Source organism: Pinus tabuliformis, chromosome 2_2 (genome assembly GCF_031772625.1).
Source record: "Pinus tabuliformis cultivar Carrire ecotype Pingquan chromosome 2_2, CPIR1, whole genome shotgun sequence".
Lineage (NCBI taxonomy): Eukaryota > Viridiplantae > Streptophyta > Pinopsida > Pinales > Pinaceae > Pinus > Pinus tabuliformis.
Genome location: NC_142300.1, coordinates 510110484 through 510182572, shown reverse-complemented (window position 1 = coordinate 510182572; position 72089 = coordinate 510110484).

Below are 72089 nucleotides of genomic sequence, written 5' to 3'. Positions count from 1 at the left end.
AGAAATTAGATTATTCATGCAGAAATTAAAACACTCTACAGAAATGAATCACACTTCACGATTACCATAGCAAGGGTGCACCACATAGTAATCCAATAACTCAACCAGCTGGTCAAATACCATTCTTCTTATTCAAACCAGTGTAACAACATAATATAATTTTGGAACTGAAGCGAATATATTCTATAATTTATACAGCAACAACGGAAAACCATACGAACAATAAAAGAAACAATAATAAGTCCCTACAAAACAGGAGGTCCCTTCCTCGCTAGCAGGAGCGCAGGAGTGAACATGAGATTAATTAAAGAATCAAATTAGAAAGAGTAACAACATCACTATAGTGTCTTCAATTGATCTAGGTGGATGTTGGTCGCCACCCACCTATTCCACTTGGACCCCCATAGCTGCCTCCTTCAGTCTTTCAGTTCCTTTAATTGTAGCACAATTTACTATTTTTAGCAATTTTTTGGGTCGTGAACTTCCGGAGCCATTTTGAGGCCCTAAACGACGTTTTTTGGGAACATCGAGAGCAACATGGGACATTAGCCAATGTTGCTCTTTTGAAAGTTATAGTCCTCAAATTGATCTTTTTAACGAGCTATTATGCGCATCAAACAGAGATCGTATGCCAAAGTTACGACCTCTGGAAGTTGATGTACCAATTTACTCAAACAGGGCCCACAGTTTGGTGTTTCATCTTCTAGGGTTATGTTTTTGGATGTTTAGGGTTTTCCATTGTTTCTCAAAAATAAATAGGCCTTTGAGCCTCATTGTAACATAGTTCATAGGCATGTATCCGCCACATCTCTTCTTAGAGATAAGCTACCATCACCCTAACTGGTTTATTTCCATTTCTGTCTGTCAGCAAATTTCAGTGTCTTACATTAATGAAATGAAGTATTATTTCCATTGCATCTCTGTGTTTATGGTTATCTCTGTAATTTGTTGTGTTTCCCGTTAAAATCCGGATCAGTGGTATCAGAGCGGTCTGCTTTTTCACTGTTTTTCTTTGCATGTCCCCAACGAGGTCAAGATATAACGAGTTAGGGCTTGAACTAGTTGAACCTTTACAAGACCAGCCTCGCAAAGCTTGATGGCCTCCCATGGTGAATGAGAAGAAAAATGAGGGGGCAGGAGATCCTATCAAAATCTTGCTCGAAGAAACCCTCGAGCGAAAAAGGAACGTAATGATGGACAACTTTGCCTAGATCCTTTAGTGGCTACCCAGAGGTGACGCATCAGCTTCCAACGGCTACTCTGGAAATGCCACACCATTTAAGGTACAAGTTAATTTTGAAATACCCATATTCGAGGGTTAGATAGATGCAAATGCCATAGATAAATGGTTAAATCTGCTAGAAGGGTATTTTTTTGTTCATGAATTTTCGAGTCGAGAAAAGATTGTTTTCGTTCTTCTCAAAGCAACCCCCCACATCAAGGACTGTTGGAAAACCTACTAAGAGTAGAAGGATGAAAGTACGAGCTCACTATTTTCAGCTGCACCCACTTGGAACTCCTTTCGGGATGCCATCAAGGAGCAGTACTACCCTGTCAAAAGCTATGAGGACAAATACATAAAGTGGACCACGCTACGGCAGGGAAGGGACCAAGATGTGCTGGAGTTCGCAAACATTTTTCATACCCTTCGCACACAGTTGGGTATCAAGGATTCTGAACTACATTTGGTACTCAAATACTGCGGTTGCCTACAGATGTACATCCAGGAAGAAATGGAGTTCTTGAACATCTCCTCGCTCGGCATGGCATATCGATGCACTGTCAAAATTGAGTGGAAGTTTAAATAGAAGAAGTGAGACTTTGAATTTGCGAATCCGAAGCAAGGGAAAGGCTTCCCCAAATCGCAGAACCAAGGTCAAATCCAAGACGGGGCAACCCAATACAACCCGTCGAAGCTACAAGAAAAGAACAACACCACAAATTCGAAGAAGGACACAGGAAAGTGGTGTGAGTTCCACAAGAGCCCCACTCACAACACAAGTGAGTGTTGGACCAAGAAGTCGTTGGTGGCCAAGTTGAAGGCTTCAGAATCATATGCATGTTCGGACCCTAAGTCAGAACCTAACAAAGGGAATGGCAAAGGCAAGCAGATTGTTAATGCAGACCCCAGCGCCACTATTGCCACTGCCAAGATCCAGAAGAATGAGCCGAAAGATCCAAAGGAGGGGGAGCATCTTTTCCACACACAGGTGTGGGTGAAGGGTTCGCTGCTATAATTCATTGTCAATAGTGGCAGCCAAAAGAACCTCATTTTAGCAGAGGTCATGAAGCTGTTGGGCCTACTGACTACACCTCACCCGTAGCCGTACAGTATTGAGTGGCTTCACTAAGGACAAGATCCCCAAGTTTGCCAACAGTGTCGCCTTCCCTACAGCATCAAACCCTTCACAGATGAGGTATTGTGTGATGTTACACCTTTGGATGTTTTTGATGTACTATTAGGCCATCCATGCTTGTGGAGGCGACATGTTTTGTATGAGTCAAGGCCTCGCGCTATCATTATTTATTTGTGTAATTGATTATACAGGATATCAAAGGTAGCCCCACCTACCGCCACCTCTTTGATCACTGATAAGAAAGGCAGCAAGCTCATCTCCCAGACTAGGAAATTTATTTTTTGTCTGGTTCGTCCCCAAAGTAAGGGGAAGATCGTTGCGACATCCATGACACCCGAAAAGGGTTCCTCCACGCAGTAGCAGTAGCAGAGGGATACGGTCATGAAAAAACACAAGAACATCTTCTCCCCAACCATATGGGTACCGTTACACTGTTAGGTCAAGCATTCATTCGATATGACTCCCAAAGCACCTCTACCCAACGGGCCGATATATCACCGCTCCATTCTGAAAAATTACAAGTACAAGAAGCGACATGGTCCTTACACTAGTACCAACGTTGTGGGGAACAATGCTTTGGAGCATATCATTCCCTAATTCCTTTGCTTGCATCGAGTGTTCAATGTGGATCGCCATCTACCATGCTTCCCACCAATACTGGACACATCAGAGATTGCAAAACAACTCACCAAGGACCAACCTCAACAGATGGAGGAACTCAACACAATGGGTACCATTACTTCCTAAGGGGGGAGGAATGATCTAGGTGGATGTTGGTGGCCACCCACCTATCAGACTTGGAACCCCACAATTGTCTCTTTCAGTCTTTCAGTTCCCTTAATTGTAGCACAATTTACTATTTTTAGTAGTTTTTCGGGCCCTGAATTTTCGAAGCCATTTTGAGGCCCTAAACGACGTTTTTTGGGAAAACCGGGAGCAACATGGGGCATAGATGTTGCTCTTTCCAAAGTTATAGTCCTTGGGTATACCTTTCCAACAAGCTATTGTGCACGTCAAATAGAGATCGTATGCCAAAGTTACGACCCTCGAAAGTTGATGTACCAATTTACCCAAATGGGGCCCATAGTTTGGCGTTTCATCTTCTAGGGTTAGGTTTTTGGATGCTTAGGGTTTTCCATTGTTTCTCAACAATAAATAAGCCTTCAAGCCTCATTGTAACACAGTTCAGAGGCATGTAGCCGCCACATCTCTTCTCAGAGATAAGCTACCATCACCCTAGCTGGTTTATTTCAATTTCTATCTATAAGCATATTTCAGTATTTTACATTAATGAAATAAAGTATTATTTCCACTGCATCTCTATGTTTAAGGTTATCTCTGTAATTTGTTGCGTTCCTGTTTAAATCCGGATCATCAATATTAAAAATAATTAAAGGTTACAAGATCAAAATGACAATTCTCTCTATGCCATCCCTGTACATGAGAGACTGAGTTTCTTTTATAGTTATTACATTTACCCAAAATCAGGAAAAGATCCGTCACGAGAATCTCACAATTCTCATGCTGATCATAAAATAGAATTCCTTACAACCTGTTCCTAAATACAAATGCTATTCAGATACATTGGTTAAGATCACAACTGTTTGGATTTGTTACCTCTAAATAAACAATTCATAACTTCCGACAGCTATTGCGTGGAATAGTGCCCACGATTGTGCCAGCTACGGTGCAACATCATTTTGACATTTTGGGATGTAAAAAAAAGAACTAGGTAACAACATCCTTGTAACAACATCCGAGGTGTAACAACGGTCACCTTTAATAGCACGTGGTGTAACAGCATACATAGTGTAACAATAATCTATAACAGCATATAGAGTGTAAAAACAATCTACCCTACCCTACTCTGAGACCGATCAACACAACTTGTTCACTCCATAACCTCATTCTCACAAGAAACACTTGAAAAAGAGAAGAGGACCCAAAAGACTTCTCCAATGTTTACCCCAGTTAGCCACAAAAGGAATATTGCATCGCTATATTCAGGAAAGCATGGAAAAATAACATGACAACGAAATAGGTTGTACATAATGAGAAAAATGGTAATTAACGTGTGAAGTTTCGTTCGCCTGGAGGGAAAGAGGATCAAAACTGGAGAAAGGAAGTGTAGGAAATAGGTATACAAACCACACCCAACGTCTCCCCCCAACTTAAGAAATTGCATGTCCCCATGCAGAACCTCAGCTTCTCGGTCTATACCCCTGATGAAAGTATGTAAAATTATAGGTACCAACAGTGTCTTCACCAGTAGCCTTGTACCCCTGAGTAGCCATTAGCTATTGCGACCAGGATTATTCTTCGAAGTCACACGGGTGGTAATCTGGCTGGTATTCTTCCACTGATAACTAAATCAGAGGAAATTTGAATCTAAGTCTGATCCAGAATGCTCCCAATGTCTGCACCACTCGGGCATATTCGGGTACTCGTGTAACAACAGCTATGGAATTCCTCTACTCAAAAGGATCTCCTTCTTTTAATCCATCACTACAGGCCTTAGTGTGCTTAAGGCACCCTGCTAATGCTCAACTTTTCATTTGTGCATAAAAATTCAAGCAAATCCCCACAATCCTTTTTTTATAAGTGGTTGATTGTTCCCTGACCCCCGAGATACTCAGGAACAACTTAAACTCATGTCTTAGTTCATAAACCATTCCTGGTTCTTCTATGACCCATAATTTTTCCCTTTCTTCATTGGTCTCAACTGATTTAATGGCTATATGACATTTGATTTGGTTCCTCATAAAAGAAAGGAAGGTCTGCAACTGCAAATCCCCCATATAGGAGGAAAAAATTACCACCATCTTGGTACTGACATATTCACACATTATGTTATGCAAAAATAGCTCACAAAGTAAGCTTTGTTCATTAAAATCACAAGTATGAATAATTTCAAGAAAATTATGGGTAGAAGAAGCCAAATAAGGTCTGTTCTCGAAGACTACTTTTAACCGAAACAAATAATAATGTTCCCAGAGGAACACTGTATATGATGGGGAAGTCTTCTTGCATCCTAACAGGTTCAAGGAAATCTCATGAAGCTTTGTCTTATCACTTGTTAGATCGACAACCTGTCGCTGTAACAATTGTAGTTGTCCATCTTTTTTCTTCATAGCTTCCTTATGTCTCTGCGCTTCCCATTCTCTCTCCCACTCTTCCTTTAACCATTTCTCCCTGAGTGAATCCATCATCGTTTTATGTGCCTTGAATGAGATCATTCCCTCTTGTAGAGAGAGCGCCTGTTGCTTCCATTTTTGTAACTCTGGTATCAACGACATTCTTTCAGAACACCATCCTTCATCGAGACCCGATGTTCTCCCACATGCACTAACAATTGAAGGTGTAACAACCTCCCGAGGGTGAAACTGCTCCATTTTGGCTGTTGGTTTTTATGTAATGGTGATGTCATCAATATATTTTCATGTAACAATTTTCTTCTCTCTGATCAGCTTCCGTTTCCACTGTTGGTTCTTATGTAACAACAGTGTCATCCACAAGTTCTTGTGTATCATTTTTCCCTTGGTAAGCTTCTGTTTCCACTGTTGCTTCTCATGTAACAGCAGTGTCAAACACAGGTTCATGGATATCAACTTCTTCTTTTTCCCCTTGGTTAGATTCTATTCCCATTGTTGGTTCTTGTGTAACAGTAATATCCACCAAGGGTTCCTATGTATCAGTTACCAAATTACATTATGTGGAATGCCCTGTATCAGTTGTTGGTTCTTGTGTAATAAAAGCATCTTCAACGTGCTTTTGTGCGTCAACTTCCTAGGACTTAGTTTGTATTTCCCTCGAAATGGTGTCCACTACACAGACTCTATACCCTGTTGCCACTAGCTCCTTAGCACAGGCCACGTACACAGCACCCAGAACCTTTTCCTTCCTGGCCTTATCTATAACATCAACCAAAGTGTCTAACCCTTGGGCTCTTGCCTCTACCTTATTCTGCTAACTCTTTCCTTAGATTTTCATTTTCTCTTTCTAAACTTTCAATTTTAAGCAGCAAGGACTGGGTCTCATTCTTATGTGGTGAGGAAGATTCCTCCAGCCTAGCCTGATATTCATCTTCTCACCTTGCTGCCTCCTTGTTCTTCTTAGACATGGATAAGGAATCTGGGTGCTTTCTAACCTTTATTCTCTGTTTTGGCCACTTATCACCAATTGGCTTTTCAATTGGTCTCTTTCCAGCCCTTACATACGAGGGCTGGAGCTTCTCCCTAGTTTCCGTCGGAGCTTCCTCAGATGTCCCAGTTGGCTTCCTACGGGTAGTCCTAGCCTTGTTTCTCATGAATTATTCCTAGCTCCTACCTTGGTGAATTATGGCATCCAACACAATTATCTTGATGAAGCCATGGTTTGTGATGCAAGTTTCTAGATGTGCAACTGTTTTTACGGCTGCGGCCATATCCGTGATATTTTCCAGCAAAAAATAGGGGAGGTTTATCAACTGTCGATGTCAGAGGTGATTTAGCAGTGAGAAGTGGTAATTGAATACAATTGTTTCCCTTCCCTCATAGGTAATATACTTAATGAGGTAAATGGCGACATCGGGCCATAGTTGGGGAAGCGACAACCTGTCAATCCCCCTTCCTTTCTTCACCAGTCATTCCTCCCCTTGGAGAAAATCCTCCTTCAAGAAGGGGTCATTAATTGTTCTGTTAAACCACCTTTTACCCTCTATTGGTAATGTCATCACTCAAATAATTACCTCTTTTGTAACTTCCAACATTAATCCCCTGACCTCCATTTGATTCCCCTCTAAATTCTTCACAAATTCCAAAGAAATTGTCCCGTCTGATCCTTTCAGCCTTTGGGAAAATTCAAACCAGCCTGCATTTTTAAAAATTTGGCATGCTTCGAGGTAGTTTTACAAAGCCTCTGTTGATCCTGGTTCATTTCAAATTGTTGCTCCACCCATCGCTACACAAATTCAATGTTGTTCTCCTCTCTTTTCCCCCTTTCTGAAGTGGTCAGCACAATACTCAGTTGTTCCAGCCCTACTATTGTTCTCCTCAACTTCTATTTGAGAACTCTGAATGAGGATGCATTGCTTCAACAGTGGGTAAATGGTAGGGTGACACAGGCAAGAATTTCAAATTAGGATTTGCAATCAGGATTCGTACTGAGCAGTAACATTTCCTTATTGATGCTAGTTATGGGAGGTCTAGTCTGAGGTACAATTACGTTTTTTGGCATGATTGATCATTAAATGAGAATTATTACAAGATAATCATGCCTTAGTTGTGGTTTTTAAATGCTCATAGGTCATGCAAAGGTCCTGTCATCATGTAATTCATCCCCCCGTCTTAAATGTGACAACTGACCTTGACCGTCAAAAAGGATATCGCATTAGATTGCCATAATTACCGAATAAAAGAGGATTGTGATATTACCATTTTATGACATACCTAGTGTGACATTGAGAGAATACGTTGGTGACGAGGTGCGCAAATTTAATTCCAGCGATCAAGGGAAATTCTCCTTAATCACGTTGATGAATTTTGTTTATCACAATAAAAATTTACTTGGATTATTTCTAGAAGTCGTCGGTTGTTATAGATGTAACAACCAAGATGACTGTTATGTATTATTGATTTCCACAAAAGGTAAAAGTAAAGAAAAAATTTGTGTAACAACATTATTATAGGACATGATTGAAATAACAAATTTTTTTATAGAATGTGTAACAACCACCACAAAGTGGTTTTCCAATACTACAAAAAAAATTTGTCTACACCCGAAAAGGTTTTCGCAGCTAGATTATTTTATTTATTTATTTATTTATTATTATTGTTATCATTATTATTATTATTATTGTTATTTTTTTATTTTTTTAGCAAGTGTAAAATCCACCGATAGGGGTTGGTTTTCAACTGTACAATTATTGAAAAATTAGAATTTTGACATAACAGGGGGTTGTCCCTTGCTCTTGTAATCTAAAGATCTGAATTCATGACAATGTTAAAAAATTAATCCCTTGAAGAAGGTTTATTATATAATCAAAGACGGTGCCTATTTGCAAGAAATGGTGTCGTCACATTGTCAATGGTAACCAAATTCACAGTTCCATTGTCAAAGATTACATCTACCTCATAGGGACCTAGCCATTTGCTGTAGAGCTTACCCTTGAAGTCCTTGAATCTTGAATCATTTAAGAGAGCCGAAACTCCTTTCTTGAACTTCTTCTTCTTGATGAACCTGTCATGCCACTTACCTCTCTACTATTGGATAATCTTTGTTTGTTGGATACCATCTAGTCGTTTCTCCTCCAATTCATTAAGCTGGTTCAACATTTGATTTTGTGTTGTAGCTAGATCCAAATTCACCTGCAATGTTATTCTCAATGTCTTGATTCCGAACTTGATAAGGAATAAGGGATTCTTACCATACACAAGTTCATATAGTGAGAATCCCGTGGTATTCCTCCACATAGTTTTGTATGCCCACAACAAAATTCTGGAATTTATCGGCCCAATTCCCTGGGTGACTAGCCAAAATCTTGGTAAGAATCCCCTCAATGACTTTGTTGGTGCTTTCCACTTGGCCATTTGTTTGTGGATGATAAGGTGTTGTGACTCTATGATGGTTTTATACTTTTCAACCAGCTTTTGGATCATATGGTATGTAAATTGGGGCCCTCCATATGTCACTATCTCCGTATACCAAAATGGATGAAGATGTCTTCAAACAAGAAGTCTGAAACAACCTGCTCCATGGTTCTAGTTAGTGATTTTGCCTTAACCGATTTTGTGACATAGTTGGTGCAAACCAAAATGTAGGATTTATGTCTGGATGAAGGATTAATTGGTCCCACAAAATCCAAGGCCAGTTTCTCAAAAGATTCTAAGAATATTTGAGGTTGTAACAACATCTCATCTGATTGCAGTGGTTGGCCCATTCTTTGGAAACTATCACATATTTTCACGAACTTCTTGGCATCTTGAAATATTTTTGGCCAATAATACCCTATCAAAAGGACTTTGTATCCTGTTCGCTTGTCTGTGGAGTGCCCTCCACAAGGTTTCTCGTGACAAGCCTTAAGGATGTCAAAGATCTCATCTTCCCTAACACAACGTCTGATCTGGAAATCTGGTCCAGTATGATAGAGATTCCCATCTATCCTGGTATAGGTAGCACTCTGCTATATGATCTTTCTCTTCTCCTTGGAGGACAAATATTGTGCCAACTTCCCTGCAACAAGATAATTGGTTATATCTGTATACCACGGTGAGTAAGTAGAAATAGCAAATAGATACTCATCAAGGAAAGAATCCTCAATAGGAATGTAATTGTCATCAATAGTTAACCTAGAAAAGGAAATTAGCTACTACATTATCTTTCCCATGCTTATCGACAATTGTGATATCAAATTCCTATAAAAACAATAACCAACGTGTAATTCTACCATTGGTAATTGGCTTATTCATTAAAAAACAAATGACAGAGTGGCCAGTGTATAGAAATACTTAATACCCAGTGATATAATGTCGAAATTTATTGATGTCGTGCACTACTTGTAAGAACTCCTTCTTGGTCACTATGTAATTGAGCTCAGTCGGAATCAAATTCTTGCTTATGTAATAAATAGCATAAGTTTTATTGTCCTTCAATTGGCCCAAAACAACACCTACAACAATATTAGATGCATTTGTAGCTATGTGAAATGACAGTTCCCAATTAGGTCTAGGTAAAACCAAAGTTGATGATACACAACATTTCAGCTTCAAAAAGGCCTTCTCACACTTTCTTGTCCACAAGAAGTCGAAATTTTTCATGAGAAAAGAAAACAATGATGAAGCAATTTTTGAAAAAATCTCTATAAAAGTTTTGTAATACACTCCATGTCCCAAGAAACTACGTACCTGTTTTTGTATCTTGGGAGTTGGAATTTTCAGAATTACTTCTATTTTAGCAGGGTCTACCTTGATCCTATTAGCATAAATATAATGTCCTAGCGCGATCCCTTCAGCAATCATCATTTGACTTTTTTTAGTGCTCAAAGCAACATTACACAACGTTCCAACAACTTTTTCTAAATTAGCTAATGTTGTTTCAAAAGCATCACCATAAGGTGTAAAATCATTCATGAAGATTTCAGGGCAATCATCCAGCAAATCAGAAAAAATTCCCAATATTGCCCTCTGAAAGTTGTTGGTGCATTGCAAATTCCAAAAGGGAGTAATCTGTATGTGAAATCTCCCCAAGGGCAAGTAAAGGTTGTTTTATCCTGATCTTCTGGGGCAATCTGTATCTAGTTGTAGCCACTAAACCCATCTAGAAATGAAAAAAACTTTTTCCCATAAAAGGTGTCAAGGACCTGATCTATAAATGGTAAAGGAAAATGGTCCTTTTGAGAGGCCTTATTGAGTTCTCTGTAATCCACATAGACTCTCCACTTGCCATTCTTCTTAGGGACAATGACAAGCGGAGACACCCACTGACTGTCAGATATCAGATAAATAAAGTTAGCACTTAGGATTTTTTGTAATTCTTCCTTCACTACCTCCTTCAGTGTAGGGTTCATGCAGCACAATGGTTGTCTAATTGGTTTGCAACCATCTTTCAAATAAATGCAGTGAGCGCACTGGTTGGGATGAATCCCTTTCACATCCATATAGTCCCATGCAAATGCCTTTTTGTATTTTTGTAACAGCTGTAACAACAATTGGTTTTGATCAACAGTCAAGTTGGGGTTAATGTTAAAAAACTTCCCTAGTTCTATTTCGACTGGATTGTTGTCAATACACGAAGTGGTTCTCACTTGTTCAAAATTTGTATCTTCTACCTCCTCTTCCTCTGAATTTTCAATGGAAGCGACATAAAGTGAGCCACTAATAAAACCATTAATGATATCATCTTTTGTCTCATCCTTGAAATAATTGGCTTTCCCGAGAGTGAGGAGCGTTAGGGAAAGATCCTATTTGGGCTCAAATTCATCCCACCAGGGATTGTTCAAATCCATATTTGGTTTTGGGGGGTAAAGATTAAGGTTCTTTGTAGCATGGCCATCTGAGATCATCATAGATCCAAATCTGCATCCTATAAATGCATCTGCAGTGGATAACCAAGGTCTCCCTAGGATCAAAGGATGTCCCCCCAAGATTGGATTCGGTCTGTAAAATAAGAAAGTGAGCCGAATACCTCCAGGAAGCTATTGTGATTACTATGTCTTCTAACACCCCCTCGGGTTTAACACGGGACCTATCTACTAATTCAAGTATAGTAGGTATATGTCTGAGCCCATGTAGCCCTATGGGGGTAAAGAGGTCCTTTGTCATCACGTTACTGGCATCCCCAAGATCAATCAATGTGTTAGTTATGGGCTGGTCATTAATATAGCCAGTAACCATAGGGTTTCCCGAATCATTATACTTGGTTAGAAGAGTCTGAGAACACAATAGTTTGGATAATTTCCCCATCACGTGTATAGTAGCAGGGTCCTTAGGCTTCCTTCCAGGTTTCTTAATGCACAGATCCCGTATTGTTTTTTCATAAATAGTTACTTCTTTAAGAGCTTGTAGTAGAGGAATTCATACGTGCACATTTTGCAACTCCCTAAGAAAATTATATTTGGGTTGTAAGGTCATTCTAGTCTTAGTTAATCTCTAAGGATATGGAGGATTTTGAGTCATAACAGTCATGTCAGTTGTTATAGGTGTATCAACCTTATTCGAGTTGGTTGTTACAGGAGTAATAGTCCTTCTCAGGTTGGATATTACAGATGTAACAATTTACTTTGTATTGGTTGTTACAGGTGTAACAGCTGCCTCACAATCTCCTGTACCTCCTGTGGAAGATTCACATTCCTCCTCAGTAATGATAGGGGAGTGGTTTGGTTTAATTACCTTAACCAACCGTAGTGGAATTTCATTAAGTCCAACGAGAGTGATAAGGTAAGTCTGGAAGGTAGTCACAACCTCTATGCTTTGGGTTGTTTTATCATTTGGGTAAGGGTTAGGTTGCACAGGTAGTTGGGGTCGCACAGGCGTTGTAGGAATAGGAGTTTGGAAAGGGGAAAATTGTAGTTGTTGCTGCATTGGTAATCCAGGTGGAGCTGTACTCTAGGTATTCCCCCTCCAGTTCTGATTCTAAGAGTATGGTTGAGATGGAGGATATTGAACAGAGGGAGAGGGGGACCACTGGTTCTAGGGAGAAGGAAACTATGCTAGAGAAGGAGTAGAGTATTCCCATGGATACTGCTGAGTGTTATATGCATTATTGCATGAATTAAAAGAAGAAAAATCTTGGGACATACCTGGAGGTTGTGGTTGCTATGGTCTCGTAGGTGCGATGAATTAAGAGGATTAAACTTCTTCAATCGATTCTCTAAGTACTACTTTCAGTCTAGGAAGCTCTGTACATTGACCTGTAGAATGTTCTAGCTCACAAATATTGCACAAGCTGATGTTGTTCATTTCACACTCCCTCAAGGAATGTTTCTTCTCGAAATTTGGATAGAACACAGCTAGAGGTGTATCATCTTCTCCTTGTGTCTTCTTGATCTGTGTTGTTGTTATCTAGGCAAATAGAGTACTGAGGATGCAAGTTATGAAATTTTTGAATAAATTCCCTATCTCTGCTCTAGTTACTCCTCCGCTTACAGATTTTTGTATTCAAGCAAAGGCATCTCGGATTGTGCTTCTCCCCTTTGATGATCCTCTAGAGCATCTTAGACAAAGTTTTACAATTTAGAAGAATGGTTCCTAGGATATGTCCCCTTTTCCTAGTAGATTCAGGGTATCAAGGTAGTCGTTCCTCATTCCTCTTATAAATATGGTCTTCAAGATCTCGTGATCTAAATCATTGTTTTTACACCTCTGCAAATTATAGTGAAACCGCTCTACGTAATCCTCTAAGCTCTCATCCTCCTTCTATGTAATCCTGAATAATTCTTCCCTTAAGTCTCTGGTTCTACAATAGTCTTGATACTTTTATAAGAATGTCCCCTTCATATCGCTCCATGTTCGCATAAAAGTAGAGCCTAACCCCATGAACCATCTCAGGGTTGGTCATTTTAGAGTAGTAGGAAATAATTTTAATTTCTGAAAGGATGGTAAGGATGATAAAGGAATATTTTTCATGGGAGCCTCACCTCCGATATCCCCAATTGGGAACTCAAAGGTGGTGACAGTAGCATCTATTTTAGCATTGCTGTCATTGTTGTCCCCCATTGCTAAACCTTCTAATCCTTATTGTAACCGATGTTCTTAAAATTGTTCTTATGATTGTCTTGCAAGTGAAATTGATAGCTCAAGTGACTTCAGGGCTAGCTGTTTCACTGCACTACCTAAATCTGGATATTGATAAACCAAGAGGTACTCTCTTGTTTCAAGTTTTTGATGTTCCCCTTCAGTTTCCCCTTGTCCCTCGGTCCTAAGGTTTTGGTTACTAGCTTCCCCCTATTGTTCCTGAATTGTATGATTAATCTTGGGAGTATTTTCGCTAGCTTTAGAATGGTATGGGCCTGAGATAGAGGAGTCAGAGGTTTCTATCCTTGCTATGGGAGTAACAACCTTTTGTGGCACTATTTTCCTTACGTCCCTTTGAGAACTTGACTGTTCTTTTTTTTTCCTTTGAGATCATTTCCTGGATAAATGTTTTCCTTCCCAAATCTACACTCTTCCTTTCCTTTTTATGACCCATTTTTCTTGTGACTAATTAGACTGGGGGGGGTGTTTTTGGCATTTCTATAATTCCTACAGTTGCACACATGGACCCTATGTGTATTAATTCACACTTTAAGTTTCTTATTCTTCGAAAGTGGTGAGCCCACCCAGGTATGTTAGAGCAATGAGTGGGTTCTTACCTCTCGTCTTACAACCCAACAACTAAAGAGTTGAAGACATGCTTTAAGAAAATACCAAAGTGCCACACCCTAAGTGCCCTAGTGATCACAATGGTGAGCCCGCCTAGGTATCTTAGAGCAATGTGCAAGTTCTTACCTCTCACCTTACCACCTAGCAATTGTGGACTAGGAATGCTCTATCATCAAAAAAACAACTTGGATGATTGTATCGTCAACTGCCATCACCAGCAACAACGCCAAAATATATTGTTTTTTTAATCAATCCTAATTGACCAAGACTGCAACCATTTAATTGTAAACCTAGGGTAGGTCTTGCTATTTCAATGGAGTTTGGACTATCTGTGTTGATACAATACAACCAATAATGAAAATAAATAAAAAATAAATAAACAGTAAAGAATGTCATTGAATCAATTGCAGAAATTAAATCATTCATGCCAAAATTAAAACACTCCACAGAAATGAATCACACTTCATGATTACCAGAGCAAGGGTGTGCCCCACACTGAACTAATAACTACACCAACTGGCCAACTACCATTATGCTTAGTCAAACCAGTGTAACGGCATAACAAAATTCTGGAACTGAAGCGGATATATTCTATAATTTATATAGCAACAGCAGAAAACCATGCGAACAATAAAAAGAAACAATAATATACAGCAACTTCTATCACTGCAGTCCTTGCTAAAGAGGAGGGCCCTTCCTCCTTAGTTGTGGTGCAGGAGTGAACATGAGATTAGTTAAAGAATCTAATGAGAAACGGTAACAACATCATTGTAGTGTCTTCAATATTAAAAATAATTAAAGGTTACAAGATCAAAATAATAGTGCTCTCTATGTCGTCCCTGTACATGAGAGATTGAGTTTTTTTTATAGATATTACATACCCAAAATCAGGAATAGATTAGTCATGAGAATCTCATGATTCACATGCTGATCATAAAATAGAAGTCATTACAACCTGTTCCTAAATAGAAATGTTATTCAGATACATTGGTTAAGATTACAACTATTTGGATCAGTTACTTTTAAACAAACAATTCATAACTTTCGACAGTTTTTGCATGGAATAATACCCACGACTATGCCATCTACAATGCAACAACATTCTAATGGTTGGGGATGTAACAACAATCGATGGGTAATAGTATCCTTGTAACAACATCCTAGGTGTAATAGCGGTCACCTTTAATAACACATGGTGTAACAGAAACACTTGTAACAACATACAGAGTGTAACAACAATCTGTAACAGTGTACAAAGTGTAACAACAATATGCTCTACCCTGCTATGAGACCAATCAGCACTACTTGTTCACTCCATAACCTCGTTCTCGTAAGCAACACCGGAAAAGGAGAAGAGGATCCAAAAGACTTCTCCAATGTTTACCCCGATTAGCCACAAAAAGGAATATTGCATCGTTATATTCAACAAAGCATGACAAAATAACATGACAACGAACTAGGTTGTATATAATGAGAAAAAGCATGATTAATATGTGAAGTTTCGTTGGCCTAGAGGGGAAGAGGATCAAAAATGGGGAAAGGAAGTGTAGGAAATTGGTATAAAAGCCACACCCAATAGTCACACTATTATTAGGTTTTCTAGAAAGAAGGGTTTTTATATCTAAGATACATAACATTTGGGAAATGATCAAATAAGGAAATAATGATGTAGTGAATTGAATAAACAAAACAACAATTATCATTGTTTTACTTCCAATTTTAGATTTCTCATGGTGAGAAGTTTTATATGTAGGCTTATTATGTCGATAGGCATGTTTATTTTGGACTTAGACTTCCATAATCTTAATTTAATTATGAATAATCACTAGGTGGATGGTAGAGATTTAACCTCTATAGAATATTCTAGAATATTCTTAGTAGTATATACAAATGAGATGTCAAGACTTATTTCCAAAGTAGTTATGCATTTTTTCCATTTTAATTAAATTCATTATTTAAAAAAATGGCATATGAACAAGCTTTATATGAAATGAGTTATGGTTTTTTGGGCATGTGGTATTGATGAGCCATAATATTCACCCATGATATTGTAATAAAGTCTATTTATAGATTAAAAATCATCCTACATTTTTTTTAAATGTATCTATGCTTAACTTATATATTAATTTTTTTATCATTAATAATAATTATTATTTTAAATAAATTTTTAATTTAGTTAATCTGTATGATTTTTCAAATTTTAGAAAATTGCATGTATGATGAAGTAAGTATCTTGATGTTTATTATGGATTGAGTCATCTCCTCATTTACTAGTCATTTACATATATGGTTGAGCTAATACATAAATTTTATCAAATAAATACAAATTATTGGTCATCCTAATGGAGTTTTGTATCCCAAACCAAGTTGTTAATATAATTTTATGTGTGAAATAATATGCATTATCCTTTTGACGAGTTTGAAAAAAATTATACAATGTTAATGAATTGTTGAGATATTTGTTTTCAAGTATTAATTGTGTTTTTCCTTGAGTATTTATTGCAATAACACAGATATTGTGAATAATATACTAAGTGGTTAAGAGTACAATGAGTGGTCTGAAGTGATAATAAAATATTAGACATCAAAGCCATAACTATATTATATTTGACAACATGTCAGATATTTTTAGAAACATAGAATTTGTGATCATTAGAAAGAGAGATACCACATGTCCTTGGGTTTAATCAATGTTTCTCATTTTCTCTTTACAATTATCATTCTCCTAGGAATTGGTAGTGAATCTTGCTAATAAGTTTTGAGTGTCGTTGTAGTTTACACCTAAAACATAGGACTAAATGTTTTTTCTTCTTGCAAGACCAAGAGAGCTATCAAAGATAACAAAGGAAATGACATTAACATTATGGTGGTTGTGAGCTTTAAACACTTTAAGTATGGACATTAAATGTCATCTTAATTATCATGCAGATAATGGTAAAAGATGAACATAACAAGTCAATTCAACTAAAGGTTTTGAAAGACAATAGTGTCTTAGTTTTTCTTAAGATTTGATACTAAGTAATATTCAAAATGTTGGTAATATTCGAAATGTTGGATATGCTAATATAGTAATAAGATTATATATATATATATGAGATTTGTGATGGATTTCATGTTGTGTAAGAGTACACGATAGCAAGGAATTGATGACATCCTACAAAAATAGAGATGATTTTAATCTTCAAATTCCTATGTTAAATAACTTATATTAGAATTATCAATATCTCATAATTCACATCAATCTTCACATAATATGAATAATATTATGTTTAATGGTCTTCCAACATTTAATAATTGAAGGCGAAAAATAATTTTTTTATAAAATTTTATAAAATTTATTATTTTTCCTAATTTTAAAGATTTACAATTTTTTAGTTTTTTTTTTTAATTATTCTTTTAAAACTAATTTAATTTTTGTTATAAAAATGTTAATAATTAATATTAACGAATTTTAATGGAACCTATAAGGTGCGGACCAATTGGTTTGTGTGGGATTCAATCCACGTCAAGTCAACCCTTATGGGATGGATTGATGATTGAAACCACTTTAGGAAATTAAACATCTCCAAAAGAATCATATTGTGAATAAGTTGATCTCTTTCCATTCAATAAATAGACTTAATCTAATTACAAAATAATAATAATAAATAAAAACATAAAATCTAGTAACAATATTTTTATTTAAAAGAATGAATTAAGTAATATAAATTAATTGATAGTGGCCTTTGAACAGTTTCTGAGACAAGGTGGAACTTAACCTATCAACTTCTTTGAACCATATTTTGGAGTGCTGTCGAGTATCACCGGGCATCCACATAATAAGTGAAAAGTGGACAAGTGCGTTTTATAAAAGATGAAAATAAAGTTTTGTTGTAAAAATAATAGTATAGTCTCTACGTGAATAAGGCTGCCTTCATTGTTAGTTTGAATTATGATTTTCGTAGTCTTTGGAAGGCCATGGTTAGTGGCCTTCTAATTGCTTTTGTCAGGTGAACGGTAGTTTTTCGAGACTTTAACTGTTGTCTGGTACCATGTTGACTTGATGGATCTAATGGGGAAAGGCGTCACACATTTGTCAGTAAAAGTTATTTTTTTTTTTAATTTAGTGATTTTTATTTTTATTTTTTAATTATGAGTATGAGAGTGTTTAAATTATTTTTTGAAAACGGAAATAAATTCAGCACCGTCAAAAAAATTTTGAGTACTCAAAATCTTAAAATTTAATAGTTGTCATCTAGATTTCCCAAAATTTCAGCCAAATTTTAATAAAAATTATGCTGGAATTTCCAATATTTTCTCGACTAGTTTATGCCCTCAATATACTACTTTATAAAAAACTGAATGTCTGTGACACTGACTACACCTATACTGAAATACCTATGAGTTGTAGATATTTATTAGCCGATCAAAATGGTTATAGGTAGAGTCTTACAAGAAAAGTCCAATACGCAGCTTGAGACCTAGTTCCTATTGAACGAGTTCCATAGGTAACTTGAGAAACTAAACCAGAAAGTTAACATTCTAGAAAACCAACTTGTGAACATCTAGATGATGTTGATCACCCTAAAACTATGTAGGTGGACTCTCCCACCAATAAGCTATGTCACCGCAAATTTTGCTTTAAGATTTTAATACATATGTTACTTCAATTATTATCATTTTTTAATTATTGCTGGTTAACTCTCATTCAAGTAGATATAAGCTATTGATCTAGTTGGCCCACTAGTAAGAAGTAGAAACAATAGAACATTCAATGGATCGACGTAAGCTCAGAGGGAAAGCTGCCTATTTTTGGTGTGTAACTAAATATATCGCAGATAATTAGTGTCATCTCCTATCAAAATAGTTATTACTTTCTATTGATATAGTTGGCCCACTAGTAAGAAGTAGCAACAATATAACACCAGTAAGATAGCAACAATAAAAAATTTAATGATTGTATTTTTTTTTTATTTATTATTATAAATATGAGGAAACAAAATAAATATAATAATAATAATAGGTGTAATATGCACTGTTGTTGTTTATTACATGATTGTTATGCATAATTAATAATAAAATTGACTGTAAATAAGATAAAAAATAATACTATTACTATGTAAAAAAAATGTGTATATTTATAGTGATTTTTTAAGGTTTTTTTTTAAAGTATATTTCTATTTTTCTACATCTAACATAAGGTACTAACTAAGATTTTTAAATGACACTAACTTCCATGGTTGAGCATGGTTTGTGATATACTTGAGACAGAAAATTAAGATATAGTTTTTGGTGATCTTAACGATACATAGGACAAATCCTATGTTATAGGACAACTAACATACTATAGTAATTAGGAGTTATAATGACACTAACCTCCATGATGAAACATGTTTTATGAAATGTTTGCGATACAACAAATCCAAGTTATAGTTTTGGTGACCATATGGGCACATAGAAATACTCATTTCTTATAGTTATTTGAAAAAACAAAAATAATAAAATAAAATACAACTTAAAGCTAACATTGAAGTCAATTAATTAAAAAGGCACAAATAATAAAATATTTTTTTATTAAAAATCATATTCCTTTTAATATAAACAATAAAAATAATAAAATAATTTTATAAACAAATATTGTTATTAACATTACAATAATACTATACATGAGTAATGGCCTATTTACTTGGAACAATAAAAGAGGAGGAGAGTCTCAAGTCACCTCCAAGTTAGACAGATTCATAATCTCAGAGGACCTTATGCTCAACGACAAGGACATAGTAGCGAGAATTCTCCCCTTTGGAGGCTCAGACCATTGGCTGGTACAACTAGAGATGCAGGGCATCAGTACCCCCAAGAACAGACCTTTCAGATTTGAGAACATCTGGCTCACACACCCAGATTTCAACAGTAATATTGCAAAATGGTGGACAGAGGATTTGCAGCTGCAGGGTACAAGTATGTTTCTACTACACAAAAGACTAAAGCACATCAAGTTCAGGCTTAAATACTGGAACACAAATGAATTTGGCAAAATTTTTGATGCGAAAAAAGCTATTGAAGACAAAATGTAGGAACTGAGTCAAGACCTTATCATGGATGGCTTTGATAAGGTCAAAAATGATCAAGTCACCAAACATCAGATAGACTGGGAGAATTTATGTAAACAAGAGGAATTTTTTTGGAGACAAAAATCTAGAGTTCAATGGCTCAAAGAAGGGGAGCGAAATACTAGATTTTTCCATAGATCCACCTTGGCGAATAGATCTCATAATAGGATCTCTTCGATCAAGAATGAGGAAGGTCATATTCTTAATACCCATGCAGATATAGAAATAGTTCTAGTTCAACACTTTCAAGATAGAAAAGGAAACAATCACAGACAGAGATCACTTCATTAGGGACTTAACAAGGCATATACCTAGGATTGTTACAAGAGAGGATAATTTCAATCTTAATAGGCCAATGACTGAAGAGGAGGTTGGTGAAGTCATCAAAGAAATGCAGAATGGTAAAGCGCTAGGCCCTGATGGTTTCAATGTGGATTTCTTTAAAGCTTGCTGGAATATTGTTAAACAAGACATTTTGAAGGTGGTGGAGGATTCCAGAATGAATAGAACCATTTTGAAGGTGCTCAATACTTCCTTCATATCCTTGATCCCCAAACAGGATAATGCACTGACCTCAGAAAAATATAGACCCATAGCTCTGTGCAATGTGGTGTACAAAATAATATCCAAGGTAGTGGCCAATAGGCTCAAACCTCTTCTTCCCACTCTAGTTTCTGTGGAGCAATCTGGGTATGTGGAGGGCAGACAAATTCTCAATAACATCATTCAAGCGCATGAGGTGGTTCACTCTTTGGTAAGCAATAGGAAGGCGGGCATGATTATGCAATTGGACCTAGCCAAAGCTTACGATAAGCTGAATTGGACCTATATCAGGAAGGTACTTATAGCCTTTGGGTTTGATCATAACTGGGTCAGATGGGTCATGGCCTTAGTTACCTCTTCCAGCTTCTCAATTCTGGTTAATGGTTCTCCTTCCAAGACCTTTACTCCCTCCAGAGGCCTTAGGTAGGGAGATCCGCTCTCTCCCTTTCTCTTTATCCTCATGATGGAAGGACTTGGTTGGTCAATCAAGCAGGCGAAAGAAATTGGAAATATCAAGGGTCTTCAGCTTTCTGAGGCTAGTCAGGCTTTAACTCATCAACAATTTGTTGATGATACCATGCTTCAGGGAATCCCCACAGTCAAAGAGGCACTAGCTTATAAACGTATCCTGTGTGACTTTGCCATGGCTACAGGTATGGAAGTTAATCTCTCTAAATCTAAGATTTTTTTCTTTAATACCAATATTGCTATTCAGAGAAACATCTCCAAAATTCTGGGCTTTCAAAGGGATGTCCTTCCTTCTAAGTACTTGGGAGTTCCTCTAACTGTTAAACCATTGCACAAGAGCATTTGGGAGTCGGTGATCAATAAGATGCAGGATAAAATCAGGAAATGGACTATTAGGTCTTTAAACCTGGCTGGTCGGTTAGTGCTTACTAAAGCTGTTCTTCAATCTATCCCCGTCTTCATGCTCTCTGCCCTGCCTGCTCCTAAGGGAGTGTTGCAACAATTTAGAAACATTCAAAGAGACTTTCTTTGGGGCAAGGGGGAGCAGAGAAAGAAATGGGCCTTGGTTGCTTGGGATAAAATTTGCAAACCTAAAAATCAATGGGGTCTTGGATTGGATGATTCGAAAGTGCTAAGTAGAGTTCTAGGGGTGAAATTATGGTGGCGCTGGGTAAAAGATCCAAAGGCTCAATGGGCTAGTATCTGGAAAGAAAAATATGCTAGCAATTGGCAAGAGAATGAGCACATACGGATGACTGGCATCATTAAAGGTTCACATATTTGGAATAAGGCCTGGGAAAATAGAGGATTAGTACAAAAAAATAGCTTTTGGGAAATCAGAGAGGGGGATCTTGCTTTGTTTTGGGAGGATAAATGGCAACAGGAACCTACACTGCTAACAGAGGACTTTCTAGATCTCAAGAAAGAAACTGATGCCCAAGGTTTACTTAGGGTTAAAGATTTTTGGGTTCAAAACAACAGAGAAGGAAAATGGAGAATCTGGAAGAAGTTTGAGTATAGGGATGATAACCCCTTAAAAGAAAAAGTGGAGGCACTAATGAAAGTGTTGGACCAAAGAAAAATTTTAGTGACAGGGGGACATGATCAACTTAGATGGGGTAATAATAATGAAGGTACCTTCAATCTCAAGGAGGCTAAAAGCATACTCCTTGAGCTAGACCACAATGTACCGGACAAGGCTTGGAAGAACCTATGGAGGCATCAAGGATGGATGAAGATCAAACTCTTCATGTGGCTGGTTCAACACAAGAAAATTCTGACTTGGGATAATATTCGAAAGAGGGGTGTTCTGGGTCCTTCCAGATGCCAGCTCTGTGAGGCCTAGGAGGAAACCATAGAGCACCTGCTCAATAATTGCAACTTCACTTCCAGTTTGTGGGACTCATTTGCCACTATTTTCCGACAGACAGATAGGGACAAAGGAAGCATTATCAACACCCTGAATAAATGGAGACGAAACTTCTCTGATTATGAGTTTCTCTGCTCAGCCTGGGCTTTAACACCAAGTTTCATAATATGGAATGTCTGGAAAGAAAGGAACAACAGAGTCTTCAAAAATGAAAAACGATCATCCCACCAAATCTTTGAGCAGATCTTAAGACAACTTAAAGAGACGGTAGGCACTGTTGTGAGAAATTCCCCAAAGAATCCACCTTCAGAAGCTGAAAGGCAGATACTTCTTCAGTTGGGGATGTTGGAGCTCATCCCACAGGGCTTGGACAGAAAGGTCATGAAAATGAACACTAAGCAGGATTACTGGCACCCCCCACCTCAGGGTTTTTTGAAATTCAACATTGATGGGGCCTCAAAAGGTAACCCGGGTGTAGCAGGTTTTGGAGGGGTGTTAAGAGATGATAATGGATGCATCCTTTCTATTTTTCACTGCCATTTGGGAAGAGCCACTAAGAATTTGGTGGAATTAATGGTTCTCGAGCATTGTTTAGAGTTCCTGAAGCAGAATAATCTCCAGAATATCATAGTTGAAGCCGACTTTGAGTTAATCATTAATTCGGTTAAGAGAATCAGTTATGGGACGGAGACAGAGAAAGTCTCAAAGCAATGGAGGTTGTTGCAGGTATTTCAACAGATTCAGCTTCACCTTTGGGGCTTAAGTATAGTGGGATTCACACATGTGCTAAGAACATCCAATAAATTGGCGGACATCCTGGCAAATCAAGGGGTGCTCTACACCATGAGGAGGGTTGAGCTGAGTTGGCAAGACTCAAGAGCTACCTCAGAATGGGTTAAAGATTCGCTGTCTAGATCAAGCGGACGAGGATAGAAAGGTGTTTTGCAATAGAGACATAGAACTAACATCTATATGATTTGGGTTTTTCTTATGAAGAGCCAGTTTTGTAGGGAGGTCCCTCTTGAGAAGTAGTTCACTGTTGGCCTCTGCAACTGTGGTAAGAATAATCTCAGAAGTCTCTGGAGGATGTGGTTAGGCAGAAGCTGTTACTCGGGCAGACGGTGGAATGGAGGAATTTTCATCTTCCTTTGGTGCTTTAGCGCGAGGAGATGGGCTAGTGCGAGAAGCCGGAATCCTGGAGATCTCGGAAAACTCAACAAACCGTTTATTCTTTCAGCGAGGGCAATACCGCTCGGGGAGTGGTTTTGGTTCATCGCAAGCCCTTCAAGCAGTTTGTGGTTTTTCAGATTTGGGAGTGATTCCATTCACATATCAACACATGGCCTAGGTACGGTAATAATTACCACCCTCATCGCGTGCTAAATCTAGGTGCTTTTGGCCCGTGTGATATACATCATAGCCATTGGATCAAGCAACATGTTTCTACGGTCATGATCAATCGTGTAGGTTGGTGGGTCCAGGGTGTTCAGTGCACGGTTATTCTCCATGTTTGTGGGTCGTGCGATATCTTCCTCCACCGTTGGATCTGGCAAGGGGAAGCGACGATCAAGGATAAGGTGCAGGGCAGGGCAATTGTTATCTTCCATGCATGTTACGCATCATGGTGGGCATTAGTGGAATTCGGGACAAAATTATGTTCGAGAGCTATCCCCTTTTGGGCTCGAAATCCTTTCAGAATGGCTTCTTTCCCATATTCAAGTCCGAGGCTTATTTTGTCATAATCCGTCAGATCTCTAGAGGGTGATTGATTGGTCAAGCGTGTGGTTCTGTGGCTGTCAGTGATTTGGCTTTGCTTTTGCTCACAGTTCCTTGAGACTATTGTACCTTATGTAATTCGGTTTTAGATTTATTGAAATAGAAGGCTCGACTCTTGCTTTAGCAAAAAGAACATTACAGTAATACTATAGTATTCTATTTAAATAAAAAAGGAAAAATGACAAAACAATATCCATTAATAAGTTATTCTAAATTTGATTCTTAATCTATATAATTTTCAATTTAAATATTAAAAATAAATTAGTTAGAAGACAAAAAAAAATTAATAATAAGATATATATTCACATAAAAATTAAAAATGACAAAACAATACCCATTAATGAGTTATTCTAAATTTAGCTCTTAATCTATATAATTTTCAATTTAAATATTAGAAATAATTTAGTTAGAAGAAAAAAAAAATTAATAAGATATATAATTTTTCAATAAAATATTAAGTTGTTATTAATATCACCACTAAATATACATTGTGAATAATTTCATATATATATATATATATAAATAATAATTACACTATGATATATATATAATTTAAATTACACCATATTAATTTTATTAATTAATGTATTAGTAGTAATAATAATAATAATTATAACCCAAGATTAATTATAATACAATATCTATATCTAATTTTAATAATTAATATATTTACTTTCTAGTACAAATCTTTATAATATATATTATTATCAATTTTATTAATTAATATATTAACTTTAGAGTACAAATCTTTTTTATAATAAATATTATTTGTAAAATATAGATAAAAACCCATCTAAAAACATATACTTAAAAGAGGCCTCGTTGCAATCTAATTCCATATATATATAATCTACATAACAATTTAAACAAAAAAATGATTTATGTGACATTAATGAGGCCACACTCAACTTTAATGCTCCACAATTGTAATATAAAAATTATTATAAAATAATATTAAATAAAAAGGGTAAATATAGAAATAAAAATATTTTTTAAAGAATAGATGGTACACTATAATAATTATAGTAGATATATCATGTCATTATAGTACAAATTGATATAATAAAGATCATACATTGTACACATGTTATTTTTACATATTTTTTCTCAAATTTACATTTCTTTAAAAAAAAATTGGCAACTCAAAAATAAAGCCCTTAATCATTTTTACATATTTTTCTCAAATTTATATTTTTCTAAATTTTTTTTAACAATTCAAAATAAACTAGTATGTTCAATAATTTAAACCAATCAGAAAATATAAATTTTGAATTTAAAAAATTCTAAAATAATTTTAATTTTAGAAAAAAATAATTTAATATAATAATTTTTTTGAAACTTTATAAAATTTTGGAAAAAATTATAAAACGAAAACGCCAATGCATTTTTTACTATAAAGTAATTATAATATACACTGCCATAAACAAGTATAATAAAAAGAAAAAAATAATCTATTTAATTCCTAAAAGAAATTACACATCCAAATTCAAACATGGCTCTCAGTAGTGCTTTTTTTAGTTTATTGTTCTCTGGATCAGTGTCTATAATTTGATTTAAAATTTAATTACGATATTTTGTCCATAAAGAATTTTTTTTTTTAATGGATTAATAGGTTATTTAAATGATGTAGTTTTCTTTCAAAATTGATGATGAATCAATCTACATTCACAACTAATAGCCAATAATAACTTTACCCATTAATAATTTTTCAACTACATAATCATAAATTCTCTCACTAATTATTTAAACCGAATAAAAAACTCTATCTAGTTCATATTTATATAGCATTATGTACAAAATAATTTGTATATAACTAATAACCTTTTAAAAAAATATATATTTAAAAAATAATGAATCCATGCATATAAATGATCAGGTATCAAATTGAACTATTAGATATTTCTGCATGTAAAAAAGATTATTTTTCTATGTTATTATAGGTTATTAGGTTATTTTAAGTAATGTGATTTTCTTTAATAATGTTGATGAATCATTTTATATTGATAGATAGTAATGAGTGATGGTTATTTAATTAATAATTTAACAACTAAAACATTGAAATTGAAATTGGAGATATAGTACTCAAAATGCATACAAAAAGTATATTTTATTGCACACTAATTCCAAACATAGATATGGAAGTTGAGATATTTTCTCAACAAAATCCCAAACAAATTCTAAATTCGGCATGGAAGCATTATCTCCTAATCTCTCTCTTAATGCTTACATGTCACAAATATATAATATTACAAAAATCATGATGTTTGTTTGGCCAGTCTTCGTCAACAATTACATCCACTCTAGAATCTCATAGACACCACTATTTCTTCACCGCCACAACTTCGAGCTACCACTTGACCTCTGTTCAACACATAATTCCCTCTAACTATTATTGATGAACTTGAAAAATGGATGCTTCTTGACCTCCCAAAGGATAATATCGATACTGAACCACTCTATGGACTAACTTTTATCTATCAAATTGCAGCAAACTATAATTTTGATAATTATATAGGTGAGTTGTCTCGAGAGTGAGTATATTCAACAATTAATTATACAATTGACCTCTTTGATATACACAATTACATACATATGAAGAAAACATGTAACTGATTTTCTTGAAACACAGAAGAACGTAAGACACATCAACATATAACAGACTCAACATAACCAAGTCAATGATTTGTTCTCTCGGCACCAAAGAATGTTGAGAACCGTTAACTTAACTATATTTCTTTATTCATTAATTGGTCTTTTACAATATAACACACAATCAATAGTATATTCATATCACCATTAATAGCTCTAAAATAAAGCAACCACTCAAGCCCAGAATTCTGCAATCACAAAACGCCCAATGGATCGATGTCCTTCCATGCGTGGATGCAAAAATAATAATTTTTTTAGTAAAACTATCAGTCATACATTGCTTTCCAAAATGATGAAGCTAACACTTTCTCTGAAAATTTGATCAAAGTGTGGTTGGCAATAGTCCATTTCTACATGAAAAGGTGTTTACTGCAACAAAACTTGAATTGAAAAGAAAATTTTCCTTGCTCAGACAGACAGGACTGTGGAAGGGCTAGTAATGGAGAAAAATTACTTTGTATTCAATGATTGTGTTCTCAGACTTAAAACCTATGGAATTTGTGTGGATGAGTGCATAGCCTTGAGCAAGCTAAAAAAAATTGCTTCCTCCCACATTTGTTTTCAAGTGCGGAAATGAGCGTACATGAAGCTACAGTTGGGGAGGTTTTGGAGATCATGTGGGTAACCTTTTTATTTTTCTAAAGCAAAGTGAATGTTTACTCCTAGAGAGAACCTCATGAAGGGTATCAAAACCACAGTACATCAATATCAGTAAAAAAGGAAGTCGTAATTGATCTCCAACACCTAGTCGAAGAAACAAACCCTTTTTTCTAGATTCGACAAAGGGAGAGGCTTATAGTTTGAATCTTGTATATTTATTCATGCATCTATGTTTGCAGCCTCATTAACCACGCTATCACATTCCAGACACCACCCATTCTTATTAAATCTAAATTGGGATGACTGACCATAGTAATTAAATTTCTCAGTCAATTTATCATATGACAGAGTTTGGTGAGACACAACGCCAAAGAGACAATTGACCGAGTATCATCATCGAGCAATTTTTGTATTGTTTATAGGGGAATGAAACAATGGGAAAATCAGCATCATAGAGAAAGAAGTTCTGACAGGTATTTTTACGTCTACAACCATACAAAAAAATGTCCCTCAAGAAAGCTAAGAAGGATAATAAATTATCACCCAAGTACTATGGTCCTCATAAGGTGTTGCAAAAGACTGGTACTATGGCATACAAACTGGAGCTACTTGCATCTTCCCAAGTACACCCAACTTTCCATGTTTCATGCTTAAAGAAGGTTATTGGTGACAAGCTCCCAGTTCAAATAATATTGGTAGAACTTGACGAAGAAGGAAAAATCATATTGGAGACTTAATTAGTTGTTGAAACAAGAACATGACAACTACAAAAGCAATCAATTTCAAAGTATCTCATTAAGTAGCAGAAATTACCCATTCAAGATTCCCCATGGGAGGACGAAATTTTTAAATAGAAGTATCCAGAACTACTTAAGTGTTGAGGACAACACTTATTTTGAAGGAGAGGGGCATGTTAGGTCCCTATAATACTAGTGCAGCCTCTTTATTGTTTTTGTCAATGTAGCCACCTTATTATTATTGTTGTGCCCAGGTAGTCTCCATATTATTATTGTTGTGTGCCATAGAATCCGACTACTATTATTGTTGTTGCCTTACATTATTATTTGTATGTAGACTCTAATTATATTGTGACCCCTTGGACTCCTATATATACCAAGGAGGTATTGTCATTTTTATCATCCAAGAATTTTTTATTTATGTACTCTAAAGGAGGTTTCACCCTCGAAGAGACTAATTTTCAAGTCATTGATGTATTCATTCTTCTATTTTGTGATCTAGTTGCATTATATATATATATATATATATATATATATATATATATCAACTATGTGATATATATTATGAAGTTTTTGATGTTTCTTATGAATTCATGCCCACCAAAATTTATTAGCCAATAAATTTATATGGCTAAACTAGTTTTATAACTAAATCACGATAATTTTCTCACCTTTAAAAAAACTCTCTTTATTTAATATTTACACATCTCTTATATATATATATATATATATATATAACATTTTTTTTAAGTTCAATTTAATTGTATATTAAATTGATATATAAGATATATTATTTTTTTCTTATCGATTGATAAATTTTCTCAACTACTATGATTTGTTTTAATAATGGTGTTGAATTAATTAATCCATATTGATAAATAATCGAGAGTGATGAGTATTTCACTAATATAACAAGTCAATTATAATAAATTTTCTAACTATTAAAAACAAATCTTTTCTATTTAATTAATATGGACACATCTTTATATACAAATTTATAATTTATAATTAACAATTTTTTAAATAAATAAATAAAATAAAAAATCTAAATATTTTATAAATTTATAATTTATAATTAATATTTTTTAGAAATAAATAAAGAAAATGAAGAATCTAAATATTTTTAAAAATATATGCATATAAAATATATTTTGTTTTATTTTTATGAATAAATCTTTAATTTGATTTAAATTCAATTTAATTATATATTAATTTGATGTATTAATTTTTAATATTTTAATAAAAATAAAATTTTTTTTTTTTATATTTTCTTATGCATTAAGAATAAATTAGTTTAAAATAATAAGTAATTTAGTATGATTTAATTTAATAATAATAAGTAATTTAGTGTGATTTTTTTAGTAATAATATATTAATTCACATTCATGGATAATGGAAAGTAATAACTATTCCACTGAAAAAATTCTTCAATTAGTTTAATAATAAGAAGTAATTTAATGTGATTTAATTTAATAATAATAAGTAATTTAGTGTGATTTTTTTTAATAATAATAATATATTAATTCACATTCATGGATAATAGAAAGTAATAACTATTCCACTGAAATAATTTTAAATTATGAAATTTTCTTCACTCTCAAAAAGACAAAAACTTTCCCTTCATTTAATTAACATGAATACAACTATACATATAACTCATATATACACATCTTTTATTTATAATAAATAAAAGCCTATAATTTGTAAAGCATTTACTAATGTAGACTTTTTAATTTGGAGCTATTACTGGCGGGCTCTCTCTTTCTTTCTATGTATATTAATTTTAAAAATCTATGTTGCAGCCGAACAACGACAACAACAAACCAGCTACCACCCAACGTCTGTTGGTTTTCTCAGTCACATCTTTCTCTGCTTTGAGCTGAAAGTTCAAACTTGTAAAATGTCAACACCGTTGACTGATAAATTAAGTTTTTAAAATCTATTTTAGCTATTTTAATTTAAAGAATTATGTATCACTTAACACAAAATTTAATGTTGTGTAATTAACTCAATATTAATAACATGTTTTACTAATAATATTAATATAAATTATATTCAAGGAAAATTATGTTAAATGTAATTACTGGTTGGTGGTCCATAAAGGGATAGTCTTTCGCTTCTACTAAATAATTACATTTGTTGATGGTCCATAAAGGGATAGTTTTCACTTTTACTAAATATCTCTCGGTTTCTCACCATTAACTTATTTCCTTACCTTTAAGAAAGAATTATTGGTGGTCCATAAAAAGATAGTCTTTCACTTCTACCAAATACATGTGGATCTTCGACCATTAACCTATTTCCTTACATTTAAAGAAGATAAAATTTTAAACAAACAAAAACAATTCTAAATTCTAAATAAAAACAAAAATCTACTTCATTTATATATTTTTGAATCTTATAATTTTCTTTCCCTAGCCATGCTCACGGATGCATGTAGATGCATATATATGTGCATGTGACCGACGTGGTGAGCAACTTGGCAAGTTGCAAAGGAGTTTTAATGCGTTTATTTCTTTCTACCTGCAACAAAGTGATGCAAACGCTAGAATAAGATGGAGTGAATCACACGGTACATAAAACTTACCTAACCCTTGCAAGTTGGGATTATTATATGTAATTATATATTATTTCTGGAAGTTATTATATCTTCCGAAGAGGAACAAGTTGCACAATCAACCGTCCTTTGATGTTGTAATTTCCTTGTACCTACCACAAAGTGATTCAATCGCGCATAAGGCTTACCAACCTCTTGCAACATGGAATTTCATATACTAGGTTTTGTTATACCTGTTCATACACTAATTTCGAAGGTCACCATATCTTTCAGATTGGAACAAGCTGCACAATCTGCGGTCCTGAAAGGATAGTTTGAACTTTAAATTAAGGTAGGTGTATCCCTCTTGGTTTAATGTTATTTTTGGTAGGTGTATCCCCAATGGTTTAATGTTATTTTAGGGGGTGAAATTTAAATTTTATTAAGTATATGGTTTGCTATAATGTCTATTTAAAGAGTAGATTTTTTTTATTGGAAAAGTTTTATCTTATTTTGGATCTTGTTCAAATTAATCCAATAAATCACCGATTCTACTATGGTTTAAAAACAAATTATGTGTAACTCTCCCATTTGAAATGACTACGTCATAATTGTGATACTTTTTCTTTTTTTTTTGGCAAGTTGGGATTGATATATCTGTCTAGACCATCAACCTTAATGAAATAAGTTTCTTTTTCTATAAGATAAGAAAGTAAATTTTTTTTTTTTATAAGATAAAGAAATGACAATTCATAACCTTAAGAGTATCTTAACAACACCTAATCATTATCCATTCAAAACCAAATGAATCATAACAAAATAAATTAATACATTGTTAAATTAAAACTTTTAATTTATTTTTTAAGAATTTTTTTAAATTTAATAAAAAATTTATATTAAAAAAAATCATAAATCTATATTATTTAACTTTCTTTAAAATAAGAAAGTAATTTTTTTTTTTCCTAAAATAAAGAAATAACAATTCATACATAGTAGAAATAACAATTCATACATATTTCTGACTAGTCACCTTAAAAGTATCTTAACAACACCTCATCATTATCCATTCAAAACCAAATGAATCATAATAAAATAAATTAATACATTGTTAAATTAAAATTTTTAATTTATTTTTTTGAATTTATTTTTTTAAATTTAATAAAAAAATTATATTGAAAAAAATCATAAATCCATAGATATTTTAATTATAAATTTGTATTTTAGATATATATTAAAATTAGAATTAAATAATAAAATTAGTTATATAAAATTTAGTTTATAAATTATTATTATATTATAATATACAATTTAAAAACCGTAAAACTCGTATTGATATAGTGTAAAAGGTATTTTTTTAAAGTTAAATAGATTTATATATATATAAGATACGAAAACATTGAATATATATATAAATAATTTTTTTTTAAATTGATAAAAATATAGTTTAAAGGTTTACCTAATTAATAAAATTGATTATAATTAGCTAAAACTATTTTACTTGTAAATAAAATTATATAATTCTTTCTTCTAATGAAATAAATAAACAAACTATAAATTAAGTATACATTTACAGAAATATTTATGTTAAACCATATAGATAATATGTTATTTACATTCATTGCATTATCATGTATAAAAAAATTGATGAAACACCATGACTTCTAATAAAATTGAAGAATACGGTTGGATTTTTTGAATTTTAGTAATAAATTAGCAATTAGAGATCATGTGCAAATATTTTTACAAAATATCATAAGTATTTTAATCTTATTGATTATATGAAGATGTAATGAAATTGTTAAATAATTAATTGTTAAATTTTATGATAATAAATATTTTAATTATTGAATAATGTTTTTAAGTATATGTACAATTTTAATTAAAAAAATTAAATAATTTGTTTTTCTATATTGTAATTTGCTATTTCAATCAATATTATTTACTTTGATTTTAAACAAAATGCAACATTGGATTTTTGGATTTTTAGTAATGTGAATAATATTTTTATTGTCACAACTAAATTATATGTAGGTTGTTTTTGCTACTCATACAAATATTGAAAATCTCTTTTTGACAAGAACATATCACATGCTCTATCATTGACGTTTTATACTTTACTATTAACATGGACTATGAAAAAATAAGTTCCAAATTAGGATACCAAGTAATAGTTGTTGAACCCATGTTGAATGTGTAACCTAAAATGAACTCCCTATCATCATTACAAACTACCTAATCTAAATTTGTGTTACTAACAAGTTTTAAATATTTATTTGGATATGCATTTCACACCATAACAAACTGTGACAGAGTTCCTACAATTTTTTTCTGGAAATTTTTATTGTGCCCTTGTAGAATATGACATGAACATTGAAACTATGTTTGTTGAAAAATGCGGCAAGAAAGTCTCAATTTGTTTTTTCCTTGGTCAAATTGAGAAAATTTAAATTTCCACATCATCAGACAACTTGGATGCAGTTAACTTGTGTGACATGGCTCTTCTCATTCAGTTAGTTCAATAAATTCGAGTTAGAGGGCTTGGAGTTCAGTTAAACATGTGTGATTGCTAAATTTTAGTAATTCGGTTAAGTTATATCCAGTTGAATTCAGTGAAACTAGTTCTAACAGTTGGAGGAACTAGTGGAAGGTTAGCTGTGCAATGGGACAATAGTATAACTTAGTGATCATCAGGTCAACTAATCAATCAGCCTAAAATAACTAGTGCATGCATAGAATTAGAGTTCCCAGTTGTGGTGGAGATTCCAAGGCATTGTAACAAGTAGTTGTAAATTAGTTTTAGTGTACAGGTGTTGCATGCAAGTAGATTATCCAACCTTATGAATTGCACAATCAATTAGAGGAGAATTCCTAAAAAATAGGGGCTAATTCTTTAGGAATTACACAAGGAAATAGGGGCTCATTCAGCAGAAGAAATTGACTAAGTTTGGGCTAGAGCTTCTCATTGAGTAGAGAGAGAGGTTATTCACTTACAGGTTAAGCTCAAACTGAGCTAGAAATTGTAATAAATCTATATTCATTTGATTAATGAAAAGAGACTTGAGCAGTTTTTCCCAGTTGGGTTTCCCTAGAAAGAATATTATGCATGTGTTTTATTTCTTATTGCATGTCAAAGATTGTTGTTATAAATTGTGAATTGAATTCTGCAAATCATGTCATTTGGTTTAGATTAAAATTTCTTGAGATGTTGCAATTTTACCACCAAATTTTTACATGGAATCAGAGTAGGATTCACATTAGAACGGGAATTTCGAAGTTGTTTATCAAGAGGTTCGAATTTGCGGCTTCAGTGTAGTAGGATCTCTTCAAATTTGGGAAGATGACCATCAACGGGTTCAGAATAGAGTATTCTTTTGAAGGGAGCTCAAATTTCATTGCATGGAGGTGATGCTTAATGACAATGGATTGTTGGAATATGTCAAGACAAAAATTACAAAACCAAGATTTGTTGAGGCTTAGAACCTAACTCAATATAATAAATATGTAGCCAATGTGAGGAGAATAATCTTGCAGAGAGTGTGAGACCATGTTGTCTCAAATCTCCATGGGAAAGAAACTCTTTTTGCATTGTGGTAGACACTAACAGACCTGTTCCACAATAGCATCAACCATAGGAAACTATCCCTCAAAGACAAACTTTGAAATATCAAGATGTAGAAGAATGACACTATTTCAAAGTATCTCAATAGATTTACTAAAGTTTGTGATGAGCTTGGCAGGGTTGGTGTGAACGTTGCACAAGATGACTTGGTGAGCCTAGCTCTTCTAGGCCTTCCCAAAAGCTAGCATAACTATCAGGACTCTATGTAAGGGAGGGAGAAATTAACGAATTGGGAACGCTTTTGGTCCAAGTTGGTACAAGAAGAGATCAGGTGGAATACCAAATATAGAATTTCATCCAAGGGTGAGGATGAAGAAAAATTTGCATTGATTGGAAAGGGAAGAAATCTCAAACCAAACTAGAATCTAAATAAGGGGGCAATAATAAATACTTGTCTAAAATAAAATTATTAAATTGTCATGAATTTGGGCACTATGCTATAAAGTGTCCTCACAAAAATTTTGGTAAGAACAACTCATGAGGATAAGTACGTGAGGAATTAGCTTCATAGTTTGAGCTGGACTTCACCCTTATCACATGCATGGTCAACACTATGATGGAGAGTGTTTGGTACTTGGACTTTGGTACGTTGTTCCACATGAAAAGTTGTAGAGAGTTTTTAGTGACCTTGAGGAGAAATATCTCCAGATGGATATTGAACTTGGGGACCACAGAAGGTACAGGGATACAAGGATTGGTATTGTAACCTTCTAGATGGAATTGGGATCTCCTCTTCATCTTGAAGATGTCGTGTTTGTTCTAGTCCTAAAGAAGAATCTCATCTCTGTTGCAGTTTTAGAAGATTGTGGTTATGATGTCATCTTCAACAAAGGGAAAGTGTTCTTGAGACACATAACCACCGGACAGGTGAAGTAGATCGGGGTTTGGGTGAAGAACCCATACAAAGTTGGATGTGGAAGATTGTGTTTCATTAAGAAGTAAGGCAAAGAAATTTCAAAGCCATGATCTTGGTGAACTTCGACACAGGATATTAGGCCATTTGAATCATGGCACCTTGAAAATTATGTTTCAAATAACCACTGGCCTCACTAAAGGAGTACTTGAGCAACAAGATGTACGCAAAGGTTGTACATTGTGGAAGTATGTGAAATCCACATTCCATGAGCGAGACAACAAAGCACATGTAGTCTTGGAAAGACTCCATGTTGATGTTTGAGGACTTTTCTTGATAGCCTCCATTGCTAGACACAAATATTTTGTTATTTTTATTTATGATTTCTCAAGGAAGTACTAGATCTTCTTCACATGGAAATTGGATGAGAAATTCTTAAACATTGTAGATTTCAAGGCACTAGTTGAAAAAGGGATTGGCAAGAAGGTGAAGGATCTCAAGAGTGACAATGGAGATGAGTATGTTTTGAACGAATATGTTTTGAACGAATTCAAGGATTTTTGTGTAAAAGAAGGCATTCAGAGAGAGCTAATAGCACCCCACAATCCACAACAAAATAGGGTAGCAGAGGGAAAGAACCAGAGAATAATTGGAACTTCGAGAGTTATGCTACATGACCAAGGCTTATCAATACATTTGTGGGCAGAGGCATGGAACACAACAGTCTACTTGTAGAACAAGAGTCCTCATCAGATTCTTGGTATGACTATAATAAAGGAGGATTTCTCTGGGAGAAAGTCGGATGTGTCTCACTTCAAGATTTTTGGAGCCTTTGTTTACTACCATGTCTCCAAATATTCGAGGAAGAAGCTTGAGCCGACAGTAAAGTTGGAAGTTTTGTGAGTTACACCAAAACTTCACACAATTACTGTGTGTACTTACCTTACCTCATAATGACAATTGTGTGAAGGGATGTAAATTTTGATGAAGATAAAGCAATGTAGTGTTCTCTTGAGAGGGAGCTTTAGATCCCACCAAAAGAGGAGCTTTTAGATCTAAAGGAGAAGCCTCAGAAAGTTATGGAGCAACCACAAATAATGGAGTAGAGAGTGGAGACATCCAATCAAGTAGAACCATTTAGAAAATGTAGAAAAAGAACTAGGGAAGTTGATAGATTAGTGTATGATGTGAGGGAGAATGTGGGATTTCCTTCAACTTTGTGTAGGTAAAGGAGGTCACTTGAGAGGTACACTAGCTACATGGTTCTAATGACAGAGCTAGTAGAGATTGATCCATCCTCTTTCGAGGAAGCAGTTGAGAAACCTATTTGCGTTGACGCAATGGTGGAAGATTATGAATCCATCATGAAGAAAAATGTTTGGGAAGTGGTCCCAATACCAGTAGACAAATAAGTTGTGGGTTCGAGATGGATCTTTAAGGTTAATCATGTAGAAAACAGAAGAATAGAGAAGTATAAGGCCATATATGTTTCCAAAGTATTCTCTGAAGTTGAGGGAATTGACTATGAGGAAACCTTCACTCTTGTATCATGATATTCATCCATTAGATCAATTCTTGCACTAGCTACACAAATGGTGTGGAAGATCCACCATATGGATGTAAAAATAACATTTCTCAATGTTTTTATTAAGGAGGGCGTGGACATTGAGCAACCATAACTTCTTACGTGTGCAAACTTAATCATGAACTTTACGGTCTCAAAAAAGAACCCCATGCTTAGTACACCAGGATCGACAGTTATCTCACTGGTTTGGGCTTCACCAAAAGTGAAGTGGATGTGAAGCTCTATCATATTTTGGTAGAAGTTAAATTGCTTATTATTTTTTTATATGTTGATGATTTAATATTAACAGGTGATGAGCAGTTGATCAGATCTTGCAAGTAGGACTTTGTAAGGGAAATTCAAATGAAGGACATGGGTCTCATGCACTACTTCCTCGAGCCGGAAGTATGGAAATATGATGGGGAATTCTTTTTGTCTCAAGGCAAGTATGCCAATGAGATACTACAAAGATTCTTTATTGATAGTTGTAAGCCCATAAAGACACCTCTAGCGACCAACTAGAGGAAGAAGACTACCACTTTAGGTGAAAAGGTGGATGCTCCCATTTATCGACAATTAGTGGGTTCACTGATGTATCTTTTGAACAAATGACTAGATATGTTCTATGAAATCAACCTGTTGAGCCAAGCTATGGCTCGGCCAACCAAATTATATTGGAAGGAAGCTAATCATGTTTTACAATACCTCAGAGGAACTACCCAGTATGGATTATGGTACAGATAAATAAAGGGATTGAATTTGTGTGGCTTCATAGATGCAGATTGGGCAGACAGTCCATCCGACCTAAATAGTACATCAGGTGGAATTTTCAGTGTTAGGTCCTTATATAAGAGGAAGAAAATATTTGTGGTGCTCAGCTCGACAAAAGCTGAATACATGGTTGCAATTCAAGCAACTTGTTAGGTGATCTAGATGAGAAAGATACTTGTGGGACTGTTTGTTTAGATGATGGATCCTACTATGATCTATTTTGATGATTAGAGTTGCATTAAGCTCTTTTATAATTACGTATTTCACTATTGATCTAAGCATATGTATTTCTAGTATCATCATTTAAGGAACTGTGTGTAGAGGCCGATAATTTTGCTACAATACATTTTGACAAAGGCCTTATCGATAGGGAAGTTCAAGTTCCATAGGTGCAGGAAAATGGTGGTTGAGAATCCCTTTCTTCTCGAGGAAGTGTTGAAAAATGCAACAAGAAAGTCTAAATTTTATTTTTCCTTGGTCAAATTGAGAAAATTCAAATTTCCACATTAGAAGACAATTTGGATGCAGTTAACTTGTGTGACATGTCTCTTGTCACATAGTTAGCTTAGTAAATTTTAGTTAGAGGGATTGGAGTTCAATTAAGCATGTGTGATTGCTAAATTTTAGTAATCCAGTTGAGTTCAATTAAACTAGTTCTAATAGTGGGAGAAACTAGTGGAAGATCAGTTTCATAGTGGGACAACAATCTAACTGAGTGATCATCCAGTTAATTGACCAATCAACCTAAAATAATTAGTGCATGAAACGAATTCAAGTTCCCAGCTGTGGTCAAGATTCCAAGGCACTGTAAGAAGCAGTTGTAAACTAGTTTGAGTGTACAGGTGTTGCATGCAGGTATATGATCAAACCTTGGGAATTGCGTAATCAATTGGATGAAAATTCCTAAAAGATAGGGGCTAATTCTCTAGGAATTTTACAAGGAAATAAGGGCTCAAGAAGATTCAAAAATTGACTAAGTCTGGGTCAAAGCTTCTCATTGAGTAGAGAGACAGGTTATTCATTTGCAGGTTGAGCTTAGATTGAGTTAGCAATTGTAGTACATATTTATTCATTTGGTTAATGCAAAGAGACTTAAGGGGTTTTTCCCAATTGGGTTCCCCTAGAAAAAATGATGTGAATGCATGTTATTTCTTATTGCATGTCTCAGACTGTTTTTCTAAATTTTGAATTGAATTTTGCAGATCAATAGAGTAGAATTGTGTCTCTTGATTTAGATTAAAATTTCTCGATTAGTTGCAATTATACCACCAAATTTCTACAATGTTGATTGCAAAAAAAATATTTGGATAACTTATAGCTATATATGTCAAACTTCCAAGAAATTGATGAAATATGGTATTATTAACTTGATTGGAGTAATCATTTGTTTTAACTTCAACCTAATATTCAAAGGAGTTGACATTGGCTTTCAATTCATCTTGTTGAACTTCATTCGTTACAACAAATTTAATTCACTTGCAAAATGAAATATCATCACCCTTTATATTATACTTCAATATCCCCCCAAAAAAAGTCTTTTTAAAATATGTTATCTCAAAATGATGAAATCACATGTGAATTAAACTCACTAAAATCATTCAAGGTTTTTCTCTATATTGATCCAGATTAGATCATTATATTATTTTTCATCTATCCTGATGCTTTTAAAGTGGAAAAATTGGAGGAGTCCTCTTGCAGGATCATTTTGTTTTGTGGGTATTAATTTAGAGAATTGAAGTTTGAAACCTTCACGATTGATTTTGAGTCATTAAATGATCGTTTGGGAGTTAAAACTTTCTTACATTGCATGGGACTTTGAGACATTATAATACACTTATAAGACTTTCCAATGGTGTAAGAATCATGCCAAATAAAGTCTGTATACAAAATTTATGCCTCCCACAAATTGAATTACCATGTTGACCACCATGGTATGAGTCTATCAAATACCTGGATTTCACCTCATTTTTTTTTATATACCTTTTCTTCATAAATAATGGGTTGGTCTACACATATAATTTCCTTCATAATTAATGGGTTGGTCTATCATATTTACAAAAAATATGGTTTTTTACTTTATTTTTCACTTTGGTTTACACACCTAATGTTGTTATTTCCTCTAATAATCCCCTACCACCACTTTTCCTAAGACTTCTTCTATAATAATGAAATTATACTCAAAACTTCTTCTATAATAATGAAATTATACCCAAAATAAGGTTGGTATTAATCCCCTTTAAATGCATAGAAGATAATATCCCCTTTAAATGCATAGAAGATAATATCTGATTTAAATATGTTTTCCATATATAAACTGGAAAACAAAGTGGGCAATATGCACCTTAATAATGAAATTATACCCAAAATAAGGTTGGTATTAATCCCCTCTAATTGCATAGAAGATAATATATGATTTAAATATGTTTTCCATATATAAACTGCAAAACAAGGTGGGTAATATTCCCCGTAAGGAAACAAAGTGGGTAATATGCACCTTAATAATGAAATTATACCCAAAATAAGGTTGGTATTAATCCCCTTTAATTGCATAGAAGATAATATATGATTTAAATATGTTTTCCATATATAAACTGCAAAACAAGGTGGGTAATATTCCCCGTAAGGTGCATAAATGATAATATATGGTATATATATGGTTTTCAAAACAAGGTGGGTAATATTCCCCGTAAGGTGCATAAATGATAATATATGGTATATATATGGTTTTCATACATTAGCATAGATGTGACTAAGTATTTGGGTTTGTGGTTGCACTTAACCACTATAAGAAATTTTTTATTACTACTTTATATTATATGGTTTTTACTATCAATGGAATTCATGTGGGATTAAGGGAAATGATGGTTACACAGTCATAGAGGTGCGTGAAGTGAACTGGTAGTTTCCACATAAACATGGCCTGTGTGAACACCATGTGACTGCCAGTACCTTCCATATCTGAATGGTGGATATTTGATTTACAAATCCAAGGGTGGGGAATCATTCACCTAAACCCTGAACTGAAAAAATCAAACTGGACTCCATTTCATTTGGGTTTCTTAACTGTTCGACTTTGTCATGCTTACTGAGCACTGCCATAGGAGGTGTTTGTGTCCAGGAATGTATGTCTCACTACCGAGGGCTCATGGTAGTCTTCTTCTCCCCTGTGCTCTATGATTTGTTCTAGACGGACATTGGTAATGATTGCATACATTTCTTCTTTGTCGTCGTAACAATTATTCGATAAACTCTAATTTATTTTATTTATATTGACTAATGTTCTTAGTATTACATTCCATGGGATTTATTGCTTGTACACCAATTTTGTTAATAATTCCCCCTCTGGGGTGCTTGACCATCCTTTTCTCGTTCATTCCATTAACTTAAGATGTCCATATTTGGTTTGATATGGTTCTCTTCGAGTGTTTTTCACTCTGGCATGGGCACAGGTAATCATCCTTTGAGGGTTTCAATTATTTTTCCCCACAGGATTTTGAGAGTTTCATTTGTTTCTTCTAAAGTGTTCTTCAGGGTTTCATTTATTTTTCACAAAAGGATTGTTATAGGTCTGCAAAATTTGACCCACACCTTCCGTTAGTCTGAGGAGAGGACTCGGGCCGCCAAAGTGTCCCTTCTCTTATTATATCTTCCTTTCATTGTCTCTAATGATTTACCATGTATTATTATGATGTATATATATTTATGAATACTCACAGTACACTAATCATGGTTATATTGAAATACACAAGGGAAAATGCTCGAAGTCATCTCCGCCACAAGTATTATTTCGTTCCTCTTTGGTGATTTGGAGAACTTTATTTGGTTGAACTATCCTAAATATACTTGCACTCACTTCTTCTATAACCATAATTGAAGGTATGTATGAAACTAGGGTCAGCTCAAATTTCAATGACAAAGGACATGCCTCCCACCTTTGATTGCTAGTCGTTATGCTACAGGTAAGTTTCCATCATGTTTCCTCGTGGGCTTCTTGTTGTTAAACTCAAGGCACCGTGGAATTTTTTTACATCACTCTTCATAGTCGCTTGGTATAGGGTGATTGCTACCAACTGCTCCCTATGAGGGAAATTGATCTAGGGAGAATTTGTCATGTGGTTGTCGGAGGGTTTAGTAGTGTAGCCTATGGCCTTTTATATATATGAATTCCAAGGTAATTTCATGGTAAAATTTGTATGATTTTTGTGGCCTGATGAATGTACTCATGTTTCATGTTGTATATTCTATATGCTTTGCACGGGAATCCCTCAAGGGTTTTTGCAATTTGAAATTTTGAGACCCTTCTAAGATAAATTATGTTATTATGATGAACCCATAACGTTAAGAGATTTTTCTTTTTTCTTTTAACTCTAATGAATATTACACTATATACACCATGTTTTTAATTTTCTTGTACGACGTTATCTGTATGTTCTTTTTTATTTTAAATAAAAATAGAATGACAGTTTTACAAGTGAATGGATTTCACTCTCTCTTGAAGCTACATTCTTTGGTGAATTTATAACAACATATAAGCTTACTTTTTTTCGTTGGTTACTTCCAAAAACTTGGATTTTACATATTGTGGCCCTTGTTTCGTATAAGTCCATTTCTACTTTTTTTCCCAGTTTTAAAAGTTGTCATAATATTTATACAAAGAACTAGTTGTGTAATTGTTTTCCTACTATATTGTTTGTGATATGATTCGCATGACTGTAATTTTCTTTGCTGGTGACTTGTCATCTAAATAGGACATGTGGAGACCCTATTTGTTTGGCTACCTGAATCTGGTAAGGGATCGATAGTTCTTACCCGTCTAAGCCTTAACACTATCTTCCAACTTTCATAATCATTTAAGATTTAGTTTAATTGATATTGGATGTGTAGTATTGATGCAGGAGCATTCAACTCAACATTATCATTGTATTCTAGTAGACATAGGGGGTCTTATGTTTCAAGGAAGTTGGTTTCCTAAGAATTGAATTAATGTAATTATTTAATTTTTTGAGTGATTTTAACGAGAATAAAAATTAATTGAATATTGTGAGGTATAATTATAAATATTCTCGAATGTAGGAGAACATGAGAGATTTAGGATAGTTGAGTGATGAGAGGATTGAGAATTGATTGTAAATCTTAGATTAGGAGTTAGTTCATGATTTTGTGGATTTGAGAGAATCCTTAGGGATGAGGAAGAGATTTTAGGATTTTGTTGAGGAATCTATGGATCTAAACCAGAAATTGGTTTTAGAATCCCTTTGTATAAATGTAAGCCTAAAAGGGCATGATCAGAAGTTGGAGAGGTTGAATAGGTAAATAGATAGCAGATTGGAGTGTTTGTAAGCCTACGGGAAGATAATGAACAGAGGCCATTAATTAGAAGATTAGGTCGAATAGAGACAGAGAGTCCCGTCATGTAATTGTTTGTTAATATATATATATATATATATATATATATATATATATATATATATATATATATATATATATATGCGCAAAGATTCAATTCCAAGTTGTATAAGTGTGTCATTGAGTATCGAATGGTGAATGATTAGTGAATTAACATATCCTGTGTAACAGAGAGTTGCAGGCGGAGTTCAATGAATACACAGAGAGAAAAGTGACGAGGAGGATCTTAATGAATCGTTAAATCCATTAGAGGGATCAAAGCCAAAGCTCACAAGGAGTCACGCAACGGAGTGTCGAGAACCATTGAAAAACGAAAACCACAGAGAAACATTGAAAAGTGGCATTAAAACAAAGTAAATAGATAATCAAGAAGTGAAGGAATGATACACAGTAGCCATCGGATCTTGAAGATCAATAGCCAGGATACAATCGCAGAGGAGATGGAGGAATATCACATCGGCGGTTTTTAAACAGTGAAAACAGATTTCGGGCAACCTCAAAACTGTAAGCGGTATTGAAGGATGAGCGCCGATCCCATTAAGTGATCGACACGTGGCAGTGAGGAGGAGAGAGGAAATTGCTTATCGGGCAGTTAATCCTCGTGCATGTTGCCCAGCTGAAATATTTGTGAGCCGTTAGATCTGGTGCAAGTGAATGGACGACGGAGGATCAACGATTAATTTCGTTGATCGGGAGTAATATCAACCATTGGATGGGAGGATACAATGGACGGTAAAGATTTGATAGGAGGCATCGGTGATCGGAAATTAGAGAAGGTGGAGATCAGAAGTTATAGCGTAAAGGCTTGAAGGAGGTGGACCTGATGATAAATATAGACACAGGCTTATAAGTTTTGAAGTCCGGCTTATATGGTATACAGTGGAATTTCAATGTATTCCCTTTGTATTTAGTAAAGTGTTGCGGTGAGTCTTTTAATGTAAAAGTGTGATTTAAGTGTTTTGATAGTCACACATCGGAGTTGGAGGCACGACAAGGCATATATGCGGTAAGACCGTGGGTAACTGCGATCCTCGATTGCGATAAAGGTGTTTATCGATAATCATGCAAGAGTCGTAGATTGGTGGAAAAAGGTATGTTGTGCATGTTTCTATCTGTATTCTCTTATAAGAGAATTATAAAGGTTAAAGCGTCGATAGAAGGAAAGTGTGGGCTTTGGTTACATATGTGACTTAAGATTATAACCTAAGGTTTAATGACGGCTTAGAGGGGTGTATGAGTTCTGATAATTAAAGGAACGAAAGTTTATAAGGGTTAATATGTCCCGATAGGAAAGGACTTAAAGAAAGGCTTTAATAAAGTCTCTTGTGAAGGTTTGAGGGTTAATTGAGCTTCCGATAAGTGTATGTAGCTAGGGGTTAGCATATGTTGACATTAATAAATCATTCCACATGGAAATCAATTAATAGGGCCTTAACCATCACATAGAATGAAGTTGTGACCGGGTATGTCATATCTATTCTTGGGAAAACGATTTATGCATAGGTATACATGCATACTGTGGGTGAAAGCCGGGGTAACCCTGCGTCATTTGGTATCAGATCTGAACAAAGAAATTATGTATAAAAGTTTCTTTGAAGGAATTTAGAATAGAGATATGTGGAAAGATGTGTATGCAAGCAAGGGAAATCAGATTCTAATCTAACAACAAAGCAACTAGAGTACAACTGGGAGAATGGAGAAGAACAGTTAAGTTCTTAGAGGCAGGTAAGGTAGAATTAAGAAGAGAATGCAGGAATATAAAGAATCCATAGTGATGTTTGGAGAATGGAGATTCATTCAAATCTGAATAGTGGATGGAGACTGCTTATGAAATCATACAAGTATTGTTTTATTTAACTCTGATTGGGTTTTTTTGGATAAAGAAATAGATTGAAGATTGATAGTTGCAGCTAATGAAGTATCTCAACAAAAGAGGATCAAGCCTTAAGAAGCAATGATGAAGGAAATTGTTAAGGATTTCTGAGTAGGAAGAAAACTCAGCAAAAGGATAAATTGTTGCTGATAACTAAGCTTTGTCAAGATAAAGTCAGAAGATTGGAAGGAAGAATCAGATTCTAAATCTGATTGACAGTAGCTGAATATTGAGAATTTGTGTAGTGGAAGCATAAAGATCTGCTGGAACAGATTTGTAGAAATGGTGAGATCTTGAAGGTAGGTGAAGGTATGGAAATTTGTCTAATGATTAGCAGATATTGAATGAATGAAATTTTAGAGCAGGATTATAGTAGTTAAACTGTAAGAGGGATGCTTGTAAGTTCTTGAAGTAGCAGAATTTGAAGATACAGCTGAAAGCTAGTGAAAAGGATAGTCCATTCAAAAGTGCAGGTGAATGGGAGGACAATATCAGACAGGGATCTTGAAGGTAAGATGATATGGTTTTAGTTTAATTGGATTTGAAGATTGACAAGTTGTAGTCTTTGCATTGAAGCAAAAGTATTGTTGCAACTCCCAAAGGCAATTCCACAATGAATGTGGGTAGAATTGCTAAGAGATAAAGGAAGTTGGTAAGAGTTTCTAGTGAAAGCAGAATGTGGTTAGAACCTAGTATTTCATGCTGGTTCAAATACAAGAGGACAATTGTGTTCTTGAGAAGGTGTAGATGAGTTGAAGGCTAGAAGGAGCAAAGGTGTTGCTCAAAAGGAGGTTCCAGAGATAGAGAACCAATTGCTTGCCAAAAGACTGAGTGAGGAGAGCTTGGTGAGGTAACTGGTAGTAGGGTAGACTTGATGTTGTAGAGACTTTAGTGTAGCTCATAGTGAGTGAGTGAGGAACTCATAGAGATGGAGAAGATGATGACTAGTGATAGTCATAATAGAGGTTCTGAAAGAAACCACAGCCAAGGACAAAAGGAAGGATATGCCAAGGCAAATGGCATACATAGATAGTTAAGTAAAGAAGAATATGAGAGGGAGAAGGCTGAGATAGAAGTTCAACTTGAAGTATTAATGGAAATGTTGCAGAGAAATGAGATGGACCAGAAACATGGTTACGCCATGAGAAATAAAGTGAAGTGGCAGAGGCTACAAGAGAAGAGGAATATGCAGTTAATAAAGGAGCCAAGGGAACTTGAATAGATTATAGAGAAGCTCGAAAGTGTTGAGCTACAGTAAAAGGAAGATGTTGAAGAAGATGTTGAAGTTTCGATATGTGAACCAGAAAGTGGACCATTACTTTTTGAAAGTGATGAAGAGCTAGAGGAGTTGGATCATGTGAATGATTCATAGCAGCTAGAAGACTTGATGATTGAAGCATCAAATGAGACCAGAAGGTCTTGTATTTTTAAAACTAATGATTTGTGTATGATTATAGGTTTGGAAGAAGATAGGCTGTCTTTTAAAGTTGTCAAAAACATGAAAGAAAACTTTCCAGAAGATGAAAGATTTGAAGCAGAATATGACAAGGAGACTGGAAAAGAATCAATTCACTATAGAGGACAAGTGCTGAAAGACATCATTGAAGCAGATAATGAGAAGGAGAGACTAGCTGACAATCTCAAAAGTTCTTTGAGTTTGAATTAGCATATTGATACGCTGACAGAAAAAGAGAGATCAGAGCAACATACTGAAGTGTTGCCAAAGGAAAAAGAGGTACAAATACCTTATATTTTTTATTATAATGATTGACTTATAATTGAAGATGTTGTTGCAGAAACTGGAATATATTTGGCACAGGTGGACAACCAAATGAAAGAAGAAGAGGAAGAACATCTACTGAAGGATGTTATGGAAAATTTAGTAGAGGAAGAAGGACCATGTGATGATGGATCAATAACAAATGAAGAAATGGGAGATTGTGTAAAATTTCCAAAGTTCACTCCAAGTAAAATCATTGAGTTATATAGGGAATTAGACTTTCAAAGGAGGAAGTTAGAAGAGCAGAGGATAAATGTTCAGGATAAATTACTGAAGAAGGATGACAAAGAAGTTGTCATAAATAATAATCAAGAAGAAGTTGACAGCTACAGGAAATAGAAGCAGGAAATTATTCTGAAAGACAATATAGTAGCAACTAGAAAGGTGCAAGATAACAGTAAAGAGAAGGGTAAGGATGAAAAGGAGGTGATCAGGATAAGTGAATAACAAGCAAGAATGGGAGTTTAACAATCAAGAGATGAAAACAGTTAGCAAAATGAGGACATACTGGATAGAGAAATTGAACTGATAAGAAGGTTAATGATGAAAGTGTCTCAGAAGAAGATAACAACAAGAAAGGAGAGGAGTGACAACAAGAGGAAGACAGTAGCAGACTATGAAAGCAGAGCAAGTGGAGTATTGCAGCACAAGGTATGGAGACCTGGAGAACAACAACATACAACAACAACAATAGAACAATTGACAAGTAAATACAAGTTACAAAATAAAGTTTGGGATCCAGGAGGAAACAATTATCCAGACTTATGACCAGGCGGTCATAAATTTTCTTACATGGGGAGTCTGATGCAGAAGAATTCAGCTTAACATTATCATTGTATTCTAGTAGACATAGGGGGTCTTGTGTTTCAAGGAAGTTGGTTTCCTAAGAATTGAATTAATGTAATTATGTAATGTTTCGAGTGATTTTAATGAGAATAGGAATTAATTGAATATTGTGAGGTATAATTGTAAATGTTATCGAATGTAGGAGAACATGAGAGATTTAGGATAGCTGAGTGATGAGAGGATTGAGAATTGATTGTAAATCTTAGATTAGGAGTTAGTTCATGATTTTGTGGATTTTAGAGCATCCTTAGGGATGAGGAAGAGATTTTAGGATTTTGTTGAGGAATCTATGGATCTAAATTGGAAATTGGTTTTAGAATCCCTTTGTATAAATGTAAGCCTAAAAGGGCATGATCTGAGGTTGGAGAAGTTGAATAGGTAAATAGATAGCAGATTGGAGTGTTTGTAAGCTTACAGGGAGATAATGAACAGAGGCCATTAATTAGAAGATCAGGCTAAATTGAGACAGAGAGTCTTGTCGTGTAATTGTTTGTTAATATATATATATATATATATATATATATATATATATAGATATAGATATGCACAAAGATTCAATTCCAAGTTGTATAAGTGTGTCATTGAGTATAGAATGGTGAGTGATTAGTGAATTAACATATCCTGTGCAATAGAGAGTTATAGGTGGAGTTTGATGAATACATAGAGAGAAACGTGACGAGCAGGATCTTAATGGACCATTAAATCCATTAGAGGGATCAAAGCCAAAGCTCAGAAGGAGTCGCACAACGAAGTGTCGAGAACCATTGAAAACCGAAAACCACAGAGAAACATTGAAAAGTGGTGTTAAAACCAAGTAAAGAGATAATCAAGAAGTGAAGGAATGATACACAATAACCGTTGGATCTTGAGGATCAATGGCCAGGATCCAAACGCAGAGGAGATGGAGGAATATCGCATCGACGGTTTTTAAACAGTGAAAGCAGATTTCAAGTGGCCTCAAAACTGTAAGCAGTATTGAAGGACGAGCGCTGACCCATTAAGCGATCGACACATGGCAGTGAGGAGGAGACAGGAAACCACTTATTGGGCAGTTAATGCTCGTGCACGTTTCCCAGCCGAAATCTTTGTGAGCTGTTATATCTAGCGCGAGTGAATGGACAGTGGAGGATCAACGATTAATTTCGTTGATTGGTAGTAATATCAACCGTTGGATCGAAGGATACAACGGACAGTCAGGATTTGGTCGGAGGCATCGGCTATCAGAAATCGGAGAAGGCGGAGATCGAAAGTTATAGCGAAAAGAATCGAAGGAGGCAGACCCGATAATAAAGATAGAAGCGGGCTTATAAGTTTTGAAGTCTGGCTTATATGGTATGCCGTGGAATTTCAATGTATTGCCTTTGTATTCGGTAAAGTGCTGCGACAATTATTTTAATGTGAAAGTGTGATTTAAGTGTTCTAATAATTGCATATCGGAGTCGGAGGCATGACAGGGAATATATGTGGTGAGATCTTGGGTAACTACGATCCCCGATTGTGATAAAGGTGTTTATCAATAATCGTGCAAAAGCCATAGATTGGCAGAAAAAGGTATGTTGTGCATGTTTCTATGTGTATTACCTTATAAGAGAATTATAAAGGTTAAAGCGCTGATAGAAGGAAAATTTGGGCTTTGGTTACATATGCGGCTTAACATTATAACATAAGGTTTAATGAGGGCTTAGAGGGGTGTATGAGTCCCGATAATTAAAGGAATGGAGGTTTATAAGGGTTAATAAGTCCTGATAGGAAGGGACATAAAGAAAGGCTTTAATAAAGTCTCTTGTGAAGGTTTTAGGGTTAATTGAGGTTCAAACAAGTGTATGTGGCTAGGGGTTAGCCTATGTTGACATTAATAAATCATTCCACATGGAAATCAATTAATAGGGCCTTAACCATCACATAGAATGAAGTTGTGAGCTGGTAGGTCATATCTATTCCTAGGAAAATGATTTATGCATAGGTCTACATGCATACTGTGGGTGAAAGTAGGGGTAACCATGCGTCAAGTATTCACTTTTTTTTCTAAAATTTTACTGTAATCCATAAGGCCCCAGAATTATGTTTCCTAGTGCTCTACGAATTTTAGACTACCTAGTTATGACCCTATATAAGCAGAAAAATAGCTACCTGATATTTATTTCATCATTAATACTACCACCGGAACTTGTTAATTCCTTTCAAAATTTTCTCTCTTTATTAAAACTCAAAAATGTACAAGATCCAAACATTAACAAAGAGTAACAGGGGTTTTAAAACAGAATTAGAATCACTCAACTCCTTACCCAGTAAGTTCTCTTACTAATATATTTTATTCTAAGTTGTAGGGTAATTGAATAAGAGCCTTCCAATTTAAGAAAATTCCCTAAACTCATTATAATCACATCATTGATGAAATATATATACACATATCGACCCAAATGTGTTACTCTTCATTTCCATAAAGAAAAGTATCTAAAATTCTCTTCTTTTTTTCCAAATAAGTTTTCTACATACCTACAAGAATATAATTATTTATGTTCTTCATCACGCACTTTCTTCACCTAAGTATTTTCTTGAGAATCCATAATACTTCAAAACCTTTCTAAATTCTTACACAACAATAATCTCATTTATCACTCTTATGTATACAAGCATGCAACACATACATAGAAAAGTTAGTTCCCTACGAGAGACTGTTCAACCTCTTTTATAACTAGTACAACATCATAATAATTCTCTTTCATCAAAAACTAAATAAAATTATGATATTATAGTTTGAAATGCATCATAATCAAAGAAATGTAACTATAATCGTAACCAAAATTGTTGCTTGGGAAATATTTCAAGAACTTCACACGTTCCTCACAACCATGAGATGACTACACGTGTTCCTCCCAAGATAAGGTATTCTTTCCAATGGAATCAACAACCCTATTAATTCCTAAATGGTTTATTTTATAAGTTTTTATTTCCCCAATAGATTTTAGGAGTGTCTCGCTTTTTGGGTCTGCCAACCCACCTATGTAGGCCTTTTTGTTTTTGTTTTTTTTTTTTTTTTTGAAAAAGGTTCTTTTCCTTTTTCCTTAAACCTTTTCTTTTTTCTCGCGCAATGCTTTCTTTCACCCAAGCTTAGTATTTCTCTCCAACTAAGTGATTTAATAGGTCTTTCGCTCCCATCATATCAAATCCTTTATATTTCCTCCTAGGGATTTTTAGGATATATTTTAGGGGAATAGTTATCTTTAATTTAACCACCAATAGTTGTTTCCAACTTGGAAAGAATCTTCTAACTCTAGTGCTTCTTTCCTGAGTAATTTCCAAAATTTTTATTTATTAATAATAATTTATTAATTACATCACAATAATTTTATTGATCACATCATTTCATAGGTATAACTTGGCTTCCCTAGCCATCCTATCAAAAAATAATCAATCATTAGCATAGAAAATAGAGGGGTATTACATCTTCCCACCATTTTATTCAACATTGTCCTCGATGTTCAATGTCCAATTTCCTTCCTTCTGGAACAATGTTGGAAATGCCTCCCACATTTTGTTCTCCATCTCCCAGGTAGCCTCCTCAGGTGTAAAGTGCTTCCAGTGCACTTTAACCTGAGCGATGGCTTGATTCCAGAGCAAGATATCTCTCTGATCTAATATGTGAAGTGGTTCTACCAAGAAATATCCTTCTAGTTCCACCTGTATCAAGTTCCAATCAATTATATGAGAATTATCATGAACATATTTTTTTAACAAAGATACATGAAAAACATTGTGTACTTTTATATGGTTGGGCAATGCCAGTTGATACACTATTGGTCCAACCCTGTCCAAAATTTCAAAAGGCCCACAAAATCATGGTGCTAATTTGGCACAGGTTCCCATACTTAAGGTTATTTTCCTTGGTTAAACTCTTACGTATATAGGTTCTTCGACCTTAAATTCCTTGTGGGCTCTCTTTTGATCAGCATAACTTTTTTGTCTATCATGTGCAATTTTTATGTTCTATTTTATTTTTCACACTACTTGTTCCATTTCTTGTAATGCATCTAGTCCCAAGATTATCTTGTCTTTTGGTTGGCCATTATTGAGAGGTGTATGGAATTTCCTGCCATATAAGGCTTCAAAGGGACTCATCTTTTTAGAGGCTTGATAATTGTTTTCATATGAAAATTTTGCTAAGTGTAGAAAATATTCCCATTTAGCAGGTATGTCTATGACATACATTACTAACATGTCCTTTAGGATTTGATTGATCCTCTTCATCTGTCCATCAATTCAAGGGTGATAAGCAGTACTAAAATTAAGTTGTGTCCTCATTCCTCCAAACAAAGCCTTCCAAAATTTGGAAGTGATTTTAGCATCCTTGTCAATTATTACCATTTTTGGTATCCCATGCAATCAAAGAATCTCCTTCATAAAAATGTTCACAATCTGAGTTCTTCCATATTTAGACTGTATAGTTATAAAGTGTGTTTCCTTGCTTAGTGTGTCCAAAACCACCATGATGGAGTCATGTTGAAATCTAGTTTTTGGGAATCCTGTAATAAATTCTAATGAGATCACCTCCCATTTACATTCATGGATGGGTAGTGGATTCAATAGTCTAGTTTGGTGTTTGTGTTCTACCTTTAGTTGCTAACATTCTAAACATTTAGACAAATATTCTACCACTACCCTTTTCTTACTAGGCTAATAAAACTCCTTTCTTAGTGCAGATACCATATTTTGATTTCTGGAGTATCGACCATACAGTTTCTTATGATGTTCATCTAATATAATATGTTTTAAGATACTTGTGTTTGAAACGTATAGTTTGTTTCTGTATGTTAGCAATTTTTCTAAATTTTATGCATAGCCTGTAATTTCTACCTCTTGCAATTTTTGTTGAATTTTCAGATAATTTTGATTTTCCTATATTGAATTCATGATGTGCTCCACAAAATCTATAGTGCCACTACTAAATTTTTTTCCATAAGGGTGTGTGGATGTCCACTTAAATCATCTATTAGTTTGATTTCTTTACCCTTAATGTGTTTATCTCAAAGTAAAACACATTGACGAAATTCATCCAGCTAGCTTGCCTAGTGTTAAGATATGGTTGGCTGAAAAAATATTTTAAGATAATGTGATCTGTTACCAAGGTGGACTTTTTTTCCAACAAGTAGTGTCTCCACATTTTTAAAGTGTTTATCACAACATCAATTCTAAACCATACACCGTATAGTTCTTTTCATGTGGTTTTAATTTTCTAGATTCATAGGCCACTACACAATTTTCCTGCATTAAGGTTCCACCTACACCCTCTAAACAAGAATTTGTACATATAACAAATTCCTTTTTTGGATCTGCAATTCTCAAAATAGGTGCCACTATTAATAAATGCTTTAATCTGTCAAAAATTTCCTAGCACCTAGCTATCCACTCAAATTTTGTTCCTTTCTTTTGTAATGAATTAATGCAATAGGCCATTTTTTAGAAACCTTCAATGAATCTTCTATAGTATCGTGTAATTCCAATGAAGGATCAAACATTTGACATATCCCTAGGTATGACCCAGTTCAAAATGGCCCTAACATTCTTATGGTCAACAGACAGTCCCTCCTCTGAAATGATATGACACAAATATTGTATTTTGTTCTTGTAGAACTCACATTTAAAAAAATTGCATCTAATTTATGTTTTCTTAGGGTTTGTATTACCAGTCTCAAATGTTCCTTATGCTCCTCTTCATTTTGGGATACAGCAATATGTCATCTATAAACACCAACAAAAATGTATCCAAGTACTTACTAAGCACGCTATTCATTAAGCACATAAGTGTCATTGGTGCATTAGTAAGGCCAAATGGTAAAACTACAAATTCATAATGACCATATCTAGTTCGAAAAGATATTTTATGAATATCTTCATCCTTTTTTCTCAACTGGTGATACCCGATCCTTAAATCATTTTTTGAGAATATGGTTTCCCCTCTTACTTGATCAAACAAACCATCAATACAAGGAAGCGAGTATTTGTTTTTAATGGTAAATTTGTTTAGCTATCGGTAATATATGCACATTCTAAATGTGTTATTGTCCTTCTTCACAAATAACATAGGGGTCCCCTGCATGAAACATTGGTTCTAATATAGCCTTTATCGAATAGTTCCTACAACTGCATCTTCAATTCCAATAATTATTGAATACTCATTCGATAAGGCACTCTAGACACTGGGGTTTCTCCTTGTACTAGATCAATGGAGAAATATATGTCTGTGCAGGGAGGTAAACCCAAAATCTCTTATGGAAAACATCCTTAAAATTCCTAATAATTGGCTATTCATCTAGCTTCTATTTTTATTTTTGTTTCTCTTTTGCTTCAACGTGCATCGTAAATAACTGACATCCTTTCTTGGCACTCTTTTCAATTGCAATGTTGAGATCCGTCTAACTGAAATAACAAAATTTTATTGACTATGGTTGTCCCTCATGATTTACATAGCTCATTGTTTTCTCTAAACAGTTTATTACTGCTCCATGTTTTTCTAGCCGATCCATACCTATTAACACATCATATGACCCTAATGGAAGTACATTTAAATTTACTTTAGTGCAAGGGGTATTTGAATCTTCAGGACACTATTTTACATCGCTAGTTATCTTCCTTTTTATGCCAATTTTTAGTTGTACTAGCCATGGTTTTTTAAGTTTTTAAGTTTTTAGCTTACATTTTTCCATGATTTGAGTACTATTATAACTAAGGCTAGCCCCTAAATTAATTAAGATAGAGACAAAATGGTTCAAAATAGTACCTTCAATCTCAATCATAGTAGATTGGTGTTCCACTTTTCTATCCTCCAATGTTGCACTTATCTTTGGGATGTTTCTAGCAATGTCATTTATTTTCGTTGGTTCATGTATTTCCTGTATGTTTTCAATAGACATAGGGTTATATGAAAAATTGCTCAAAAAATGAGGTTCCCTACACCCCCATCACTACAAAGGTTCTCTCTCTTTGAACCAACCTATGTTTTTATTGTTCAAATCCATGGGCTTGGACACTGTTCAAGATTGTGTTGGCTGAGTTGAATTCCCTTTGTTGAATTTCTTTCACTGGTGATCTCTTCCAAAGTTTTTTAAATATGCAGGTTTTTGTATTCTTCTCCCCATTATAGATTTATTATGGTCCTTACCTTTCTAATATTTTGAGCCTTTTGCTCTGTTTTTAAATTGTTGATAACACAATCTTCATTTTCTCACTGCTTTGTCCATTGTTTCAAGATTGTCAAACTCAATCCTTTCCTTCTAAGAAATCGATAAGAAGATTAGAAACCTTGTCACTTTTTTCGTTCTCTTCCTTAATGTAGGGAACATAAAGCAGAAATTTGGTGTAGCCATGAGCTCATCCATAGTTAACTATCCTAGTTTTAACTCATGGATTTCCTTTACTTGAATTGTTTCTCAAACTCTTCCCAAGAATCAACCTTTTCTTCTAATGAGTGCACTGATTTAACTTCCTCCCACCAGAGGGAATCTTTCCCATGTAGTTGATAAATGGATAGTATCGCCTTCAAATTACTCTCATACTCATAAAATTGAAAGTAATTTTTCATTTTGAGAATCCATACTTCTACATCCTCTTCTTTTTCACCATCAAATGTATGGAGTTTTATTTTTCTGAACTCCCCTTGAAACTCCACTTCCTCCTTCCTTTTCTATGTTTACGGATAGGTTTTGTCTGATTCATCCCCACTTTTAGACTTTTTGGTTTCAGTCTCAACATTTTTTTTAGGTGGTTTTTTTTCTTCGTCTTCTCCTATTTCTATTAATCCGTGACTATATTTTCCAGTTAGATCTCCGATCATCCTTTCTTATTCTTCACTACCCTTTAGAAAAAGTTCATTACTGGTTCTAAAGTGAATCATCGCTTGTTGTAAACTTCTCACGATATCCATAAGTTGAGGTGTTAGTGGGGTAGTTCCTCCTCCTAAATCCACATAAATTCCTTCTCCCACTATCGCGAGTGGATTGGAATCGTCTTCCGTTCTATGATGTAACCCTGCTTTGCTTGAGCACCTTATAACCAACACAACAAAAAATTAGTATACCCATTTTAAAATTGATTCACAATTCTACTCGTAGATATATTCCAAATGTGGTAGTTCTCTGTAGGCCCAGTTTTGACGCTAGTTCTCTAATACCATATGTCACATACCTAGATTTCAACATATCTTTCTTAATACCTTTTCTTCATGAATAATGCGTTGGTATGCACATATCATTTCCTTCATAATTAATAGGTTAGTCTATACATGTTGACATAAATATCTGGGTTTTTATTTATTTTTCACTTATTGTTTGCACAACTATTGTTGTTATCTTATCTAATAGTCTTATACTTCCATCTTTCCAAAGAATTCTACTATACTAATGAAATTATCTCCAAAACAAGGTTGGTATTAATCCCCTTTAAGCACATAAAATAAAATATATGATCTATATATGTTTTCCATACATCAACCCCAAAACAAGGTGGAAAATATCCCCTTAAGGGGCATAAATGATCATATGTGGTCTATATATGTTTTCCATACATTAGCACATATGTGACTAATGCTTTGGGTTTGTGGCTTCACTCAACTGCTATTAGAAATTGTTGACTTTTACTTTATATTATATGATTTTTACTATCAATGGAATTCATATGGGATTAAGGGAAACAATGGTTAAATAGTATGTTTTCACTGCAACAAACACCCTCCAAAATTTTTCTTGCATGCAAATTTTTTATCCTACTATAGATATTGAAATCAGTCGTTCCATGGTTACTTCTTGGTTAGCTAATGCTTTTAGATCCCTTCTTGGATTAGAAATGTCGAAGTCACTTGCTCACACATGCTCAGTCTGCAACGAGTCCATAAGTGCATTATTTTATGAAAGCTTGGACAAGCATGGCACATTTCATCAAGACTATGTCTGTGCACTTTCCAATCCACATCAACAGTCAACGCACATTGACAACAACAATTTCTCACATTCTAGCTACGTTCATACTTACATTTTAGAGAGTTTCGCAAACTGTCACCTTCGCGCACCTTTGTTTTTGTGAATGCCATTTTCATGTTTTTGGCTGTCACTATCACTTTCCTTCACTCTAATTAGTGTTGTTCTCATGTTATCTTTTCTCTGGCATGTGTTACTTTCACTGTCATCTACATATCGTAAGAGTCATTCGCACTCTAGCAATTGGTGTCTTTTCACATGTTAGCTTTCACACAATGAAGCTATGATTTTTATGGTGGCTTCAAGGGGTTATCTTTGTATGAATGAGTTGGTATAACCATGTAAACATCATTTACACTTATTCCCAAAGTTTTAAGCATTGTCACGTAAGTGTCGCCACACTCCTCGCAAAGTGTACCTTTAGTGTGGCACTTATCATAAAGTTGTTGCAAAGATGTTGCATTGAGGGAAATATGTTATTAAAATGTTCCATATGATCTATGCTGTGGTGTTGTTAAATTGTTTCAAGTGTGTGATCATAGTCAAGTCATATCGCTATTCACATCAGTCTCTTCAGCTCTCTACTTAGCCAAATTTTGCAAAATTCTCGGCAGCCTAGACTCATCTAGCCCTCAAGAACTGTGAATTTCGCAACCTTAGTGATCAAGCCCAAAACTATACATTTCGCAACCTCATTTCTCAAGCCCAAAACTATGCATTTCACAACTTCAATGCTGAAGCCCAAAACTACACATTTCGCAACTTTAGTGCTCGAAATATAACCTTGGCTCCCAAAATTGCACAATTCCTCTTCCGAACCTGGCCTTAACTTCACATTGCACAATTCCTAGCCTCAATCTCATCCTTGAGCTCCTAAAATACGCAACTTCTCAATTTCCTAGCCTCATTTGCCTCCTATAACTACGCAGTTCTCCCAAGCAGTGCAAAACCCCGTACCTAAGCTCACTGTGTCCAAAAACTGTCCAGTTTTCCTCCCTATTCATGCCTAAACTATGCACTGCGCAGTCTCAGGGCTCAACCTCATGACTAACTCCCTGAGATGTGCAACTTCAGAGTCACTTGGGCTCATCTATCCTCCAAAATTGTGCAATAGGCTAACCTTGTGCCCATCCCCTCATCCTATGACCTTGAGCTCCCAGACTACGCAGTTTTTTTCCTCAACATAGCTTGAATTATACATTACATAGTCTCAAGGATCAAGCTCACCCCTGGATGCCTAAGTTGCTCCATTGTGTAGTTACTAATCCTATTTCCCATCCTTTCATCAGGTTTTGGTTCAGTTAGTGGACCAATATACACCATCTTAGATTAGGGGTTTATCAGAATGATATCATCTTGTCATGAGTGGATTCCAGACACATGTACTCTATCATGATATGGAAGGATGGTGAAGAAGGAGATGGAGAAGGAGGGCATGTTATAAGACACATATGGAGCTGAAGAAATAGGATTATCATCAAGTGAGAAGATGAAGGAACATTTAACTTTAAGAGAAGACAGAGACTAAGATCACATGGAAGAACTCATATTCAAGTCATAAGGAGGAGGAAGAAGAATAACATTTGCCATATTTTCAAGAAGAAACAAAGAAGGAAGCAAGAAGAAGGAAAACTTGGCACTATCACATCATCATGAAGTCCATGTCATCAGTGTCATGTCATGTCGTGTCATAAGTCATCACATGCCACATCATTATTGTGGATTATGTAATTACCTACTCAAAATGTATTGTAAAGTGGAAGTTCAAAGGACATATTCAGAATATCAAGAGTCATGTAAAGTCAAAAATTCATAGGATGTCAAATAGTCATGAGGGTAGTCAAAGAGTTAGAAGTAAAGTGAAGCATCACCTCTTGGTTATATATACATAGTCATTGTATGATAAAAGGACTTTTCACCTCGGGTCATCCCACAAGGCATTAGAGAGACAAATCAATTCTTTTGAGGAGTAGGGAGTGGCTCCAACACTCCACTATTGGATCTAGTGATGTTCATTGTTTACATGTGTCTTGGAGCTTTTACTTAATATAAGAATCCTTATGGGCCAGCACGTTCTTCATACATTTATTATGGATATTTGTAAGATTGTTATTTCAATGTTTGTAATTCATGTTTTCTTTCATCTGTGCTAAAGTAGTTGAACTATTTTGGTCATTTTGGTACTTATCATACTGAGAATGTGATGTAATTGCTATTATGATTGTCACATCTCTGTGGACTATTTTTCTTGATGTTGTACATATCCTTCTTGATTCATGTGTGTCTCTACTAGGGTGGTACTACTACCTCTCTCTTAGAGGCTCACTTCTTCTCCCCTCCACATTCAATTTTTTTTGACACACATATGATTGAACCATCACCAGGCACACCCCCCTTGATTTTCAAAGGCGCATTTTCACTCCTCTCTTTTTCTAACAACCAGGGCCAAGGAATATCTTTGAGAATACATGGCAAATGGGTCAATATTTTGGATGGGGCTCCTAATCTAAACGGTGTTAGGTATAATTGATACTTCACATCGCGGAGACCCCTTAGTTGATACATTTCCATCACCGTCAACAACTGGCACTAGAAGGAGGGTCAAATGACAATCTTAGCCCTTTGAGTCTATTTTGAATCTCTTATTGTAAATGGCTCTTCTTCAAACCTTACTCCCAGGGTGTTTTTCTAAGTTGTCCCCTAGTGAAATTTCAATCCCTGATGAGTCTTTCCATGACTTGTCTCAACTCACGTTTGATGGTGAGGGTGATACGGCTGTGTCGAGCATGCATCTATTTCCTTAAGTTATGTGAATATGTGGCTTGTATTATTTTATGCTTCTCCATTGAAAGTCAAGTTAGCTAATGGTGTCACACTCTACCACATGATTTCATTCATTCTCTTAATCATCTCGTCGAGGAGATTAATTTAGCATTTGATAGGTATGATTACCGAGATGTTTGTAAAAGAATCAGTCATTTAAGAATCAAGCCTACTTAATCAATTCAATATTTTTCTAATCAATTCCTTCACCTTTGTTATGAATTTCCTGAAGAAGGTATGGATTGAGGACTTGGTTCTTATCTATTTACATGGAGAACTTGAAACCCATGATTTTCCTATTCGCCCAAATCTTGTGAATCATGAGATACCTCTAATTTCAGAGAAGGACATTACTTCTCCTTTTGTTCTTTGCCCTCCTCCTTTCCCAATTATGATGGAGGTGCCTCTGTGCAATGGTAATAAAGTTGGAAAATATGCAAATCAAATTCCTAATCCATCTTCTCATTCTTCTTTCATTTCTCATGACTCAGATTCAATGGAGGAAATCCAAGAATGTCTCATGAATCCCATGGTGAAGACTAACTTCTCCATTCTGTAATATGATAACTCTAGCCTCCAATCTGATCTCGATTTTTATTATCCTCTGTCATCTACATGCCATGACTCTTTGTATTGTGATCCTCCCAATCCATGTCCTCCACCAACTAGTTTTTCAAACTCCCTCGATTTTTGAGTTGCTGGTTCAAATTCCAATCAGGTACAAGATAGTCACGTTACATAGGTAGAGAAGCATGAAGGTGAATATTCTTTCAATATTTCTTCTATTTTCCAAAATCCTCCATGCGAAGATGATGTTCGTCCATTCTTGGGTGATTTTCAATATGCTAATCTCGGTAGTGAAACAAATGTAATCAATTCTTTCGATCAATCCATAGCATTGGGAAATAATCATTCTGATGGTGACAATTTTGTTGATGTAAATGATGATGAACACCCAAGTGCCTCATTTGATCTTTTTTTTTCCCACGAAGACTTTACTTTAGATCTAAAATCTAATTTGATCAAAGAATATGTCCTTATTTAAACTTCCTCTTCATCTCACTATCCCTTGTTCTCTACCATTTACGATGCATCTATCAGTGATGGAGATACTCCATGTTCTTCAAGTTCTTCATCTGATTAGTTAACCTCTCAATTGACACAAGGTAATGAGATTTTCCAAGATGAAAATGAAAGCAATCAAATCATTTAGTACTCTTTCCATCCCTCTTCATCTCTTCTCTTGCATGAACCCAACTCTCCAAACCAGCTTGCTCATGAATTTTTTCTGATTCATGTATTTTCAGATTTACAATCAGATGAATCTTTCAACTTGAGTAATCTAGTTGTTGAAGATGAAAATTATGATAAAATCAGTGACAAAGATGACTTCCACCCAGTTAATAGTGATCTCATTAAAATCAGTGAAATTAGTTATCGTCACACCATGCATGATCTAGTTCAATTTACAGAATGAAATTTTACATTCCTTGAGAGTTCTAGGACCTGCCAGGGAATCAAGGCAGTTCAACTTCTGTTGATGGTTATATTAGGATCTCACAACTCTAGAAAGACCCCTGAATTGAGTTAGGTCTAGTTTTCTTCATAAAAATTTTCCTTCTGCATGGTTTCACTCAATGTAAATTCTTTCTTGAAATATATTTGGCATCCCAAATATGATATTTCAAACTTCCAAGATTTGATTTATGATCAGATTCAAGTTTCTATTCCAGATGATTCATCTTCATGAAAATCTCCATATCAAACTAAGGTTTGGAATGTATATCTCTCATATAATCATGGAACTGTGAAGTTGATTATTCTAAAGATTATCTTTGGCCAAAGGAGTCATACATGTCACACTCTTTTGAAAACAATCAGCTCCTAATCCTTATTGTGAATATTTTGATGCTAATATTTTTCTTCACTGCACATGAAATCCTCTCAAGTGTGAGTGAATCCATGGACTATTTGATGAATCAAATTCTTCTTCACATGTTTTATGCTAAATAGTTTCATGTGTTTGTTATACTAGCATTCCTTTTTACCCCTTTCGGTGATTACGATGCTAGTGCAGTGTCTAACTAGTTACAGGAAAATGGTTTGTTACACTCGTCACATGAGGAATATGATTCTATTATGCAAAGAATTTACAACACTGTTCAAATTTATTTAACTTTGGTAATTACAAGTTGGGAATCTGATGCTTTAACCAGCCAATTTGATTGTGATTCTATTTTTGATTACTGTCATTCAACTTACTATTTTCCAGTCAACACATCCAATGACAATCATTTTACATCCTTTGATTTTTATGGTTTAACATCTCACTATCTAGGTATGTTTCAAGCAGTTTAGGCACTTCCACACTCGCGAGCGATTATGTCAAGTCCTCACCATCCTGACACGTTTGTTGAATATGATCAGATCTTGTATTTTCCCTCATGATATTATCATTGTAACCCTGTGCCTCTAACTAACAATTCATCTTTTCAAAGATTTCAGGCTTTTCAAGAGGATTGTTACGCCTTGTACAATCCAATCTTTGAATGGCTGGAACAATCTTACTTGATAGCCTTTTTCACAAATAGAAAGTTTTGATCTTTCTTCATGATTTCTAAGGAGATCGAGATGGAGACACATTTGCAAGAATCTTTTGAGGTTTGTTGAAAGATGGTTTTCATAAAAGAGGTAAGAATGTGACCTGGTTAGAAATAGGGGCTATGGCCTATCTTTCTGCTCAGAGGAAAGACCTTTAGATTTTTTTGCAAGCTATTAGAGTTATTATTATTTCTATTGCACATTACTTCATATCTATTTTAATCAATCGTATCATTGTCATTGCAGGCCGAGAACAACTACGATGGCTTCATTGGAAATTTCATTATACGTGACCCTCACCTTCTAGATGTGTTATAGACATTTTTGGGCACTGCAACCCCAATCATATATGTCCATAAAAAAAGGGCTTCTGAGTCCCTAAAAGTGTTGTTTCATGCCCTAAAGGAACAAGGTTAGCTGATTACATCATCTCCCAGAAGTTCTCCATAAGAAACTACTCAGAACTGGTCAAAACTGAACCATACAGGTTGCTCAGTGCTAAGGGTGCGATGCATCTCACCTGCCCAGTGTAAAAGGTGTGATGCATACTGGAAAACCATTCTGTAGGGTGTGATGGGTGAGAATGGACAAATGGCAGAGACAGTTTGCGAGGTGGATGATCATGGAATCTTCCAGAAACTTCTCCTGTGACACTTGCCTCTCTGAATTCACCCAGGGATGAGTAAAAGACCATCAATCTCCAAGTGGAATCAAGAACTATCAGAGAGAAGACACTAATCAAAATCCCAGAAGCTGACTCACCTCCGTGCAATCATCTATATATGGATCCCTCATCCCAGAGATCCAAAGGCTGGAATTTTGTATCTTGTAAGGAAGTGCTGTTGGTTTCTTGGTGGAATATCATAGTGTTGGGTGATCTAAGCTTTTCATGAGGTGAAGAAGGGCTTTCATCTTGGGAGGATGACACTGGGTCAGATCAATGGGTTGTAATCCTCTCTTCTAATCTTTATATCAATAAAGCTATTCAAGTTTTCTTCCACATTATTGTATGTCTGATAATATATGAATTTGTGTGGTCAATATATATCTGGTCCTATATTGCTTATGATTGTAGATCTCTGCACTTTGGAGGTATTATGCTGCTTTGACTTTATAGGTACTCTTTGAAGTGGAGTGGTCAAGGGAGAAGCGGCAAAGACCTGTCAGTGAGGAGAAGGAACAAGCAGAGAAACGAGCGAGAGATCGAGGTTGGTATTCTTTGATCCTCTCCTATCTACTTCTCATAAAGGAAAATGAAAGTAACTTTAATCTGTTTGTTTCTAAGATAGCTACCCGTCTTAGTGGGACTAGCAGCTCTGCATAGACACTAGATTTCCCAATAACAAAATGGCAACTCCACTGGGGAACGAATAGATTTTTTGCTTGTCTATACTTTTTTTCTTTATAAACTTACAGGCGGAGCCTGAAGTTAATCCAACTAGCCTTCAAACTACATTTGCTATGCAAGTGCAAAGTAGATCAATGCTGCTTCAGTCTATCTCTAAGTTTTGTTTATAAACTGAACAATCGATTTGCAAACGTTCTAATTTCCATAGTGATGGCTCTGTTAGTGCCAGTCTTTCCAGCCTTCCTCCAGTGATCAAACATGCTCTTACAAAGTGATTTTAAAGTGTCAAAGTCAAATTTTGTCATTTCTGTGAGTCTTCAAGCAAAATTCGATCACTAGGCATTAGGTCTAGGGTTTGCTTTCACTCCTTCCAAAGTTGTCCAAATGTCGGTCTAAGTCACTATTCAGCTGAGTCTATCATCATTCAGAGGGTTTTCATCATCATGTCAGGTTCCATTGGGTCATTTTACACCTTGTTCATGCTTCAGTTGCGCCTAGGCAAGGTTCATTTCCCTCTCCTAGGGTTTTGAAGGCAATTTCTCTTGAATGGTCAAATCATTAGCAAAACTTGTATCTAAATGTTCATACACCTTCCCCTATCCTTCAGGTACCTTCTTAAATACTTCCCATCACTGAGATCCCCCAAATTCCTCATTTTTGCACAAACCCTAGTTTCTTGCTACAACCTGGCAATTTTCTAGGTTGGGCTTGTGTTTTTCCCTTTTGGACCCCTTCCCCTCACTCAATCTCTAAGATTCCACTTTCCCCTACTTCCTAATATCCCTCCCACTTCCCAAAATTTCCTCAAGAATTTAGAAGCTCCCTATCCCCTTCATTTTGCTTCATTTCGACAATTCTCTTGTTCCACACATCGGGGTAAGTTTTACTAAAATGATGCTTTTGAGCAATCAAAGAAGAATTTTGCAAAACTGAGAGACATTTTTGTCCAGAACAGACCAAGGAAGAAAAACCTCCTTCACTTTTTACACAGGTGTCATGGTTTTAGAGAAATGTCAAAAATACCGTTGCCTCGGGAGAATTGATGCACCTCTGAAGTGACTTTTGGAAAATCAAGTTTTCTCCTAGCTTGGTTGGAAAAATGACTTTCTTGTTGATTCAAATGATAACTAGACAAAAATATATTTCCAATGAGCTATCATGAGCTCAATTTGGAGTTGAGGAAGGCATTCAAAAGTTGACTGCAACAGCACTCTACCCCGAGGCAGCCTCATTTGGTACATTTTGACCAGTCTTGGGAGATTTGATTTTTGGAAAGTAAATTGAACTCCAAATTAGAAAATTCTAGTCAGGTTGGAAAGTAGACTCAAAGATATTTCTAACGAGCTATCCTGAATCCAATTTGGACACCGGTAAGGCCTCCAAAAGTCTCCTGCAAAGGCGTGCTACGCATTGGGAGCACGCTATGCATTGGGCTTCATCTGCCTGTGTAAAATTACATGCGCGCTACGCATATAAACTCAGAGCCAAAATTTTTTGCTCCTTTGTCCAGATTCATGCCGAATCACCTCCAATTGTTTGCAAGTAGGTCCTTTATGATTTCTTAGTGAATTTTAGACATGGTTATGGTGTGTTGAATGTGGAGAAAAAAGTGTGAAATGTAAAACCCTATGTTGATTTCCAAATTCACTTCTTAGGGTTTGAAGCAAATGAAGCCAAAAACTCCTTAGGGACTGTGTGGGTTAATATATGCCTGTGTCATCTATTTTCAGTGGTGTTCATGCTTATTTTTAACCTTGGCCTCACGCCCTCTCTTTGCCATTACATCACTGTTGTCATTATTACGGCCTTTGTCATTTTCACACTGTTTTTTTTGGCAAACCCATTTGACAAAATTATTCTCATTATGGCTTTCCTATGATACTTTGATACACATGTGACACATTTGGAAATTGTGCCAAACTCTCATTCTTCATCTCATTGAAATCCAAACAGACTTTGAAACACCATGAAGGTGGATAGACAGTGACTTTACAACTGAAACTGCATGCACCAGAAGGACACTAAAACATCGAAAAAGGGAGGATAGACTCTGGATTTTGGCTGAGGCTTCAGTGGCTGAGCATGATACATGATGGAGGGTCTTCGCTCCGAATTTGAGCAAATTCGGAGAAATTTTTGTCATTTTGAAATTTTTGGCTTGCAAAACAGATTTTTCAGCCCAACGCGTAGCGCGTCGACGCGCTCGCTTATGATTGGGACACTTGCTGGAGGAAAAATTTATAGTTTTGGATTTTTCATGGTAATTTATGCATGCTCTAGTATGGCCAAGGCATTTCATCAAGTTCTAGATGATCAAAAGGGCCAAAAACACCATAAAAATCACCTTTCTGCAACCTTTTGCAGCAGCAAGAAGTACTTGTGGGAGAATGAAATTTTGAAGGGGCAAATGAGCTCCAAATTGGGAAATTCCACTTGGGCTAGATAGCAGACATCCAGGGCTTTCCAACCAGCTATTGTGAGCTTGATTTTGATGTCGGGAAGTGCCCAAAAGGCAGGCTGAAAGGCACGCTACACATAGAGTTCAGGCGCGCTACGCATAGAGGTTTTTCGTCAAATTTTCATCCTCCAACTCAGAAATTCGGCCAGATTTCACCAGTTTCACCTTATGATGTAGTATGTGACTTATCTTGATGTAATTTGATGTATACAATGTAACTGTGGCACTTATTTACCTATTCTAGATGATTCATTCACAAAATAGCAAAAATTTAATGTAATGAATCAGTTTCCCTTCTTTTAGAGGCATGTTGTTGGGATGCCTAGTTTTCAGCTCTATGTTTGGAATTAGTTCAAACTGCTCCTAGAAGGAGGATCTTGACCCCTAGAGGCTAGGAGATAGGTTGGCATGGTCTACATTATGTATATTTTCAGTCAGTAGCAAGGGTGGGACCATTGGGAAAGTTTTGGCACACTATTGTACATATCTTCTGCATTTTGGCTAAGGAAAGATCAGAGGTTTTGCAGCACTCGTTGGGATTCATGTGGTTTTCAGTTTTGATGGTGTGTTCTCTCAGTTATTTGTAAGTTCTTTAATGTTTTAATGTATGCCATTCCCTTCTTTTTGCTTCTGAAACTAAATGAATGAGTAAGTGAGGTTGAATCCATTGATTTCAGTGCTCTGCCTTTAAATTTGTTTAGTTTTATATGTTTTCACCAGTCTGGAGAGGATCCCTGTTTCCCCTTGCCCTTTTCAGCTCCTTGTCATTCTGATCCATCCATACATATGATCAAAAAGCATTAAAGCTACTACCTACCTTGCCCCAACTCGAATTATGCAAAGATCTGGTCTCATCCCCGAGCCCAAATTGGTTTTTTCCCTTTTCTCCAACAAAACCCCAAAATTTTTTAAATCAAACCTTCCTATCCATTTACTAGCCTAAAATCAATATCCATTATAAGTTATCTCAGCTCCTTTGAAGATCTTTTGCCTAGATAGACCCGGAGAGAGCCCTCTCCTGTCCTCATAGGGCTAGCTATGAGGCTAAGCTTGGTTTGATGTGGCCTTGAATCTCGCCTTCCTTCAGCCTAAGGTAGATTCCAGCGCTAACAGGCTCTAGTAACCTCATTAGATCAGCCCCTGTGATTTCTATTTACTGACTATCATTAGCTTAGCCTAAATCCCTGAAATAAGCTGCAAACTGTGACCAAGAACCAAGTTGAAGTCTCATCCCTGGACCATCGCACTTTCTCCTCCTGGGAATCTGGATGCATTGCACCTCCCGTGTGCAGTAGGTGTGCTGCATCGCACTTTCCCTGTGTTGCAGGTGCGCTGATCAGATAAGACCTCTTCTGCTTCCAGATTTTGGTTTCTTTGTTCACTCTCTTCAGCTTTATTCAGGAGTTTTGCTATCTGTGATCAGTATACCATTGTGGAAACTCCCTCCCTTTGCATGATTCCACCTCCATAGTACAAATAATTGTGAATCTTTTTATGTATTATGCGCCATTTACAGTTCTCTTTTACAAAAAGTAGTGTAATCAAACTATCGTATTTTGATTTGGAAGTGTCGCAAGTGTCATTTTCAGTCAAAGAAAGGAATCCTATCGTTCTTGATGGTCGATTATACAGTCACTATTGTATTTGATTTGAATTAGTAGTTTTTCAAGTGTCGAAAGCAGTTTTTCAAAGTCATAAAGTATCGTCAGTATCGTCCTTTCGTTTTTGAAGAGAAATTTGTTAGTACTGTCGCTTTGAAAAGATAATTCATATTTGTACTCAGCATTCTTTATGTCATTCACACATTAAGAAAGCGGAAAACAAATACATGCATGTGCATTTGCATTTAGATTGCTTGTTGGTTTGATTTAGGATAGTGCATATAGTGTGTGCTCTCTGCTCTATGTTGAAAGAATATCATCTCTCTTTCTTTAGTAGCTAGGATTTTCATTGCAAAAAGAAGATTAAACGATTGTTTATCATCTTAGACTGCATTTTAGGAATTGTATATCTACATCACACGGTGAACTTGAAAGGAAAATTTCTTAAGAAAGATCAACTGTAAAATAAATTCAATGAACATAAAAATGTTTTGGAACCTAACGCACAACATCTAGAAGTCTAGGCTAGAGATGTATTATGGCATCGTAAAGCCTGGTAACTATCGCTTTCATCGTAGGTTGGGTGATTCCTCCTATTTGAGACGACAAGTGCCAGTACGGACTTGTGCTCCCACGTACCGTCGAGTATATATTGGGAGACCACAATAGGCTATATCCTTTATCCATAGAAAGCCGTGTCTGCCGCCCTATCGATTGTAATGCATTGAACACAGCATTCGGGAAGATTGACTGCCGTATCATAAAAATAATTCTGCAGTTTTGCGAATGGTTTGGTAATCCCTCTGTCTAGATTTCCAGAGTAGTCTCTTTCATTCCTTTTCAGACTCCTTAAAGGAAAAGGTCCATCTGAGCACTTGTCACTTCAGGCTCATTAAAAATCAAAGGTGACTAGAGTCATCTTTTGTTTTTTCTCGACTCTTAAAAACTGAAAAGACAATTTGTGTCAGAGCGTCAAAAATTCATTTAATTCAGAATCATTTTCCCCTTCATTTTTAGTTGATCGAGTAATCTACAATCGTGGAGGAAAGTTAATCGAAACCCCGTCGTTCGTGAAGACTTATGAGTCAACCGTCTTTTTCCCTGGAAACAAAACTATTCCGGACAAAGCGAACTCATTTAGCCGGATCAAAGTCCCCTCATCTTGTTGGAACAAGTGTTCTGACACCCTCAAAGACTCCGGTTACTCCAAACATTTCTGGTATCCCTGCCTTTACAGAAGAAGTTCCGCAGCCACAAGAGGATAGTAGAACTGATCCTAGTGTGATGGTAAACACTTCTATTCCTAAACCAGCTCCATCTATAGCTGATTCAGAAGGTGTTATTCCCCAAACATATGTCGTTGCAGAATCTATACCTTCTTCGGCACCAGAAATATTTTACGAACCTGATAGTCTCCCTCTTCTGCCTGGATTGATTGCTATAGAAGAGATTGTGGAGGATCCTCCATCTAGTACTCCATCGCATTTTGGAGTTGGGATCACCCTGTTTCGTTCTTCATCGGAAATTAATCTCCCGTCATCAAAAGTCCCTGTAGAATCGCTAGGAAATCTTTTGGATAGACTAGATATGTTTGAACAACCGTCGACATCTAGGACTGTGTCATCTGACACAGCAACGGCAGAACTTCCTGCTATTATTCCAACAATGTTCGCCGGTGTACCATCTGTCCCAATTAGGTCTCAATCATTGGATGGAATCCATCCAGCGACTATTTCGACAATATGGTCTGTTTCCATTTGTTTTTCCGGAATAATATCTGGAATCTCTTATGTTGAGTCTCAGGAAATTGATCCTTCACAGTGTCAATTTGGGCAGTCCAGTCCTCAAAGGAAAATCATTCCTTTGAGCACTGGATTACCACCGTATGGGGGGCAATATACCCTTCAATTGTCTCCTCTGGGAGAACAAACATACAAGAGTTCACAACAGAATTCAGGTTTTGCTGGAATTACATCCAGTGGTTGGGTGCCACTACTACCTCAACAACCAAGAGTTGTATACTCAATGCAACAAAGTCTGCCTTTGTCAAATATCCCCACTACACCGGCTATTGTAACGGTGTTGGAAGTACAAGAGTTGCCTATTGTATGCCAACCTCAAGTCTCTCAGGTCGCAGTTCAACAACCTCTTGTCTCTACGACGCCACCAGAATCATCAATTAGTGGCTCCTTAACTGGAGTGACCCAGGCTCAAACGGGTACCATCACCCCTCATCTTGGTCAAACAGTCAGTATTGGACAACAACAAATGGTTTCACAACCATGGTGGGTGAAATATCAACAACCGCAATTCCAACAAGTTTACCAAGGATCTGAGCACCAAATCTTTGCAAGTAATGGGCAGCCGTTCATTCAAAATGGTCAACATCAACCATTTCATAGTGGTTATGCCCATCAACCTTACCAAAGTTATCAACATCAAATGCACTATGCTAGTATGCAAAGACCCACTGCTTAGGCAATCCCATCTTATCCTAGGTATGCTTCACCGAACTTGAATCAACAGTTTCCCTTCGTGGCAACTTCAGAGTTACCAGATCTAAATCGGTTGACAAATGATCCAATTGCTTACACCCCTTGGTGGCTAGTGATTCTGCATAAACTTCCGTCAGATATTCCTAAATTTAATGGAAATCCGAGTGAAGACCCGTCGAATCATGTGATGACCTTTCATTTGTGGTGTTCATCTAACACTCTAAATGATTATTCGATTAGGCTTCGATTTTTTCGGCGAACGTTAACTTGCCCGACAGCAAAATGGTATATTGAATTGCCTAGAGCTTCATTCGATAACTTCAGCACCCTAGTCACAACCTTTTTAACCCATTTTCAATTACCCATAAGGTAGGAAACAGGAACAGAACTTCTTACTAATGTCAAATAGACAACGACCACTCACATATCTGATCATATTCATGAGTGGCGATGTCATCGTAGAATGGTAAAAACATATGTTCCTGATCAGCTGCTAGCTGAATGGTTTATTAAGTCATTATTACCTTCTATTACGGAATATGTGGCAAAGGGAGGAGTCATCACTGAAGAGCAAGTCATTGCTCGTGCGCAATATCTAGACTTGATATATACTCAGTCTGGCACGCTCTACGATAAAATCCCTAATGCTCCTAGACCGGAATTCTCCGTTCCTCCCCCTCCTAAATCAAGCAAAGACTCTCATGCCGGCGATGGCGTGATAGGTGCGACTAGCACGAAAACCATAAAAGCTACATCAAATAAGGCTCGTATGGTTTCAAGTCAAAATGCAAATGAGGAGCTTCTCGCCTCAGAGGTAAATGCTGTGTCCATTGACAAAGGCAAAGAACCAAAGCAACTAGGGGGCAAGAAGAAAAAGAAAGGGAAAAAGAAAAAACAGGAGGAATAGTCTCTTGAAAAATCTTCTGCAAACCCTTATGGAGATAGGAAACCAAGTCATCCATGCTTCATATGTGATGAGGATCATTGGACAAAAGATTGTCCACATAAGGCTAAGCTTAGAAAATTCTTTAAGAATTCAAAAACCTCGGCGGTATTGACTGATCCGTTTCTGAATCCAGGAACAAATATGGTTGCTAGTGAAAATGGTTCCCCGTCCCAAGTGTTAGTGTTGTCTGTTTCGAAGCAGCAAAATGATGCTTTGATATCGACAAGGAATAAAGATTACGGGAATCCACAGCTGTCGGACAACAAGGCTAATGATCAACCTAGTAGTTCGACAACAACTTCGACCGAAGTTGTGCCACCCATCATTCCTGAACTAACGATAAAGTCGCCAAAGGGAGTAGTACACAAATCAACATTTAATCCTCGTGCCAGAGCAGCACAACATTATAATATAGTGGAGGATCTGGCCCAATCACCGTCCGCTATGTCGACACTTGAGGTACTGCAAAATTGCCCCTCCCAAAAGCAGGCTTTATTATCAGCAATAGGTGGGATTGACCCAACGGATTCCAATCTTGTGGCCTTTAATCATAAAGGATATGACCCTTAGTTACCAGCTCAACTAGCTTTCCTTATTCAAGTGAAAGTCCTCAACAAAACTTTTCATCGAACAATTATTGATGAGGGGGCATCTACGTGTATTATGTCGATGAGTTGCTGGAAAACTTTAGGATCTCCACCCTTGTCACGATCTTCGATGACATTAAAAGCATTTGATGGATGAACATACACCCCATGTGGGATTTTAAGTAACTTGCAAGTCGAACTGGGGGGAAAAATAGTAGAAATTGATGTTGAAGTGATCAACAGAAACCTCGATTACAACATCCTATTGGGAAGGCCCTGGATATATGCTATGGCTGTCGTTGTGTCGACCTACTTCAGGAAGATTGCATTTCCCTTCCAAGGAGGTATTACAATCGTTGACCAGAAAACATTTCTCCCCAACAGTTCACAAGTTACGGGAAGCGTTCCAATGATCCATGGAAGCCCTCATTCGCTTCAAAATATCGGAGTAGGCCTACTAAATGACCCTATATTAATGGTGACTTTTGCCCTACTGCCTCCAATCAATCTGGCGGAAGTGGCAACAGTGGGAACGTGCAATATGATATCTTCTATTCAAAAGATGTCCGAAAATGATATTAGCATGGATCA